The 72,089-nt window shown below is 44.6% G+C and overlaps 1 protein-coding gene, 1 long non-coding RNA gene and 1 other non-coding gene across 7 annotated transcripts; 1 reads left to right on the top strand and 2 right to left on the bottom strand.

The window, feature by feature from the left end:
- Nucleotides 1-35,420: 35,420 nt before the first annotated feature.
- Nucleotides 35,421-40,699, bottom strand: LOC125514777 (uncharacterized). Of its 5 annotated transcripts, XR_015608762.1 has the most exons (4): nt 38,911-40,549; nt 38,718-38,790; nt 38,324-38,446; nt 35,421-38,227 (listed from the first exon to the last, which is right to left on the bottom strand). It is a non-coding gene; the product is annotated as an uncharacterized LOC125514777 (long non-coding RNA). The 5 variants fall into 5 exon arrangements; XR_015608761.1 differs by having other exon boundaries at nt 38,718-40,550; XR_007286600.2 differs by having other exon boundaries at nt 38,324-38,790.
- Nucleotides 40,700-49,716: 9,017 nt separating this feature from the next.
- On the bottom strand, nt 49,717-49,909 carry LOC125517851 (U2 spliceosomal RNA). The gene has a single exon (XR_007287849.1). It is a non-coding gene; the product is annotated as a U2 spliceosomal RNA (small nuclear RNA).
- Nucleotides 49,910-53,651: 3,742 nt separating this feature from the next.
- Nucleotides 53,652-58,126, top strand: LOC125516898 (desmethyl-deoxy-podophyllotoxin synthase-like). Its single transcript, XM_087528676.1, has 2 exons — nt 53,652-54,571; nt 57,381-58,126. Exons 1-2 carry the CDS (start codon nt 53,684-53,686, stop codon nt 57,999-58,001), a joined length of 1,509 nt encoding a protein of 502 aa, XP_087384802.1. The 5' UTR covers nt 53,652-53,683; the 3' UTR covers nt 58,002-58,126.
- Nucleotides 58,127-72,089: the final 13,963 nt, after the last annotated feature.

The following is a 72,089-nucleotide window of genomic DNA, read 5'->3' as shown; positions in this document are numbered from 1 at the left end:
TATTCCTTTTCTTTGAAACCCTAAAACAGGCAAAAAACAGCAATTCTGGGCTGGGCCTCCGGTTAATAGGTTAGTCACAAATATAATATAAAAGTGGATAATAAAGCCCAATAATGTCCAAAACTGTAGATAATATAGCATGGAGCAATCAAAAATTATGGATACGTTGGAGATGTATCAAGCATCCCCAAGCTTAATTCCTGCTCGTCCTCGAGTAGGTAAATGATAAAAACAGAATTTTTGATGCGGAGTGCTACTTGGCATAATTTTAATGTAATCCTTCTTAATTATGGTATGAATATTCAGATCTGAAAGATTCAAGACAAAAGTTCATATTAACATAGAAAATAATAATACTTCAAGCATACTAACAAAGCAATTATGTCTTATCAAAATAACATGGCTAAAGAAAGTTATCCCTACAAAATCATATAGTCTGGCTATGCTCTATCTTCACCACACAAAATATTTAAATCGTGCACAACCCCGATGACAAGCCAAACATTGTTTCATACTTTTGACATTCTCAAAACTTTCTCAATTTTCACGCAATACATGAGCGTGAGCCATGGATATATCACTATAGGTGGAATAGAGTGGTGGTTGTGGAGAAGACAAAAAGGAGAAGATAGTCTCACATCAACTAGGCGTATCAACGGGCTATGGAGATGCCCATGAATAGATATCAATGTGAGTGAGTAGGGATTGCCATGCAACGGATGCACTAGAGCTATAAGTATATGAAAGCTCAAAAAGAAACTAAGTGGGTGTGCATCCAACTTGCTTGCTCATGAAGACCTAGGGCAATTTGAGGAAGCCCATCATTGGAATATACAAGCCAAGTTCTATAATGAAAGATATCCACTAGTATATGAAGGTGATAACATGAGAGACTCTCACTACGAAGATCATGGTGCTACTTTGAAGCACAAGTGTGGTAAAAGGATAGTAACATTGTCCCTTCTCTCTTTTTCTCTCATTTTTTTATTTGGGCCTTTTCTCCCTTTTTTTATGGCATCTTTTCTTTCTCTTTTTTTTATTTGGGCTTCTTTGGCCTCTTTTATTTATTTTTTGTCTGGAGTCTCATACTGACATGTGGGGGAATCATAGTCTCCATCATCCTTTCCTCACTGGGACAATGCTCTAATAATGATGATCATCACACTTTTATTTTTCTTACAACTCAACAATTACAACTCGATACTTAGAACAAAATATGACTCTATGTGAATGCCTCCGGCGGTGTACCGGGATATGCAATGATGCATGAGTGACATGTATGAAAGAATTATGAATGGTGGCTTTGCCACAAATACGATGTCAACTACATGATCATGCTAAGCAATATGACAATGATGGAGTGTGTCATAAACGGAACGGTGGAAAGCTGCATGGCAATATATCTCGGAATGGCTATGGAAATGCCATAATATATAGGTATGGTGGCTGTTTTGAGGAACATATATGGTAGGTGTATGATACCGGCGAAAGGTGCACGGTATTAGAGAGGCTAGCAAAGGTGGAAGGGTGAGAGTGTGTATAATCCATGGACTCAACATTAGTCATAAAGAACTCATATACTTATTGGTAAAATCTACAAGTTATCAAAGCAAAGTATTACATGCATGCTTCTAGGGGATAGATTGGTAGGAAAAGACCATCGCTCATCCCCAACCGCCACTCATAAGGAAGACAAACAATAAATAAATCATGCTCCGACTTCATCACATAACGGTTCACCATACGTGCATGCTACGGGAATCACAAAATTCAACACAAGTATTTCTCAAATTCACAACTACTCAACTAGCATGACTTTAATATCACCACCTCCATATCTCAAAACAATTATCAAGTATCAAACTTATCATAGTATTCAACACACTCATGAGAAAGTTTTATTATTAATCTTGCATACCAAGCATATTAGGATTTTAAGCAAATTACCATGCTATTTAAGACTCTCAAAATAATCTAAGTGAAGCATGAGAGATCAATAGTTTCTATAAAACAAATCCACCACCATGCTCTAAAAGATATAAGTGAAGCACTAGAGCAAAATTATATAACTAAAAAGATATAAGCGAAGCACATAGAGTATTCTAACAAATTCCAAATCATGCATGGCTCTCTCAAAAGGTGTGTACAGCAAGGATTATTGTGGTAAACTAACAAGCAAAGACTCAAATAATACAAGATGCTCCAAGCAAAACATATATCATGTGGTAAATAAAAATATAGCTCGAAGTAAAGTTACCGATAGAAGTAGACGAAAGAGGGGATGCCTTCCGGGGCATCCCCAAGCTTGACTTTTAGGTGTCCTTAGATTATCTTGGGGGTTCCATGGGCATACCCAAGCTTAGGCTCTTGCCACTCCTTGTTCCATAATCCATCAAATCTTTACCCAAAACTTGAAAACTTCACAACACAAAACTTAAAGTAGAAAATCTCGTGAGCTCCGTTAGCGAAAGAAAACAAAATACCACTTCAAGGTACTGTAATTAATTCATTATTTATTTATATGGGTGTTATACCTACTGTATTCCAACTTCTATATGGTTTATAAACTATTTTACTAGCCATAGATTCATCAAAATAAGCAAACAACACACGAAAAACAGAATCTGTCAAAAACAGAACAGTCTGTAGTAATCTGTAGATAGCGCAAGATCTGGAACCCCAAAAATTCTAAAATAAATTGCTGGACGTGAGGAATTTATCTATTAATCATATGAAAAAATAATTAACTAAATATCACTCTCCAAATAAAAATTACAGCAGTTCTCATGAGCGCTAAAGTTTCTGTTTTTTACAGCAAGTTCAACAAGACTTTCCCCAAGTCTTCCCAACGGTTCTACTTGGCACAAACACTAATTAAACAAAAAACACAACCAAAACAGAGGCTATATAATTTATTTATTGCTAAATAGGAGCAAAAATCAAGGAATAAAAATAAAAATGGGTTTCCTCCCAACAAGCGCTATCGTTTAACGCCCCTAACTAGGCATAACAATCACGAATAGATCTAGGTATTGCCATCTTTGGTAGGCAATCCATAAGTGGCTCTCATAATAGATTCATAAGGTAATTTAATTTTCTTTCTAGGAAAGTGTTCCATGCCTTTCCTTAATGGAAATTGGAATCTAATATTTCCTTCCTTCATATCAATAATTACACCAATCGTTCTAAGGAAAGGTCTACCAAGAATAATAGGACATGAAGGATTGCAATCTATGTCAAGAACAATTAAATCTATGGGCACATAATTCCTATTTGCAACAATAAGAACATCATTAATTCTTCCCATAGGTTTCTTAATAGTGGAATCCGCAAGGTGCAAGTTTAGAGAGCAATTATCAAAATCACGGAAACCTAACAAATCACACAAAGTCTTTGGAATCGTGGAAACACTAGCAACCAAATCACATAAAGCATAGCATTCATGATATTTAATTTTAATTTTAATAGTTGGTTCCCACTCATCATAAAGTTTTCTAGGGATATAAACTTCCAATTCAAGTTTTTCTTCATAAGATTGCATCAAGGCATCAACGATATGTTTAGTAAACGCTTTATTTAACTATAAGCATGAGGAGAATTTAGCACGGATTGCAAAAAGGAAATACAATCAATCAAAGAGCAATTTTCATAGTTAAATTCCTTGAAATCCATAATAGTGGGTTTAGCAACATCTAGGGTTTTAATTTCTTTAATCCCACTTTTATCAAATTTAGCATCAAGATCAAAAGATTCAGAATTCTTGGAACGCCTACTAGGTAAAGGTGGATCATATTCAGTCCCATAATTATCAAGATTCATATTGCAAAACAAAGATTTAATAGGGGACACATCAATAACTTTTAGATCTTCATCATTATTTTCATAGGAACTAATAGAACACGCTTTTATAAAGGCATCTTTCTTAGCACGCATCCTAGCGGTTCTTTCTTTGCACTCATCAATGGAAATTCTCATGGCTTTGAGAGACTCATTGATATCATGCTTAGGTGGAATAGATCTAAGTTTCAAAGAATCAACATCAAGAGCAATTCTATCAACGTTCCTAGCCAAATCATCAATCTTAAGCAATTTTTCTTCAATCATAGCATTAAAATTCTTTTGCAAAGTAATAAATTCTTTAATATTAGAATCAAAATCAGAGGGCATCTTGTTATAATTTCCATAAGAATTGTTGTAGGAATTACCATAATTATTAGAGGGATTACTAGGATAAGGCCTAGGGTTGAAATTTCCTCTATACACGTTATTACCAAAATTGTTCCTACCAACAAAATTTACATCCATAGATTCATTATTATTCTCAATCAAAGTAGACAAGGGCATATCATTAGGATCAGAAGAAACACTCTTATTAGCAAATAATTTCATAAGTTCATCCATCTTTCCACTCAAAACATTAATTTCTTCTATCACATGCACCTTTTTATTAGTAGATCTTTCAGTATGCCATTGAGAATAATTAACCATAATATTATCTAGGAGTTTAGTAGCTTCTCCTAAAGTGATTTCCATAAAAGTGCCTCCCACGGCCGAATCTAAAAGATTTCTAGAAGCAAAATTCAATCTGGCATAAAAGTTTTGTATAATCATCCACAAATTTAAACCATGAGTAGGGCAATTACATATCATTAATTTCATTCTCTCCCAAGCTTGTGCAACATGTTCATGATCAAGTTGCTTAAAATTCATAATATCGTTTCTAAGAGAGATGATCTTAGCGAGAGGAAAATACTTAGAGATAAAAGCATATTTGCACTTATTCCATGAATCAATACTATTTTTAGGCAAAGACGAAAACCAAGCTTTAGCACGATCTCTAAGCGACAAAGGAAATAGCTTTAATTTAACAATATAATTATCCACATATTTCTTCTTTTGCATGTCACACAAATCAACGAAGCTATTTAGATGGGTAGCGGGATCTTCACTAGGAAGGCCGGAGAACGGATCTTTCATAACAAGATTCAGCAAAGCAGCATTAATTTCACAAGATTCGGCATCGGTAAGAGGAGAAATCGGAGTGCTAATAAAATCATTGGTGTTGGTATTGGTGAAGTCACACAATTTAGTATTATCTTGAGCCATCGTGACAAGCAAGCAAACTAACACACAAGCAAGCAAAAAGCAAGCGGACAAAAAGAGGCAAATAGAGGGAGGGTAGAGAGAGAGAGAGCAAATAAAACGGCAAGGGTGAAGTGGGGGGAGAGGAAAACGAGAGGCAAATGACAAATAATGTAATGCGGGAGATAAGGGTATGTGATGGGTACTTGGTATGTTGACTTTTGTGTAGACCTCCCCGACAACGGTGCCAGAAATCCTTCTTGCTACCTCTTTTAGCACTGCGTTGGTTTTCCCCGAAGAGGAAGGGATGATGCAGCAAAGTAGCGTAAGTAGTTCCCTCAGTTTTTGAGAACCAAGGTATCAATCCAGTAGGAGGCTACGCGCGAGTCCCTCGCACCTGCACAAAACAAATAAATCCTCGCAACCAACACAAATAGGGGATGTCAATCCCTATAGGGCCACTTACGAGAGTGAGATCTGATAGATATGATAAGATAATGTTTTTGGTATTTTTATGATAAAGATGCAACGTAAAATAAAGACAAAGTAAATAGCAAAACAAATAACTAAGTAGTAGGAGATTGATATGATAAAGATAGACCCAGGGGCCATAGGTTTCACTAGTGGCTTCTCTCAAGAGCATAAGTATTCTACGGTGGGTGAACAAATTACTGTTGAGCAATTGACAGAATTGAGCATAGTTATAAGAATATCTAGGTATGATCAAGTATATAGGCATCACGTCCGAGACAAGTAGACCGACTCCTGCCTGCATCTACTACTATTACTCCACTCATCGACCGCTATCCAGCATGCATCTAGAGTATTAAGTAAAAACAAAGTAACGCCTTAAGCAAGATGACATGATGTAGAGGGATAGACTCATGCAATATGAAGAAAACCCCATCTTGTTATCCTCGATGGCAACAATACAATATGTGCCCTGCTGCCCTTACTGTCACCGGGAAAGGACACCGCAAGATTGAACCCAAAGCTAAGCACTTCTCCCATTGCAAGAAAGATCAATCTAGTAGGCCAAACCTAACTGATAATTCGAAGAGACTTGTAAAGATAACCAATCATACATAAAAGAATTCAGAGAAGATTCAAATATTATTCATAGATAGACTTGATCATAAACCCACAATTCAAACACACCGCAAAAAGAAGATTACATCGAATAGATCTCCACAAGAGAGGGGGAGAACATTGTATTGAGATCCAAAAAGAGACAAGAAGCCATCTAGCTACTAACTATGGACTCGTAGGTCTAAAGTAAACTACTCACACTTCATCGGAGAGGCTATGGTGTTGATGTATAAGCCCTCCGTGATCGATGCCCCCTCCGGCGGAGCTCCGGAACAGGCCCCAAGATGGGATCTCGTGGATATAGAAAGTTATGGCGGTGGACTTAGGGTTTTGGCTCCGTATCTGATCGTTTGGGGGTACGTGGGTATATATAGGAGGAAGTACGTTGGTGGAGCAACAGGGGGCCCACGAGGGTGGAGGGCGCACCTGGGGGGTGGGCGCGCCCGCCTACCTCGTGGCCTCCTATTACGTGGCTTGACATAGGGTCCAAGTCTCCTGAGTTGTATTCGATGAGAAAATCACGTTCCCGAAGGTTTCATTCCGTTTGGACTCCGTTTGATATTCCATTTCTTCAAAACCCTAAAACAGGCAAAAAACAGCAATTCTGGGCTGGGCCTCCGATTAATAGGTTAGTCCCATATATAATATAAAAGTGGATAATAAAGCCCAATAATGTCCAAAACAGTAGATAATATAGCATGGAGCAATAAAAAATTATGGATACGTTGGAGACGTATCAAGGTGCCGTACGTTCGGTACTTGATCGTTCGGATCGTGAAGACGTATGACTACATCAACCACGTTGTGCTAACGCTTCCGCTTTCGGTCTACGAGGGTACGTGGACAACACTCTCCCCTCTCATTGCTATGCATCACCATTATCTTGCGTGTGCGTAGGATTTTTTTTGAAATTACTACGTTCCCCAACAGTGGCATCCGAGCCAGGTTTTATGCGTAGATGTCATATGCATGAGTAGAACACAACTGAGTTGTGGGCGATATAAGTCATACTGCTTACCAGCATGTCATACTTTGGTTCGGCGGTGTTGTTGGATGAAGCGGCCCGGACCGACATTACGCGTACGCTTACGCGAGACTGGTTCTACCGACGTGCTTTTCACACAGGTGGCTGGCGGGTGTCAGTTTCTCCAACTTTAGTTGAACCGAGTGTGGCTATGCCCGGTCCTTGCGAAGGTTAAAACAACACCAACTTGACAAACTATCATTGTGGTTTTGATGCGTGGGTAAGAACGGTTCTTGCTAAGCCCGTAGCAGCCACGTAAAATTTGCAACAACAAAGTAGAGGATGTCTAACTTGTTTTTGCATGGCATGTTGTGATGTGATATGGTAAGACATGATGCTAAATTTTATTGTATGAGATGATCATGTTTTGTAACCGAGTTATCGGCAACTGGCAGGAGCCATATGGTTGTCGCTTTATTTTATGCAATGCAATCCCCCTGTAATGCTTTACTTTATCACTAAGCGGTAGCGATAATTGAGGAAGCATAAGATTGGCGAGACGACAACGATGCTACGATGGAGATCAAGGTGTCACGCCGGTGACGATGGTGATCATGACGGTGCTTCGGAGATGGAGATCACAAGCACAAGATGATGATGGCCATATCATATCACTTATATTGATTGCATGTGATATTTATCTTTTATGCATCTTATCTTGCTTTGATTAACGGTAGCATTATAAGATGATCCCTCACTAAATTATCAAAGTATAAAGTGTTCTCCCTGAGTATGCATCATTGCGAAAGTTCTTCGTGCTGAGACACCACGTGATGATCGGGTGTGATAGGCTCTACGTTCAAATACAACGGGTGCAAAACAGTTGCACACGCGGAATACTCAGGTTAAACTTGACGAGCCTAGCATATAACAGATATGGCCTCGGAACATGGAGACCGAAAGGTCGAGCGTGAATCATATAGTAGATATGATCAACATAGTGATGTTCACCGTTGAAACTACTCCATCTCACGTGATGATCGGACATGGTTTAGTTGATATGGATCACGTAATCACTTAGAGGATTAGAGGGATGTCTATCTAAGTGGGAGTTCTTAAGTAATATGATTAATTGAACTTAAATTTATCATGAACTTAGTACCTGATAGTATCTTGTTTGTCTATGTTGATTGTAGATAGATGGCCTGTGTTGTTGTTCCATTGAATTTTAATGCGTTCCTTGAGAAAGAAAAGTTGAAAGATGATGGTAGCAATTACACGGACTGGGTCTGTAACTTGAGGATTATCCTCATTGCTGCTCAGAAGAATTACATCCTGGAAGCACCGCTGAGTGCCAGGCCTGCTGCTGATGCAACTGACGACGTTAAGAACGTCTGGTAGAGCAAAGCTGATGACTACTCAATAGTTCAATGTGCCATGCTTTACGGCTTAGAACCGGGACTTCAACGATGTTTTGAACATCATGGGGCATATGAGATGTTCTAAGAGTTGAAGTTAATATTTCAAGCAAATGCCCGGATTGAGAGATATGAAGTCTCCAATAAGTTCTACAGCTGCAAGATGGAGGAGAATAGTTCTGTCAGTAAGCATATACTCAAGATGTCTGGGTACTGCAATCACTTGATTCAACTGGGAGTTAATCTTCCGGATGATAGAGTCATTGACAGAATTCTCCAATCACTGTCACCAAGCTACAAGAGATTCGTGATGAACTATAATATGCAAGGGATGGATATGACAATTCTCGAGCTCTTCGCAATGCTAAAGGCAGCGGAGGTAGAAATCAAGAAGGAGCATCAAGTGTTGATGGTCAATAAGACCACCAGTTTCAAGAAAAAGGGCAAAGGGAAGAAGAAGAGGAACTTCAAAAAGAACAGCAAGCAAGTTGCTGCTCAGGAGAAGAAACCCAAGTCTGGACCTAAGCCTGAGACTGAGTGCTTCTACTGCAAGCAGACTGGTCACTGGAAGCGGAACTGCCCCAAGTATTTGGCGGATAAGAAGGATGGCAAGGTGAACAAAGGTATATGTGATATACATGTTATTGATGTGTACCTTACTAGAGCTCACAGTAGCACCTGGGTATTTGATACTGGTTCTGTTGCTAATATTTGCAACTCGAAACAGGGACTACAGATTAAGCGAACACTGGCGAAGGACGAGGTGATGATGCGCGTGGGAAATGGTTCCAAAGTCGATGTGATCGCGGTCGGCACGCTACCTCTACATCTACCATCGGGATTAGTATTAGACCTAAATAATTGTTATTTGGTGCCAGCGTTAAGCATGACCATTATATCTGGATCTTGTTTGATGCGAGACGGTTATTCATTTAAATCATAGAATAATGGTTGTTCTATTTATATGAGTAATATCTTTTATGGTCATGCACCCTTGAAGAGTGGTCTATTTTTGATGAATCTCGATAGTAATGATACACATATTCATAATGTTGAAGCCAAAAGATGCAGAGTTGATAATGATAGTGCAACTTATTTGTGGCACTGCCGTTTAGGTCATATCGGTGTAAAGCGCATAAATAAACTCCATACTGATGGACTGTTGGAACCACTTGATTATGAATCACTTGGTACTTGCGAACCGCGCCTCATGGGCAAGATGACTAAAACGCCGTTCTCCGGTACTATGGAGAGAGCAACAGATTTGTTGGAGATCATACATACAGATGTATGTGGTCCGATGAATGTTGAGGCTCGTGGCGGATATCGTTATTTTCTCACCTTCATAGATGATTTAAGCAGACATGGGTATATCGACTTAATGAAACATAAGTCTGAAACATTTGAAAAGTTCAAAGAATTTCAGAGTGAAGTTGAAAATCATCGTAACAAGAAAATAAAGTTTCTACGATCTGATCGTGGAGGAGAATATTTGAGTTATGAGTTTGATCTTTGTTTGAAACAATGCGGAATAGTTTCGCAACTCACGCCACCCGGAACACCACAACGTAATGGTGTGTCCAAACGTCGTAATCGTACTTTACTAGATATGGTGCGATCTATGATGTCTCTTATTGATTTACCGCTATCGTTTTGGGGTTATACTTTAGAGACGGCTGCATTCACGTTAAATAGGGCACCATTGAAATCTATTGAGATGACGCCTTATGAACTCTGGTTTGGTAAGAAACCAAAGTTGTCGTTTCTGAAAGTTTGGGGCTGCAATGCTTATGTGAAAAAGCTTCAACCTGATAAGCTCGAACCCAAATCAGAGAAATGTGTCTTCATAGGATACCCAAAGGAGACTGTTGGGTACACCTTCTATCACAGATCCGAAGGCAAGACTTTTGTTGCTAAATTCAGAGTTTTTCTAGAGAAGGAGTTTCTCTCGAAAGAAGTGAGTGGGAGGAAAGTAGAACATGATGAGGTAACTGTACCTGCTCCCTTATTGGAAAGTAGTTCATCACAGAAACCGGTTTCTGCGACACCTACACCAATTAGTGAGGAAGTTAATGATGATGATCATGAAACTTTAGATCAAGTTGTTACTGAACCTCATAGGTCAACCAGAGTAAGATCCACACCAGAGTGGTACGGCAATCCTGTTCTGGAAGTTATGTTACTAGACCATGACGAACCTACGAACTATGAAGAAGCGATGGTGAGCCCAGATTCCGCAAAATGGCTTGAGGCCATGAAATCTGAGATGGGATCCATGTATGAGAACAGAGTGTGGACTTTGGTTGACTTGCCCGGTGATCAGCAAGCAATTGAGAATAAATGGATCCTCAAGAAGAAGACTGACGCTGATGGTAATATTACTGTCTATAAAGCTCGACTTGTTGCAAAAGGTTTTCGACAAGTTCAAGGGATTGACTACGATGAGACCTTCTCACCCGTAGCGATGCTTAAGTCTGTCCGAATCATGTTAGAAATTGCCGCATTTTATGATTATGAAATTTGGCAAATGGATGTCAAAAATGCATTCCTGAATGGTTTTCTGGAAGAAGAGTTGTATATGATGCAACCAGAAGGTTTTGTCGATCCAAAGGGAGCTAACAAAGTGTGCAAGCTCCAGCGATCCATTTATGGAATGGTGCAAGCCTCTCGGAGTTGGAATAAACGCTTTGATAGTGTGATCAAAGCATTTGGTTTTGTACAGACTTTTGGAGAAGCCTGTATTTACAAGAAAGTGAGTGGGAGCTCTATGGCATTTCTAATATTATGTGGATGACATATTGTTGATTGGAAATGATATAGAATTTCTGGATAGCATAAAGGGATACATGAATAAGAGTTTTTCAATGAAAGACCTCGGTGAAGCTGCTTATATATTGGGCATCAAGATCTATAGAGATAGATCAAAATGCTTAATTGGACTTTCACAAAGCACATACCTTGACAAAGTTTTGAAGAAGTTCAAAATGGATCAAGCAAAGAAAGGGTTCTTGCCTGTGTTACATGGTGTGAAGTTGAGTAAGACTCAATGCCCGACCACTGCAGAAGATAGAGAGAAAATGAAAGATGTTCCCTATGCTTCAGCCATAGGCTCTATCATGTATGCAATGTTGTGTACCAGACTTGATGTGTGCCTTGCTATAAGTCTAGCAGGGAGGTACCAAAGTAATCCAGGAGTGGATCACTGGACAGCGGTCAAGAACATCCTGAAATACCTGAAAAGGACTAAGGATATGTTTCTCGTTTATGGAGGTGACAAAGAGCTCGTCGTAAACGGTTACGTTGATGCAAGCTTTGACACTGATCCGGACGATTCTAAATCGCAAACCGAATACGTGTTTACATTGAACGGTGGAGCTGTCAGTTGGTGCAGTTCTAAACAAAGCATTGTGGCAGGATCTACGTGTGAAGCGGAGTACATAGCTGCTTTGGAAGTAGCAAATGAAGGAGTCTGGATGAAGGAGTTCATATCCGATCTAGGTGTCATACCTAGTGCATCGGGTCCAATGAAAATCTTTTGTGACAATACTGGTGCAATTGCCTTGGCGAAGGAATCCAGATTTCACAAGAGAACCAAGCACATCAAGAGATGCTTCAATTCCATACGGGATTTAGTCCAGGTGGGAGACATAGAAATTTGCAAGATACATATGGATCTAAATGTTGCAGACCCGTTGACTAAGCCTCTTCCACGAGCAAAATTGTTGGGGAACGTAGTAATTTCAAAAAAATTCCTACGCACACGCAAGATCATGGTGATGCATAGCAACGAGAGGGCAGAGTGTGATCTACGTACCCTGGTAGACCGACAGCGGAAGCGTTAGCACAACGCGGTTGATGTAGTTGTACGTCTTCACGGCCCGACCGATCAAGCACCGAAACTACGGCACCTCCGAGTTTTAGCACACGTTCAGCTCGATGACGATCCCCGGACTCCGATCCAGCAAAGTGTCGGGGAAGAGTTCCGTCAGCACGACAGCGTGGTGACGATCTTGATGTACTACCGTCGCAGGGCTTCGCCTAAGCACCGTTACAATATTATCGAGGATTATGGAGGAAGGGGCACCGCACACGGCTAAGAATATGATCACGTGGATCAACTTGTGTGTCTAGGGGTGCCCCTGCCCCCGTATATAAAGGAGCAGGGGAAGGTGCGGCCGGCCAGGAGGAGGGCACGCCAGGAGGAGTCCTACTCCCACCGGGAGTAGGATTCCCCCCTTTCCTAGTTGGAATAGGATTCGGGAGGGGGAAAGAGGAGAGAGAGAAGGAAGGGGGGGCGCCGCCCCCCTCTCCTTGTCCTATTCGGACTAGGGGGGGAGGGGCGCGCGGCCCAGCCCTGGCCACCTCTCCTCTCTTCCACTAAAGCCCACTAAGGCCCATATACCTCCCGGGGGGTTCCGGTAACCTCCCGGTACTCCGGTAAAATCCCGATTTCACCCGGAACACTTCCGATATCTAAATATAGGCTTCCAATATATCAATCTTTATGTCTCGACCATTTCGAGACTCCTCGTCATGTCCGTGATCACATCCAGGACTCCGAACAAACTTCGGTACATCAAAATGCATAAACTCATAATATAACTGTCATCAAAACCTTAAGCGTGCGGACCCTATGGGTTCGAGAACAATGTAGACATGACCGAGACACGTCTCTGGTCAATAACCAATAGCAGAACCTGGATGCTCATATTGGCTCCCACATATTCTACGAAGATCTTTATCGGTCAGACCGCATAACAACATACGTTGTTCCCTTTGTCATCGGTATGTTACTTGCCCGAGATTCGATCGTCGGTATCTCAATACCTAGTTCAATCTTGTTACCGGCAAGTCTCTTTACTCGTTACGTAATACATCATCTCGCAACTAACTCATTAGTTGCAATGCTTGCAAGGCTTATGTGATGTGCATTACCGAGAGGGCCCAGAGATACCTCTCCGACAATCGGAGTGACAAATCCTAATCTCGAAATACGCCAACCCAACATGTACCTTTGGAGACACCTGTAGAGCTCCTTTATAATCACCCATTTACATTGTGACGTTTGGTAGCACACAAAGTGTTCCTCCGGTAAACGGGAGTTGCATAATCTCATAGTCATAGGAACATGTATAAGTCATGAAGAAAGCAATAGCAACATACTAAACGATCGAGTGCTAAGCTAACGGAATGGGTCAAGTCAATCACATCATTCTCCTAATGATGTGATCCCGTTAATCAAATAACAACTCTTTGTCGTTGGTTAGGAAACATAACCATCTTTGATTAACGAGCTAGTCAAGTAGAGGCATACTAGTGACACTCTGTTTGTCTATGTATTCACACATGTATTATGTTTCCGGTTAATACAATTCTAGCATGAATAATAAACATTTATCATGAAATAAGGAAATAAATAATAACTTTATTATTGCCTCTAGGGCATATTTCCTTCAAAAACATGATCAGCACCAAGGCTCCATGGGTGTTAGAATCATTACTGTGTAATCTAGATTATTGACTCTAGTGCAAGTGGGAGACTGAAGGAAATATGCCCTAGAGGCAATAATAAAGTTATTGTTTATTTCCTTATATAATGATAAATGTTTATTATTCATGCTAGAATTGTATTAAGCGGAAACATAATACATGTGTGAATACATAGACAAACAGTATGTCACTAGTATGCCTCTACTTGACTAGCTTGTTGATCAGAGATGGTTAAGTTTCCTAACCATAGACAAAGAGTTGTCATTTTGATTAATGAGATCACATCATTAGGAGAATGATGTGATTGACTTGACCCATTTCATTAGCTTAGCACACGATCGTTTAGTATGTTGCTATTGCTTTCTTCATGACTTATACATGTTCCTATGACTATGAGATTATGCAACTCCCGTTTACCGGAGGAACACTTTGTGAGCTACCAAACGTCACAACGTAACTGGGTGATTATAAAGGTGCTCTACAGGCGTCTCCGAAGGTACTTGTTGAGTTGGCGTATTTTGAGATTAGGATTTGTCACTCCGATTGTCGGAGAGGTATCTCTGGGCCCTCTCGGTAATGCACATCACTTAAGCCTTGCAAGCATTGCAACTAATGAGTTAGTACGGGATAATGTATTACGGAACGAGTAAACAGACTTGCCGGTAACGAGATTGAAACTAGGTATTGAGATACCGATGATCGAATCTCAGGCAAGTAACATACCGAAGACAAAGGGCACAATGTATGTTGTTATGCGGTCTGACCGATAAAGATCTTCGTAGAATATGTGGGAACCAATATGAGCATCCAGGTTCCGCTATTGGTTATTGACTGGAGACGTGTCTCGGTCATGTCTACATAGTTCTCAAACCCGTAGGGTCCGCACGCTTAACGTTTCGATGACAGTTATATTATGAGTTTATATGTTTTGATGTACCGAAGGTTGTTCGGAGTCCCGGATATGATCACGGACATGACGAGGAGTCTTGAAATGGTCGAGACATGAAGATTGATATATTGGAAGCCTATGTTTGGATATCATAAGTGTTCCGGGTGAAATCGGGATTTTACCAGAGTACCGGGAGGTTACCGGAACCCACCGGGAGGTTAATGGGCCTTAGTGGGCCTTTACGAAGAAGAGGAGAGGCGGCCAGGGCTGGGCCGCGCGCCCCTCCCCCTAGTTCGAATAGGACAAGGAGAGGGGGGCGGCGCCCCCCTTCCTTCCTCTCTCCCTCCTCTTTCCCCCTCCCAAGTCCTAATCCAACTAGGAAAGGGGGGGAGTCCTACTCCCGGTGGGAGTAGGACTCCTCCTGGCGCACCCTCTCTCCTGGCCGGCCGCACCCACCCTTGATCCTTTATATACAGGGGCAGGGGGCACCCTAGAGACACAACAATTGATCGTTTGATCTTTTAGCCGTGTGTGGTGCCCCCCTCCACCATAGTCCACCTCGATAATATTGTAGCGCTGCTTAGGCGAAGCCCTGCGTCGGTAGAACATCATCATTGTCACCATGCCGTCGTGCTGACAAAACTCTCCCTCAACACTCGGCTGGATCGGAGTTTGAGGGACGTCATCGGGCTGAACGTGTGCTGAACTCGGAGGTGTTGTACGTTCGGTACTTGATCGGTCGGATCGTGAAGATGTACGAATACATCAACCATGTTGTGCTAACGCTTCCGCTTTCGGTCTACGAGGGTACGTGGACAACACTCTCCCCTCTTGTTGCTATGCATCACCACGATCTTGCGTGTGTGTAGGAATTTTTTTGAAATTACTACGTTCCCCAACATCGGTCTCGGGGTCTACCGAAGAGAAGGGGGGAAGAAACAATAAATATAAAGCAAACATAGCATCACAAAGCATAACATGGCAATATGCTGTGCCGGGTGTGACCTAACGTATGGCTACACGATATAGGTGAAGGAGGAATTCAACCAGGAATGTTTTCCCGGTTCCAGACCTGTGTCAGATAGATGACCGGAGGGGGAATGTTCCATGTTCAGCTAGTTAAAGGCATCTGACAGGTAAACGAACCGCGTATTCGGATTCGTCATGTTGTTCTGAGCAACTTTCATATATAAAAAATTTTCATCCCAATTACAGATTATTTTATATGAATTTATTAAAGATTTAACAATATTATGAAAATCCCTGAAATTCTGCTAAGTCTAAGAATTCGCCACTTTTAAACATCACTTAGCTGTTTTTGAAAAGCTACAACTATTGTTCTGTACATCTTATGATTTTGTGCCTTATATCAATTGTGAGCATTTCTCTGCGATCTACATGTTAGTATCCCTTTCATCCATATTAGAGTTCATTTGCTTGATCATCAACGGCTCTAAAGTAGCTATGAAAATAAAGTTGTTTTCGGTTTTTCTGTTAACAGAACATTGAACTTTGTGATTTTCATAGGAATTAATCCACGCATCGAAAGGATTTGGTCTAGTGGGATAAAATGAAGTTTGTCAACTATACTTTCTACTCATATTTGTTTTTGGCATGTGGTATTTTTGATATAAAGATGCAAAGTAAAAAGTAAAAGCAAAGTAAATAGCAAAACAATATAAAAGTGATGGAGATTGATATGATGAGAATAGACCCGGGGGCCATAGGTTTCACTAGTGGCTTCTCTCAAGAGCATAAGTATTCTAGTGGGTGAACAAATTACTATTGAGCAATTGATAGAATTGAGCATAATTATGAGAATATCTAGGCATGATCATGTATATAGGCATCACATCCGTGACAAGTAGATCGAAACGATTCTGCATCTACTACTATTACTCCACTCATCGACCGCTATCCAACATGCATCTAGAGTATTAAGTTAAAAACAGAGTGACGCCTTAAGCAAGATGACATGATGTAGAGAGATAAATTCATGCAATATGAAATAAACCCCATCTTGTTATCCTCGATGGCAACGATACAATACGTGCCTTGCTGCCCCTTCTGTCACTGGGTAAGGACACCGCAAGATCGAACCCAAAGCTAAGCACTTCTCCCATGGCAAGAACTACCAATTTAGTTGGCCAAACTAAACGGATAATTCGAAGAGACTTGCAAAGATAACCAATCATGCATAAAAGAATTCAGAGAAGATTCAAATATTATTCATAGATAGACTTGATCATAAACCCACAATTCATCGGTCTCAACAAACACAACGCAAAAAGAAGATTACATCGAATAGATCTCCACAAGAGAGGGGGAGAACTTTGTATTGAGATTCAAAGAGAGAGAAGAAGCCATCTAGCTACTCACTATGGACCCAAAGATCTGAGGTAAACTACTCACACTTCATCGGAGGGGCTAGGATGATGTAGAAGCCCTCCGTGATGACGGCCCTCTTCCGGTGGAGCTCCGGAACAGGCCCCAAGATGGGATCTCGTGGATACAGAAAGTTGCGGCGATGGAATTATGGTTTTGTCTCCTGTTCTGGTCGTTTGGGGGTACGTGTGTATATATAGGAGGAAGGAGTACATCGGTGGAGCACCGAGGGGCCCATGAGGCAGGGGGCGCACCCTAGGGGGGCGCCCCCCACCCTCGTGACCACCTCTTTGATCCCTTGCAGTAGGGTCCAAGTCTCCTGGATCACGTTCGGTGAGAAAATCACGTTTCCGAAGATTTTATTCCGTTTGGACTCCGTTTGATATTCCGTTTATCCGAAACACTGAGATAGGCAAAAACAACAATTCTGGGTTGGGCCTCCGGTTAATAGGTTAGTCCCAAAAATAATATAAAAGTGGAAAATAAAGGCCAATATAGTCCAAAACAGTAGATAATATAGCATGGAGCAATCAAAAATTATAGATACGTTGGAGACGTATCAGCCTGTTAGTAGTTGTTTTGCTGCAGTTTAGGTGTTGTCTAGAGGGTTAGTCAATGTGATATTTGTAAATCTAACCATAGTAGCAACTCCAGTAGTTAGTAGTAATAGTAGGTTCAGTAGAGCAGTAGCGTAGTAGTAGGATGCAGCAGCAGGTGCATCAGCGGGTAGCAGCGCTGCGGGTAGCAGTAGGCGATGGCGAGGCCACGCACGGGCAGCGGGCAAGGGCGCGTCGGGCGCGGCTGCGGCGGCCGTGCGCAGCAGCAACAACAGTAGTGAACAGCGCGGCGGCGATCAGCGGCAGGGGGAGGCGCTGCATGCGAACGAGCAGCAGCAGGTCAGCAAGGCGGTAGAGAAAGCAGCAGTGGCAGTAGAAGGAAGAAGCAATAGTGGAGCGGGAGCAGCAAAGTGTTAGGTTTAATCTTGATTCATGTATCCGCGTATTTAGTTTTACTATGTGCATGTAGCTTAGACAGTAGTAGGGTGATGTAGGCCGGTGAAGCTTTGGTTGTGCACGAAGAAGGCGAGATGCCGGGCGGCCGTGTGATGCGGCGAGCATGGTGAGATGCTCATGATGCTCTGAGGTACGGCACGGTCGCGAGAAGCTGCAAGACGTGTCGAAGACTGGAGCGTGATGGACTGCATCAAGTTGAGTCGGGTGAACCGGCAGGTCGTTCGGTTTGTAGGGTCCTAGCCGATAGAATGGTTGGGTAAGTAGTTTGTGCATGCATGTAGTTGGAGTTGTCAGAGGTAGTGGCCGAGCCGTATGGATCATGGAGAGAGTTTAGGAATTAGTTAGTGCATGGTTAGTGGGTTAGCAGCCGAGTGTGGCGGCTGGCCCGTGCATGCGTGGGTTTGTGTTGTTAGTGGCCAGGCATGGCAGCTGGGGTAGTGCGTGCGTGAGGTCATTCTCCTGTGTGTGTATATATTTTTTGTTTTGAGTGAATGAGAAGAGGAGAGGCCCTGAGGGCTGGCAAAACAATGTAGCGTAAGTGTGTCTCACCGGGAGGAAGAGGCAAAGCTAGTTTCTCTCTGGTGAGGTATGCGTGCGTGTGTGTGCAGAGTTCCTCACAACGGTGTGTTCTTGTGTTGTGAGAAAACATGAGAGAGAGAAGAGAGACTAGTGTAAGTTGTGAGACTCAGCCGAGAGATAGAAGAAGATGGCACTGCGAGAGGCGGCACCAACATTTGGCATCAGAGCGATCCACGGAGACGGTGGCACGGTGGACTCCATGCGAGGTGGAGGTCATCGGCGGCGCGATGCCGCTGATGGCCGGCTGCGGTGCGATGCCGCTAGACGGAGATGGCGGCGCGAAGCTGCCACAAGAAGACAATGGTGTGACACCGTTGGGAGGTACGGCGGCGGGAAGCCGTCATGAGGATCGGTGTCAAGCTCGTCGACGGTGCTATCTAGGGTGGTGTGATGCCATCAACAAGATGGGTCGTTGCGACAGCGTGGTGATCGGCGTTGCGAAGGCTTCGTCCATATCATGAGGTGGCCGCTGCGTGCGGCAGGACGATGTGGTGATGGGCGCTGCGACAACGTCGACCACGACAAGATGGTGCATGGTGGTGTTCGGCGCTGCGACGGCGTCGACCACGACAAGATGGTGCACTGGGTGTCCGGCGCTGCGATGGCGTCGTCCTCGGCAAGGATAAATTGCTACATGCTGCAAGTGGAGGCGGGTGATCCGCATTGGAGATTGGAAAATCAAGATTACGGGAAAAAATGTTAGGTTTAATCTTGATTCATGTATCCGCGTATTTAGTTTTACTATGTGCATGTAGTTTAGACGGTAGTAGGGTGATGTAGGCTGGTGAAGCTTTGGTTGTGCATGAAGAAGGCGAGATGTCGGGCGGCCGTGCAATGCGGCAAGCATGGCAAGATGCTCACGATGCTCTGAGATACGGCACAGTCGCGAGAAGTGCCAAGACGTGCCGAAGACTGGAGCGTGATGGACTGCATCAAGTTGAGTCGGGTGAACCGGTAGGTCATTCGGTTTGTTGGGTACTAGTCGATAGAATGGTTGGGTAAGTAGTTTGTGCATGCATGTAGTTGGAGTGGTCAAAGATGGTGGCCGAGCCGTATGGATCCTGGAGAGAATTTAGGAATTAGTTAGTGCATGGTTAGTGGGTTAGCAGCCGAGTGTGGCGGCTGGCCCGTGCATGCGTGGGTTTGTGCTGTTAGTGGCCAGGCATGGCAGCTGGGGTAGTGCGTGTGTGAGGTCATTCTCCTGTGTGTATATATTTTGTTTTGAGTGAATGAGAAGAGTATAGGCCCTGAGGGCTGGCAAAACAATGTAGCGTAAGTGTGTCTCACCGGGAGGAAGAGGCAAAGCTAGTTTGTCTCTGGCGAGGTATGCGTGCGTGTGTGTGCAGAGTTCCTCACCACGGTGTGTTCTTGTGTTGTGAGAAAACATGAGAGAGATAAGAGAGAGTAGTGTAAGTTGTGAGACTCAGCCGAGAGATAGAAGAAGATGGCGCTGCGAGAGGCGGCGCCAACATTTGGCATCAGAGTGATCCACGGAGACGGCGGCGCGGTGGACTCCATGCGAGGTGGAGGTCGTCGGCGGCGCGATGCCGCTGATGGCCGGCTGTGGTGCAATGCCGCTAGACGGATATGACGGCTCGAAGCTGCCACAAGAAGACAACGGTGTGACGCCATTGGGAGGTACGGCGGTGCGAAGCCTTCATGAGGATCGGCGTCAAGCTCGTCGACGGTGCTATCTAGGGTGGTGTGATGCCATCAGCAAGATGAGTCATTGTAACGGCGTGGTGATCGACGTTGAGAAGGCGTCGTCCACATCATGAGGTGGCCGCTGCGTGCGGCAGGACGATGTGGTGATGGGCGCTGTGACGGCGTCGACCACGACAAGATGGTGCATGATGGTGTCCGGCGCTGCGACGGCGTCGACCACGACAAGATGGTGCACGGGGTGTCCGGCGCTGCGATGGCGTCGTCGGCGACAAGGATAAATTGCAACATGCTGCATGTGGAGGTGGGTGATCCGCATCGGAGATTGGAAAATCAAGATTACGGGGGAAAATGTTAGGTTTAATATTGATTCATGTATCCGCGTATTTAGTTTTACTATGTGCATGTAGTTTAGACGGTAGTAGGGTGATGTAGGCCGGTGAAGCTTTGGTTGTGCACGAACAAGGCGAGATGCCGGGCGGCCGTTTGATGTGGCGAGCATGGCGAGATGCTCATGATGCTCTGAGGTTTGGCACGGCCGCGAGAAGCGGCAAGACGTGCCGAAGACTGGAGCGTGATGGACTGCATCAAGTTGAGTCGGGTGAACCGGCAGGTCGTTCGGTTTGTTGGGTCCTAGCCGATAGAATGGTTGGGTAAGTAGTTTGTGCATGCATGTAGTTGGAGTGGTCAGAGATGGTGGCCGGGCCGTATGGATCATGGAGAGAGTTTAGGAATTAGTTAGTGCATGGTTAGTGGGTTAGCAGCCGAGTGTGGCGGCTGGCCCGTGCATGCGTGGGTTTGTGCTGTTAGTGGCCAGGCATGGCAGCTCGGGTAGTGTGTGCATGAGGTCATTCTCCTGTGTGTATATATATTTTGTTTTGAGTGAATGAGAAGAGCAGAGGCCCTGAGGCCTGGCAAAACAATGTAGCGTAAGTGTGTCTCACCAGGAGGAAGAGGCAAAGCTAGTTTCTCTCTGGTGAGGTATGCGTGCGTGTGTGTGCCGAGTTCCTCACCACGGTGTGTTCTTGTGTTGTGAGAAAACATGAGAGGGAGAGATTACGAGATAGAAGAAGATGGCGCTGGGAGAGGCGGCGCCAACACAAAGCAGCCAGTGTTGGGGAACGTAGCAGAATTTTAAAATTTTCTATGCATCACCAAGATCAATCTATGGAGTCATCTAGCAACGAGGGAGAAAGTAGTGCATCTACATACCCTTGTAGATCGCGCGCGGAAGCGTTCAAGAGAACGGGGTTGATGGAGTCGTACTCGTCGTGATCTAAAATCACCGATGACCTAGCGCCGAACGGACGGCACCTCCGCGTTCAACACACGTACGGTTGGGAAGACGTCTCCTCCAACCTGATCCAACAAGGGGAAATGAGAGGTTGATGAAGATCCAGCAGCACGACGGCGTGGTGGTGGAAGCAACGGTGATCTCGGCAGGGCTTCGCCAAGCACAGGGAGATGGAGGAGTGTCACGGGAGGGAGAGGGACAGGCCAGGGGCTAGGGTGTGGCTGCCCTCCCTCCCCCCACAATTTATAGGACCCCTAGGGGGGCGCCAGCCCTAGGAGATGCCATCTCCAAGGGGGGCGGCGGCCAAGGGGGGTGGAGTGCCCCCCAAGCCAAGTGGGGCGCCCCCACCCCTAGGGTTTCCAACCCTAGGCGCAGGGGAGGCCCATGGGGGGCGCACCAGCCCACTAGGGGCTGGTTCCCCTCCCACTTCAGCCCATGGGGCCCTCCGGGATAGGTGGCTCCACCCGGTGGACCCCCGGGACCCTTCCGGTGGTCCCGGTACAATACCGATTACCCCCGAAACTTTCCCGATGGCCGAAACTTGACTTCCTATATATAAATCTTCACCTCCAGACCATTCCGGAACTCCTCGTGACATCCGGGATCTCATCCGGGACTCCGAACAACTTTTGGGTTACCGTATACTAATATCTCAACAACCCTAGCATCACCGAACCTTAAGTGTGTAGACCCTACGGGTTCGGGAGACACGTAGACATGACCGTGACGACTCTCCGGTCAATAACCAACAGCGGGATCTGGATACCCATGTTGGCTCCCACATGCTCCTCAATGATCTCATCGGATGAACCACGATGTCGAGGATTCAATCAATCCGTATAGAATTCCCTTTGTCAATCGGTACGTTACTTGCCCGAGACTCGATCGTCGGTATCCCAATACCTTGTTCAATCTCGTTACCGGCAAGTCACTTTACTCGTACCGTAATGCATGATCCCGTGATCAACCACTTGGTCACATTGAGATCATTATGATGATGCATTACCGAGTGGGCCCAGAGATACCTCTCCGTCATACGGAGTGACAAATCCTAGTCTCGATTCGTGCCAACCCAACATACACTTTCGGAGATACCTGTAGTGTACCTTTATAGTCACCCAGTTACGTTGTGACGTTTGGCACACCCAAAGCACTCCTACGGTATCCGGGAGTTGCACAATCTCATGGTCTAAGGAAATGATACTTGACATTCGGAAAAGCTACAGCAAACGAACTACACGATCTTTGAGCTATGCTTAGGATTGGGTCTTGTCCATCACATCATTCTCCTAATGATGTGATCCCGTTATCAATGACATCCAATGTCCATAGTCAGGAAACCATGACTATCTTTTGATCAACGAGCTAGTCAACTAGAGCCTCACTAGGGACGTGCTGTGGTCTATGTATTCACACATGTATTACGATTTTCGGATAACACAACTATAGCATGAACAATAGACAATTATCATGAACAAAGAAATATAATAATAACCATTTTATTATTGCCTCTAGGGCACATTTCCAACAGCCAGGCACAAGGGCGCGCGGGCGCACGCACATACACGGGCGATACAGCGGCGAGGGGAAGCGGGCGTGATACGTATCCGTTGTATCTACTTTTCCAAACACTTTTGCCCTTGTTTTGGACTCTAACTTGTATGATTTGAATGGAACTAACCCGGACTGACGCTGTTTTCAGTAGAATTGCCATGATGTTGTTTTATGTGCAGAAAACAAAAGTTCTCGGAATGACCTGAAACTCCACGGAATATCTTACAATAAATAATAAAAAATCCTCGCCAAAGATGAAGACCAGGGGGCCACACCCTTTCCACGAGGGTGGGGGGCGCGCCCCCCTACCTCGTGGGCCCCCTGGAGACCTCCCGACTCCAATTCCAACTCTATATATCTGCTTTCAGGGAGAAAAAAAATAGGAGAGAAGAAATCATCGCATTTTACGATATGGAGCCGCCGCCAAGCCCTAAAACCTCTCTGGAGGGCTGATCTGGAGTCCGTTCGGGGCTCCGGAGAGGGGGATTCGTCGCCGTCATCATCATCAACCATCCTCCATCACCAATTTCATGATGCTCACCGCCGTGCGTGAGTAATTCCATCGTAAGCTTGCTGGACGGTGATGGGTTGGATGAGATTTATCATGTAATTGAGTTAGTTTTGTTAGGGTTTGATCCCTAGTATCCACTATGTTCTGAGATTGATGTTGCTATGACTTTGCTATGCTTAATGCTTGTCACTAGGGCCCGAGTGCCATGATTTCATATCTGAACCTATTATGTTTTCATCAATATATGAGAGTTCTTGATCCTATCTTGCAAGTCTATAGTCACCTATTATGTGTTATGATCCGTTAACCCCGAAGTGACAATAATCGGGATACTTACCGGTGATGACCGTAGTTTGAGGAGTTCATGTATTCACTATGTGCTAATGCTTTGTTCCGGTTCTCTATTAAAAGGAGGCCTTAATATCCCTTAGTTTCCATTAGGACCCCGCTGCCATGGGAGGGTAGGACAAAAGATGTCATGCAAGTTCTTTTCCATAAGCACGTATGACTATATTCGGAATACATGCCTACATTACATTGACGAATTGGAGCTAGTTCTGTGTCAGCCTATGTTATGACTGTTACATGATGAACCACATCCGGCATAATTATCCATCACTGATCCGATGCCTACGAGCTTTCCATATACTGGTTTACACTTATTTACTTTCCCGTTGCTATTGTTACAATCACTACAAAATACCCAAAAACACTACTTTGCTTTCGTTACTCTTTTGTTACCGTTACCATCACTATCATATTACTTTGCTACTAAACACTTTGTTGCAGATACTAAGTTTCCAGGTGTGGTTTAATTGACAACTCAACTGCTAATACTTGAGAATATTCTTTGGCTCCCCTTGTGTCGAATCAATAAATTTGGGTTGAATACTCTACCCTCGAAAGCTGTTGCGATCCCCTATACTTGTGGGTTATCAAGACTAATTTCTGGCGCCGTTGTCGAGGAGCATAACTCTATTCTTTGTGTCACTTGGGATTTATATCTGCTGGACACTATGAAGAATTTGAAAGACGCTAAGACAACAATTCATCCCTCAACTACGAGGGGAGGTAAGGAACTGTCATCTAGCTCTGCACTTGATTCACTTTCTGTTATGAGTAAGCTTGCGACACCTAAACCTGCTTCTGCTATTCGTTCTGATATGTCGCATGTTATTGATGATGCCACTTCTGCTATACATGATACTTATGATGAAACCACTTCTATGCTTGATACTACTATGCCACTTAGTGATTTTCTCGAGGAACAACTTGCTAGGGCTAGAGAGATTGAAAATATTGAATCTGATTATGATGATGAAAGTGATGATGAAGAATCACTTGTTATTCCTGAGGGTTATTTATTTTATCAAGAAGTTTCTTTAGCTATTTTAGCTTGCAAAGATAGATATGAACTCAAAAGGTTATTAGCTAAATGGAATAAGAAATCTCTAAATGCTAGGATGAGACTTGACCCTGCTTTTGCTACCTCACCTATCTGTGTTACTGATAAGGATTATGAATTCTCTGTTGATCCTGATATAATTACTTTAGTTGAATCTGATCCTTTTCATGGCTATGAATCTAAAACTGTTGTGGCACATCTTACTAAATTAAATGATATAGCCACCCTGTTCACTAATGATGAGAGATCTCGCTACTTTTATATCCTTAAAATATTTCCGTTCTCATTAAAGGGTGATGCTAAGATATGGTTTAATTCTCTTGATCCTGGTTGTGTGCGTAGTCCCCAGGATATGATTTACTACTTCTCTGCTAAATATTTCCCTGCTCATAAGAAACAAGCTGCTTTAAAGGAAATATATACAACTTTGTGCAAATCAAAGAAGAGAGTCTCCCACAAGCTTGGGGGAGGCTTCTCAAGTTACTTAATGCTTTGCCTGATCATCCTCTTAATAAAAATGAAATACTTGATATCTTTTATAATGGACTAACCGATGCTTCCAGAGATTACCTGGATAGTTGTGCTGCTTCTCTTTTCAGGGAAAGAACACCGGATGAAGCTGAAATCTTATTGAATAATATGTTGACAAATGAAAATAATTGGGCACCTCCTGAGCCAGCTCCTGCTCCAATTAATGATCCTATTCCTAAACCAACTCCGAAGAAGAGAGGTGTTCTACTTCTCAGTCCCGAAGATATGCAAGAGGCAAAGAAATCTATGAAATAAAAAGGTATTAAAGTTGAAGATGTTAAGAATTTACCTCCTATTGAAAAAATACATGGTCGTAATTTACCGCCTGCCGAAGAAACATATGATCTTGATCCTTTACTTATTGAAGAACCTCCAGACCTCGATAACCCGACACATGTAGTAAAGGTAAATTCTGTCTATAGATATGATAAAGCTGAAATCCCTCCTGCTAAAATTGCTAGTCAATGCTTGGATGAATTTGATAATTTTATGTTTAAGCAAGAAAACTTCAATGCTTATTTTGGTAGACAATTAAAACAAGATGCTGATTTGATTAAATACTTGGGTGATTATATGGCTAATATTAGAGGTGAACTTAAACTTGTTAGTAAACATGCTTCCATGGTTACCACTCAAGTAGAACAAGTACTTAAAGCTCAAAAAGAATTGCTCAATGAGATGAATAGTAAGAAAAATAATTATGCTATTAAAGTGGCTACTAGAACTGGTAGAATGACTCAGGAACCTTTGTATCCTGAAGGCCACCCTAAGAGAATTGAGCAAGATTCTCAGAGAAATAATATTGATGCACCTAGTTCTTCTAAAAGGAAGAAAAAGAAAAATGATAGAACTGTGCAAACTTCTAGTGAACCTATTGCTCTACCACCTGATAATCCAAATGATATCTCTATGTCTGATGCTGAAACACAATCTGGCAATGAACATGAACCTAATGAAAATGTTAATGATGATGTTCATAATGATGCTCAACCTAGTAATGATAATGATGTAGAAATTGAACCTGCTGTTGATCTTGATAACCCACAATCAAAGAATCAATGTTATGATAAGAAAGACTTTGTTGCTAGGAAACATGGTAAAGAAAGAGAGCCTTGGGTTCAAAAACCCATGCCTTTTTCTCCCAAACCATCCAAGAAAAAGGATGATGAGGATTTTGAGCGCTTTGCTCAAATGATTAGACCTATCTTTTTGCGTATGCGATTAACTGATATGCTCAAAATGAATCCTTATGCTAAGTACATGAAAGATATTGTTACAAATAAAAGAAAGATACCAGAAGCTGAAATTTCCACCATGCTTGCTAATTATACTTTTAAGGGTGGAATACCAAAGAAACTTGGAGATCCAGGAGTACCCACTATATCATGCTCCATTAAAAGAAACTATGTTAAAACTGCTTTATGTGATCTTGGAGCCGGTGTTAGTGTTATGCCTCTCTCTTTATATCGTAGACTTGACTTGAATAAGTTGACACCTACTGAAATATCTTTGCAAATGACTGATAAATCAACTGCTATACCTGTCGGTATTTGTGAGGATGTGCCTGTTGTAGTTGCAAACGTTACTATTTTAACGGACTTTGTTATTCTTGATATTCCCGAGGACGGTAGTATGTCTATTATTCTTGGAAGACCTTTTCTTAATACTGCAGGGGCTGTTATTGATTGCACTAAAGGCAATGTCACTTTTCATGTTAATGGTAATGAGCATACGGTACACTTTCCGAGGAAACAACCTCAAGTTCATAGTATCAATTCTATCGAAAAAATTCCATCGATTATATTTGGAGGTTTTGAATTTCCTCTTCCTACTGTCAAGAAGAAATATGATATTCTTATTATTGGGGATGTGCATATCCCCGTTGAGGTAACCTAGTGTTATTCAAAATTTCTTCGGTTTCATGTTAATCGGAATGAGTTTGGTAACAAGACTTGATCAACCTTGTTAGTGGATTCCTTTTGATGAGCATGAGATGGATGAAACTAGAAGCACAACCTTCTGTACCCTCTCTATACTTTCTGTTATTTAGTTGAATTAAAGTAAAAATAAATAATTTTATGTCTGTTATCCGATTATCCGTGCAATATAAAAATATCTCGAAAATAAAAGTTCTCCAAATGCCCTAAAAAATAAATATGATTTTTTCTAGAATATTTGAGGATTTATGGTGCAAAGAACACACCAGGGGGGCCAGCCACCTTGCCACGAGGGTGGAGGGCGCGCCCACCCCTCTAGGGCGCGCCCCCCTGCCTCGTGGGCCACGGTGGCCCTCCTCCACTTATTCTTGCACCCATCCTCTTCTTCTTCCCACAAACACGAAAAACCAACTCAAGCCCGAGTCCAAGCTCGTTTTGCTGCCATTTTCGATCTCCTTGCTCAAAGCACCTCTCACAAAACTGCTTGGGGAAATTGTTCCTTGGTATGTGACTCCTCCATTGGTCCAATTAGTTTTTGTTCTAGTGATTTATTCATTGAAGAATTTTGCTGCTTAGGTGACCCTGTTCTTGAGCTTGCATGTCAAATTTATATGGTCAAAAGTAGTTTTGATGCATGATATAGGCCCTAGGCACTTGTAGGAGTGGTTGCTATCAATATTATTGAGTTTGGTTTACTTTTATTTTGAAGTTACTAAAAAAATTCAGAATTTTTCAGAGGAAGAAAAATGCTTAGGAAGATGTTCCAAGGTGGTTCTTCAAAGAAGTAAGGACCCAGGCTTGCAATGCGTGATGCTGACGAAGAGCCACCAAGAGACGCTCCAGTGCGTCCTTATTTAGTGGCCTTCTGAAAATTTTATGGATTGAGCGGGAATAAAAGAAGAATTCAACACATATTTGCGTAACGCTGATCTTGTGAGCTTCGAGGAAGAGAAGTGCAGTCAGTATCATAATCTCACTAGTTCCATTGTGAGAAGGTTTGAATTTTCCACTTCACGTAATTCTCCAACTGTCCTGTTTGATCTTTATGATAAATATTATATCATGGACTTAGAGGATTTTACCACTGCATGCAAACTTCCACAATGGGTTAGTATAAGGGATCCTCGTAAATCTGAATTTAGGGATTTTCTTGCTAATATAACTGTGGGAGAATCTAGAGATATTACACAAGCTACCATAGGGAGCATCCACTTTCCTGCTATACATTATTTTGCTCTCTTCATAGGTAGATGCAAAAATGGTAAAGATGAGGCATGTCATGTGTGTGTCCCTGACCTCGGTATTCTTAGGAGTGATGTGCTAGGAGACAAATCATATAATTTGGGAGCCATTGTTGCACGTAGGTTGCATCTTAATAGACGTAATGGAGATTTCTTTGGTGGAATTTATGCAACCCACGTAGCTAATTTTCTTGGTATAGATGTGCGCGAAGATCATATTGAATTACCTCCTGCCTATCTAGATTTTAATGCTATGGTTTCTCACCATTTTGTTGAGAGGAACGAATCACCTCTCCATTATCGACTAATCTTTAACAGATGACGTGTTGTCCGTATTACTCTCCCTGCTCCTGCTTTCTTTGATTATCAGGTAAAAGGAGGATATACTATTAACAGAGAGGAGGCAGATGAGTGCGAGAGGAGAGCGGAGGCCGCTCATCGCCACACTGTAGCTCAGGAGGCGATAGCCGCTGCATCACAGTACGACCCCAACAACTATTATTATGGATATCAGCCAGGCCAGCCGTGGCCATAGACCAACTTAGGCCAAAAGCCTAAGCTTGGGGGAGTACGTATTTCTCACCGACATTACATTTATGTTCACACACACTCATTGCTAGATGTCGGTGTTCATACTTTTTCATTGTGTCATCCATGCTAGTTTATTTCCTTTTATGCTTTCTTCTTGTGTGTTTAATAAACCTTAAGAAAAACCAAAAAAATTAGTTGTAGCTTTTAATTAATTTACTTTCCATGCTTGTAGTAGTAATTAAAAAAAGAAAATCCAAAAAGATTTCATGTTCTTCTTTTGCTTGTTGGGAGCTTTCCCGTGTAAATAGTTTTATTTCTTTTCTTTTCTTTGGGGTCAGTAGGAGAAGATCATGATTAAATTGTTGAAGTGGCTCTTATATGCTTTATTGTTGATTTAACCAAGAGCCCATATTGCTTTGTCTTCTCCTGTTTATTGAATGCTCGCAGATTCCAGCTTAGTCCAATGCGCGTGCACTCTTATTATTATTCACATCTTTCGGTCGTGCAAGTGAAAGGCAATGATGATGACATATGATGGACTGACTAAGATGAGAAAAGCTAGTACGAACTCGACCACTTTTGTTTTTGTAAATATGATGAGTTCATCGTTCTTGATTCAGCTTGTTATGAATAAACATGTTTGCAATGACAATTACAGATCATAGTTGCTTGTGCCATTCTTGATTAGCTATGAGTTATATATAATGGTTTACCTTGCGTGCCAGCATGCTATTGAGATGGTTATGATGTGGTATGATGGGGTGGTATCCTCCTTTGAATGATTTAAATGACTTGACTTGGCACATGTTCACGCATGTAGTTGAAACAAATCAACATAGCCTTCACGATATTTATGTCATGGTAGATTATATCCTACTCATGCTTGCATCCAATGTTTATTAATTTTAATGCATGTACATGGCTGTTGTAGCTCTCTAGTTGGTCGCTTCCCAGTCTTTTGCTAGCCTTCACCTGTACTAAGCGAGAATACTGCTTGTGCATCCAATCCCTTAAACCCCAAAGTTATTCCAGATGAGTCCACTATACCTTCCTATATGCGGTATCTACCTGCCATTCCAAGTAAATTTGTATGTGCCAAACTCTAAACCTTCAAATAATCATCCTGTTTTGTATGCTCGAATAGCTCATATATCAACTAGGGTTGCCTGTATCTTCCATGTTAGGCGGGTTATTCTCAAGAGGAGTGGACTCCGCTCCTCGCTCACGAGAAAATGGCTGGTCACCAGGATGCCTAGTCCCATGCTTTATGCAAACTAAATCAACAATAATTGCAAAACAAAACTCCCCCTAGGACCTGATGTATGTTGGAGGCACTGGTTGTTTCGAGCAAGCCATGGATTGATGTTTGTTGGTGGAGGGGGAGTATAAACTTTACCATTCTGTTTGGGAACCGCCTATAATGTGTGTAGCATGGAAGATATCGCCATCTCTTGGTTGTTATGTTGACAATGAAAGTATACCGCTCAAAATATTACTCACCTCTATTTCAAAACCGAGCTCTGGCAACTCTACAAATCCCTGCTTCCCTCTGTGAAGGGCCTATCTATTTATTTTTATATTGAGTCATCATCCTCTTATTAAAAGCACCAGTTGGAGAGCACCGCTGTCATTTGCATTCATTACTGTTAATTTATATTAGGTGTGACTATGATTGCATCTATTTTACCATGAATTACAATGTCTAGTCAGTTCTTGATCTTTAAAGGTGCTCTGCATTTATGTTTTGCGGTCTCAGAAAGGGCTAGCGAGATACCATCTTGTTATATCATATTATGATTGTTTTGAGAAAGTGTTGTCATCTGAGATTTATTATTATGGCTTGCTAGTTGATTATGCTATTGATATGGGTAATCATGAGACCTGAGAATTGTTGCAAATATGGTTAGTTATAATCTTTGCTGAAAACTTGAATGCTAGCTTGACATATTTACAACAACAAGAGCAAACAGAGTTTGTAAAAGTTTTTCTTTATTTCTTTCAGTTTGTCAACTGAATTGCTTGAGGACAAGCAAGGGTTTAAGCTTGGAGGAGTTGATACGTCTCCGTCGTATCTACTTTTCCAAACACTTTTGCCTTTGTTTTGGACTCTAACTTGTATGATTTGAATGGAACTAACCCGGACTGACGCTGTTTTCAGCAGAATTGCCATGATGTTGTTTTATGTGCAGAAAACAAAAGTTCTCGGAATGACCTGAAACTCCACGGAATATCTTACAATAAATAATAAAAAAATTCACCAAAGATGAAGACCAGGGGGCCCACACCCTTTCCACGAGGATGGGGGCGCGCCCCCTGGAGACCTCCCGACTCCAATTCCAACTCTATATATCTGCTTTCAGGGAGAAAAAAAATAGGAGAGAAGAAATCATCGCATTTTACGATATGGAGCCGCCGCCAAGCCCTAAAACCTCTCTGGAGGGCTGATCTGGAGTCCGTTCGGGGCTCCGGAGAGGGGGATTCGTCGCCGTCATCATCATCAACCATCCTCCATCACCAATTTCATGATGCTCACCGCCGTGCGTGAGTAATTCCATCGTAAGCTTGCTGGACGGTGATGGGTTGGATGAGATTTATCATGTAATTGAGTTAGTTTTGTTAGGGTTTGATCCCTAGTATCCACTATGTTCTGAGATTGATGTTGCTATGACTTTGCTATGCTTAATGCTTGTCACTAGGGCCCGAGTGCCATGATTTCATATCTGAACCTATTATGTTTTCATCAATATATGAGAGTTCTTGATCCTATCTTGCAAGTCTATAGTCACCTATTATGTGTTATGATCCGTTAACCCCGAAGTGACAATAATCGGGATACTTACCGGTGATGACCGTAGTTTGAGGAGTTCATGTATTCACTATGTGCTAATGCTTTGTTCCGGTTCTCTATTAAAAGGAGGCCTTAATATCCCTTAGTTTCCATTAGGACCCCGCTGCCACGGGAGGGTAGGACAAAAGATGTCATGCAAGTTCTTTTCCATAAGCACGTATGACTATATTCGGAATACATGCCTACATTATATTGACGAATTGGAGCTAGTTCTGTGTCAGCCTATGTTATGACTGTTACATGATGAACCACATCCGGCATAATTATCCATCACTAATCCGATGCCTACGAGCTTTCCATATACTGGTTTACGCTTATTTACTTTCCCGTTGCTATTGTTACAATCACTACAAAATACCCAAAAATATTACTTTACTTTCGTTACTCTTTTGTTACCGTTAACATCACTATCATATTACTTTGCCACTAAATACTTTGCTGCAGATACTAAGTTTCCAGGTGTGGTTGAATTGACAACTCAGCTGCTAATACTTGAGAATATTCTTTGACTCCCCTTGTGTCGAATCAATAAATTTGGGTTGACTACTCTACCCTCGAAAGCTGTTGCGATCCCCTATACTTGTGGGTTATCAGGGCGCGGGAAACGACGGGCGCGTCGGTGGCGGCGGCCTTGGGCATCAGCAGCAGCAGTTGTACTAACAACAGGCGGCAGCGAGCCTGGCAGGGGCGGCCTTGGTCTGCAGGTGGCGCGCGCGTAAGTACGGCGGACAGGGGCGCGGCGGACGCGGTCGGGGAAGGCGCGGGCCGGCGGGGGCGCGGAGAGCACAACCCCGACGCGGCGAGGGCGTACGGGGCAAGCGCGTGAGGGAGGCTGTGGTCGCGCGGGACCGGCAGCGTGGGGAGCATAGCTCCGTCCATGGCGGCTGCGAGAGTATACGGGGAGGCGACCAGCGCTGGTACGGTGAGGTATGACAAGGCGGAGGAGGGACGGAACCTCACCAACGTTGCTGAGAAGGCCCGGGGAGGACTTGCCAGAGCGGACGACGGCGACGAGCCTGGCGTCCAGAGGAAGAAGTGGTCGGGGCTGTGTTGCGGGACCGTCCCGGCTCGCGTGGCTTGGCGTAGGAGTCGAGGAAGCCGAAGCGGAGCCCCTGGCGCAGTCCTAGGCAAAGGGGGGGGGCGGATAGCGCGTAGACGGCGACGGCCATGGCGGCGGTGTCCAGCGAGGAGAGCGAGTGGGAGGGAGAGGAGAATGAAACTAGGGTTTCTCTATGGAGGAAGAGGGGCCCTTATCCATCTCCACGTGCAACGGGGTGGCCGGCGTGTGTCCATCCTGGCCACGGACGCGGCTCGTGCATCCAGCGCGACCATGGTGAATAGTGAGGAAGAACACAGGGGTAAGTTGGGCTGGGCCTCCCTGTAGCAGGTGGGCCAAAGTGCACGTGAGTGCTTTAGTTTTTTTTAACCCTTGTCTCTTTTTGTTTTCTATAATTACTTATGTTTTCCACTTTGTTTAGTTAGTAAAATATTTTTGTTGCACATGAAACCTCACACATAAATTACACACACTATTCCTAGACCACACACAAAGCTTCACAATTTTTGAAAAGGCATAAGTAATTGTTTTATTTTTGAAAAGGCCAAAATATTTGCTGATGGACCATTTATTATATTACTAGGGATTTATCTATGAGCCAAATGAAGTTGGTTTCAATATGACAATTGATCATAGGAATTTATATAATAATGCAACATTTTAGTTTTACTGATTGAACAAACAATTTATTTGACATATTTTAAATTTGAAAATGGCTTTGATTTTGTTAAGTGACAATTAGCTTAGTAAAGCATGGTGACAAGGAATCATTAGGGTGAGATTCAGGGCCGTCTCCAGGAATTTGGGGCCCCGGTACAAAATGCAAAACGAGGCCCTACTTTTTTTTACAAATCATATAACTAAAATATTAATATAATTAAATCATACTCTCACTTAATTATATATATAGCTAAAATAGTAAAGTTAGTACTAAAAATAAAATAAAAAAACAGACCTGATGTTCTACTGAAAATCATCACCCGACTGGTCTATGTATCCATTCTTCACCGCTGTGAATTGTGATGCGATAGACGAGATTCAGTGAAAAATTCTTCTACATCACATCGCCAACAACAGGTCAAGTAGCTGCCGGGAAAGTTATAGAAACAATCAAACCACTGAGCCAATAAACAATAGACTACATAGAGATAGAAAAATTAAAAAGCCTAAAAGCCAGTACGTGCGTGGATCACAAATTCACAGTTGATCTGCTGGCTCGTGGTAGTGGTATATACGCGAATCACAAAATTCTAGTGATCCCTTGTGTGTTTGCTTCTGTAATACTGTTAGTAGACGCGTGGATCACAAAACATTGTCAGAACTCACTAGATGAGGAGGCGGAGAGCTTCTCGTCCATGACTCTTCTAACAGCCTGTCCAAGCAATCGGCGACTCGGATGAATGGCCTAATGAGTCACAAATTCATGTCACGGGGACTCGGAACGGACGAATGGAGGAAACAGGTCATGCGGGTAGATCTACAGCGGCAGACGAAGACATAGAACAGGGCAGATGGGCAGGCGGCGCGTAGATGAAACGTCGACGTGACGGCTGGGAGACTAGTACCTGCGTCTGGACAACTAGTGAATAATGGTGGAAGAGCGGACAGGCCTTTTTCACTCGTGCGATCCCTGATGGCCTGGCCTGCTACTTCTGTATAACGTATTTAAATGACCCAACGATTTGGGGGCCCTGTGCATGTGCACAGCTCGCACATGCCTCTGGACGGGCCTGGTGAGATTACTGTAGCATGACACTGGGGGTGTTACACAAGCGAAAGCAGCAACTAATATGTGGTCAATAGGGGCTGGGGCGCCACCTGGTGGCGCCACCTAGGCGGCATGTGCGCAACCTAGGCGGCATGTGCGCACTTATCTTGTTTCAACATATTTAGCTATCATGTTTGGTCCTTAATCTCACTCATATATATCAATATGGGCATATATGCTATAACATTAGGATCTATTAGTTGCACATCGATCAAACATACATATATTATGTTATTTGAGTTCAGAACCCTCATAGGCAGTGGTACATCTATTAAGGATATGACGACTCAACCATGGAGCATAATCGGCCGAGAAGAAAAAAAGCGAAGACAAGCTGACAAAAAGTGCTTCAGTTTGACTGATGAAAGAGACGTCATGAGGCCACGACTAAGGAACCAAATAAAAAGAACACCTTTGAGAGTCCTCCAGAGGCTTGGCATCATCCATTTCCACATCAGAATCAGCATGATGCCTCTCATTGGAATTCTTTTGGTCTTCATCAGAATTAGCCAATATATGATGACTGTTAGCATGCTACTTCTGAAACCACAACTACAGCCAATAAGCATCAGTGATCACATTTAAAGCTAATACCAACATACCAATCTTTTTCCCACATAGGCAGTATGTTATCTTTGCCTCTTTTAAATGCTGAAGCAAACCAGGTGATTTCAATTCTCTATGAATTAAATGCTTACAGAAAATAAGAATGCCATTCTAAACACAACTGCTTGGAGATGATTAAGAATAGATGGCAAGAATATGGGCCAGCGCATTACAAACAGACAGGACATGCGTAGTACATTATAGAACGGAGAAATTACAACAATGAAAAATGGACATGATGAGATATCCAAATACAACAAACTGGATCCACATAAATGTGTAATACCTGAAGAAACAGAATACCTTTGTATCTTCATCAAGGAACCAATCATCGTGCCGCAATGTCCAGTGCATAGCATCCAATTAATATCCTGTTCTTGTTATGTGGATTCCAGGGGATACATGATAAGAATACATTTATTTTCTATATATAGTTTGATGGTTTAATGTAGCCAGACTTAAGAAGGTGAAACTTAATTACATCAGAGCAGTCTTTCCTAAGAAGTGTCATTTGAATCCTACCAAACCAAGCCATAAAAACGTCGCCTCCCCCGTATAATGTATCACATGCATCTGCAGCTCGAGTGTTTAACTACAGCAGTGCTTTTGCTTTTTCCTTCGCCGCTATCGCCCGATCGATCAGCGTTCAAACGCATTTCTTAGGGACCCCAAAGACCAGCCAACCTTCCAAAAACACTATGAATCCTATCTTTATAGGATTACATAAAGTGCAGGATACCATGAGTACACTACACACTCGATCACTCAACATAAAACTGAGTGAAACAAGTCATGACGGCATGTAAGAAATCCACTAAAAAAGGATCATACCATCATGTAGCCAAAACGGATGAGAAAATCACATATTTGCTACTTTCAATATCGGGCTTCTCAAAATTGCCATTTTCAAGATTGGCTTCGTAAAATTGCCACTCATGACATTGACTCCTTGATTGTCATGCCATTTGCCTCCTTTTATTGATTTCTTTCTTCTTTCCTCATTTATAGGCATTAGAAAAGACCAAACTACCCCTGATGCTAAGTACACGTGCTAAGTATTTGTATCTGGCTATCGATCTAAGTTTGACAGGGTGAAAGGAGCCACAAAAATTTCTCGTCGCCAGACAGAGCGCCCGCTGACGCCTCCAGTCGCCGCTCGTGCCACTCAGCCGCACACTGCTCGTTCCACCAGACCACCATCTGTGGGCACCACTCACGCCGCCCGTCCTGGTCGTTGTTCAGTCACTTGGCATAAGGAGGAGGTAGGGCATGACACGGGAGGATGGGAGGACGAGAGGGAGGTGGTCGTGGAGGAGCTGCCGTCGGCCGGCAAGAGTTCTCTGGACGACTGCCTGGGGCAGACTTTGTGGTGTTTATGCCGCCGCCGCTGTACCGAACGATCCACGGCGCGTGGCCTGCAGGCAATCGGCAGCGCATGACGTCCAGCCGGTGGCAAGAGGCATCCAGGGGATCGGCGGCGTCAGAACCGCCGAAGCATGGCATCCAGTCAACTGACGGTATGGCACACGCGATATTATCAGCATGCAGCGCCCGCTTTGATGGTTCAGGTGCTGATTCGATGCCAGATGTGTGTACGTGTAGATAGCCACAGGGGTAAGTTAGTCTTTGACTAGCCCGATAATGTGAAAAAAATAATTAAAATGAATAAAAGTGGAGCTAATGGCATACTAATCAAGGACTCCACGACTTAAGTGGCATTTATGCGAATCAATTCTCCAAAGTGGCAAATCTGCGAAGCCCCATGAACAAAGTGGAAAAAATCCAAATGTCTCCAAAAGGAGGGATTGATCACCCTTCTCAGACATGATAATTACTTACAAATTATACAATTGTAGTTGGAAAGCAACCTCACTTTTAAGATTCCAGTAGCTGGAAGTTAAAGAGCAATGATTATAGTAGATCATAATAGTTAAACTTGACTGACTTTATACACTACTTTAGTTGTAAACTACTTTTCTTCAACAAACAGTTATAAAGTTGCCACGACAAGAGAATATGAGAGGAAGCTGCACCTCACTCAAATCGATTCTGAACTACTTACGCTCATCAATGCATTTATTCTTGAACTTATTGTACCTTCATAAACAAAGAAAAATGGCATCACCATGTCAAGCTTAGGATGAAACAAAGGAATGGATGGCATTGATATCTAATCATTTGAAGGAAATTAGAACTTGCAAGCATACCACAAGTTGTTTAGAAATGAACCTTTGTTGCTGGAATTCTTTTTTCTCTAGAAATTGATGGCTTGGGTGCTCAAATGGTGGCAAAGATTTAGGCACTTATCCAATAGGCAAGCTCCCAGTAGGATATGTGTGAGGAGATAAGCTCATCTCTGAACTTTTATAGGTACTGAACAACAACAAATAGTCATTCGGGTAACCACAAAATGAGATAAACTAAGGGCATGGTTTACTGAAAGAAACTCCCATCGATTATATATCTAACCTGTAATTTTCTGGAAGGTGGCCGGCAGCAGCTTACTTGGGCTCGCTTTGCCGCCCTGGGCCTTGTCCCCGACGGCTTCCTCATCGTCGCGGCACTGCCCCTCCTAGCCGACTTCAGCACCACCTGGAAACCACCAGAAAACAGTTGTCATCATGTCAGTAGGTGACTACAATACAAAAAAAAATCTCTCACAAGAAAGCTTGAATGATGATGTAATCAGCCAAGCATACAACACTCAATAGATTGACAAGCAAAACAAATTCCATGAGAAGAACAGTGACTGCTTTAGAAGTTCAAGCTGAAACTCTATCGACGCAAATAAAAGTTTAATGAAGAAGTCAGTATAGATGTCTACAAATAGCATACTCAAAGTTGATTGGTTGCTACTCCTTACCAGCATCTTTAATGCAAAGGAATATGTGATCTACAATAAAGGATATGAAGGAAGATCCTGCTGCTTCTGTATGCTGTTCAAAATAGGTGAAGACGACAAAATTCAGCAAACTACCATGTCAATCAGTCAACAAAACAGCAGATACACTACCATGTCAAAACCACATATTCTGTGAATAAGACAAGACGCTCACCGAAATACTGCACCCTGGCTATGGTCTCAAGCACGAAGAACTTGGCATAGTCACGGTCATGGTACAACGCATCGAGTATCAGGATGACCGTATCCTATGGACATACCAAGATGTAAGATAACCACATGCTCAGCTCGACACCAAAGAACTTGGAAGTGGATCGTTGAATTAGCCAAAGTAGTAATGATATGGCAACACCAATTTTGATAATGACTATGCAGACTGAAATGACAGCAGCATAGAACATTGGTATCGCTATTCGATATCTCATAAGATATATAGCATGGTATTTGGGGGGGGGGGGGGGGGGGAGGATTTAACAGAATGGGAATGTGTCAAAAAATAAAGAGTATATATGATACACTTAAGTTCATCTTCAGAATATATATATATCAGTACATAGTATCATTTGAATCCGGAAGAACTAATGCACATTTATACACCTCTGAATCCGGCAGAACTAATACAACAACAGTACATAGTACCTCTGTAGTTTCCATGCCAAATTTTGGGTGATATCAGACAATGAAAAGGCAAGATCATGAGAACAACATCAGTTTGAAAGACATTATAATTCCTCCTGGTAACAAATACTCCTTCATCTACTCAATTGTAGATACCTGGGAGTAACAAAACTGTACTTGCCAATAATGTTTTATTTGTGCTTCCCAAGCACCAACTCCTAAACTGAACACACAAAACTGTGAGCACATCTGCAATTTGTAGGAGAGAAAGGTGCAACGCTCAAAAAAACTGTCAAACTAACAGATCCATCAAGCAATTACGCACTTCTTACATCTATTATGGGCAATCTCAGAGTTTTGGGTAGACTTCGCAAACTGACAATTATGCAGGATTGAACTTTAACCTGGACACATAGGCCGAAGACATCAGCAAATCGACCAACCAAAACTTAGAAGCAACCATGACAAATTATGGTTCCACCCTACAAGCTGCAACCCAATAGAATGATCTGAAAAGCAAGCTAAGCAAAAGACATCCATACTACTTCCTGAATAGTGGGAACAATGAAAGGGATAAGGCCCAATAGAGAAAATATCATATTTCAGGACACCTATCTTGCCTGTTCGATTCAAGGGTAGGTGTAAGAAGAAGGGGATGGCGCCCGACAGAAGCCGCGGCCGGGGTGTCGCCGGTCTGGCCAAGCTGTCTTCCTACCTGATCCCCGCCTCCTACCCCTGTACACGACCTTCTCCACTCCTCTCTTGTCTTCTTCCACAGATTGACCACCCCGAGTGCAACTTGACCGGCGGCACGGGCGGGCTAGACCTCTTATATGGCGAGGCTGACGCCGTCGAGGGACAGGTGGCGCGGGCCCATGGAGATATCTTCCCGGCGTGTGGAGCCCGTCCGGCGATACTTCTGAAGATGCCGCCGCCACGACCACCCCGAGCCTCATGCGCCGGACGCCCGTCTAGTCGAGGACTCGGCTAGGAGGAGAGAAGCGGGGAGGAGAAAGAGAAGGAGAAGCGGTTGAGCCAGCGGCAAAGGGACCCGGGAGAGGAGGAGGCGAGCGGAGATGGGATTGGCGGCGTGGGGAGGAAGCGTGTTGTGCGGAGCTGCCTTCGTTGGGAAGGAAACATCCTGATGGGTGGAGGTGGCGCGTGGGGCTCGATGAGCTTTTCCGTTCCCACACTTTGTTTCTTTTTTATCTCGGCACAGTAAAAACGATCGACGTGGCCATCACCAGCGATCGGCTTTGCGCGACTGTTAATTGGTTTTATTGTCAACCCATGTGCGAGCGCTCGGCTGCGCGCTCGGGTGCGGATGTAGGAAAGTACTAATAGGGGTTACCCCTTGGCTGGGTGTTCCAGCGGGAAGTTTGCACGACACAGGAGTGCTCTAGTAACGCCACGTGGTGCGCCTAAGCACACAATCTGTCACTCGTTGGTCGCCTCCCCCACATGGCATTTTTGGAGGGTTTTGTTTTATTTTTGTGGTTTTTTGTCATTGTTTTTTATTTTTTATTTCCTTTTTTAGATTTTGAGTGTTTTTTTCTGTTAGAAGCGTCGGTGTATTGTGCATCTAGTGCTTCACACCCACGGAAAGCACATGTGTGTTTGACAAGTGGAGCACAGTTGTGCTTTCTCGCGAAGCACTGTTTAGTTTGCATTGGGAGCATAGTTCAGTTTATGTTGGGAGCACAATTATGCTTCACCCGATAAAGGTACAATCTAATTTACTTGGGAGCACAGTTTTACCTCTCGTCCACTGACTTCTTGTCCACCAGAGCACAAGTTATGCTAGCTGAGAGCACATTTTAGTTCACACTGAAGCACAAGTTACTACTAGTTAAGAGAACAAATTTTTTCAAAAAAATAAATTCCGATACCTATCAAGATGGGATCTAGTTTTCAAGATATTGCCACAAGAGACTCAAAGATGAAAACCTCATGATTCAGACGCATGGTTGAAGATGTAAATCCTTTAAAAAAATGAATCTACAAAAAAACAGTCAACCTACCATCCTCATGCGCGGGGTGAGGAAAACCCAACAACAATCTATGGTTGAGACAAATCAAGCCCAAGCAATGCGCCATTTGTCACCACCAAAGAAGGATGATGTAACCTTTACAATAGATAACCATTAATCACGATGAAATATACCACCGCTAAACAAACTTTGGGGTGAGCAAGCGAGAGAGCTATATCATGTTTATAGCGAGACATATGTTTCTTTCACCTAAAACATTTTTCGGTCGCTCTGGTACTGGGCCGGCCGAGTACTATAGCACCAATTATTGAATGCGTTCACTGTTTTGCATCACTTTCTTGTGGTTTTTTTATACATTTTTATCTTTGGTTTTCTTTGTTTTTTTATCAGCTCTTTGGTTTTCTTTGTTTTTTTATCAGCTCTTTTAGTTTTCACATGATTTCATTGTTTTGTATTGGTTTCCTCGGATACTTTTTTTCCTTTTGTTTGGTTTTATTAGTTTCTTTCATGTTTTTCTTTTCTTTTATTATTTTCAATATATTTCACTGTTTTGCATGGTTTTTCATATTTTCTTTTTGGCTCTTCTTTTTCTCTTTGGTTTTCTTTGCTTTTTTTCAATTTTCTGTGGTTTTTTTATCTTTTTCATACACATTGTATATTTTTGTATACAACAGGAATATTTTTTAACACAACTTTATCCTTTTTAAAATAGATTATTAACATTTTATTAAAATACATATGTGTTGGGGTCTACTCTTTTCTGGGAAATCTCCATTCCTGGTGCTATATGGACACAAGCCTCAGCATTGGGGGTATCATTTGGTGTGTTGGTGATGGATCGCTAATCAAAACCTGGAGAGATGCTTGGGTCCCAAGAGGCCACAACCTTCGCCCAGTCACGCCGAAAGGTAATTGCCGCCTCCATTGGGTGGCAGATTTTCTAGATGAGCATGGTGCATGGAACGAGCAACTTTTACGGGAACACTTCTGGGATCTGGATGTCTGTGAGATTCTGAAGATCCGCACCTCACCGAGAAACAGACAAGATTTCCTAGCTTGGTTCCCAGAGAGGAGTGGAGAGTTCACGGTCCGGAGTGCATATCGCTTGGCGACGTTAGGCGTGGCCCCTGAGACGGTGGGTGCGTCGAGTGTCCACCCCTCAGGAGAGCGACCTGTTTGGAGATGCATATGGAATGCGAGAGTGCCACTTAAAATGAGAATCTTGGCATGGAAGGTGGTCTCCGGGGCTCTGGCTACTAATGCATGCAAGAAATATCGTCATGTATCCACGAGAGACTCTTGCTCACTATGCGCGAAGGAAAAGGATACCAGCTTGGTGGTGCGCCACTCTGTTTACTTGGACAGCCAAGTTATTGGTAGCCGCCCGCCACACGAAAATACGGATCTTCTGAGGAACATTGGCCTTCCGGATGATGTCCCAAATTTTCCTCTCCCCCCCATGTTGCATCGCTGTATTGCCCCTCGTCTTTTTTTTTCCTTTAGCATGAGTACAAGCTTGTATGCGCTTTTAACTGAGAACATCCCCGTCTTCTCAAAGTGGCTTACATGATTCGATTGCCTGAATCTTCCTTAATCCATCCTATGCTCCAAGTTTCACAACTTTGCTCATAATTATTAAATTCATGCTCCAGTCAACTCATCCACGAATTGATGGAGAGATGCCGGCAATATATTTCAACACCTCTTCTCTCGTCTAGGCTTATTTTGTCCTTGGACGTGGGATTTATGTAGGCCGCATAATCTTTTTTTAATATTATGTTGACAGGATCTTGAACTCAAGACCTCCTAACTTTGATATCATATTGAATTCATGCTCCAGTCAACTCATCTAAAAGTTTGAACTGGTGAAGAGACGGACAATATATTTCACCAATAATAAGACACTGCCTACTCCCATCTTGGCTCTCAACCTTGCCTCCCGTTCTGCTTTCTTCCATTTCCGCACACGTGTGGATGCCCGGTTGTAATCCAAACTGTAGCTACTCTGTATTCCCTTAAGCAATACACCTGAGAATGAAAGATTCGTAGTAGTTAACTAAAATCAGAATCAAAATAGTTTCACTGATCCGAGAACCTAAACCTAACAACTGGATTTAATGATGATACGGAACAAACTTTACTTTTTTTGCGGGTCTTTTTTTTTGAGGGTCCGGAACAAACTTTATTGTCCCAGCAAGCACCCGTGTAGGGAGATAGATGAAGAGTGGCCGGAAACTAAAGGATTCTTCTGCTTTGGTTATCACACTTAGTCACTCTCACTCAAAGTTAGGCTAGTCATAGTGGAGGTAACTTAGGTAGTAATTTAACACACTCCAAGATAATTTTGCTTATGTGACAAGTATTTAATGAGGAGAGGGGTGTTTGGAGTAACATAATATGTTACTGTAACATAGCGCTTTCCGAGGTAAAATGAGTCTATAAGGCAATAAATGAAACAATCTATGACACTACTACTAAGATACTTTGCACTATGAAGGTAGTAACTTAGACTAGTATCATATGCATGACACTAGTATAAGTTACTCCCCACTATGACCAGCCTTAGGCAAGATGCTCATAGTGGTTGTACTGATGGCACTCAAAGTCAGGCAAGATGTCAATAGTGGTTGTACTAATGGCACGTACAGTGTGGTTATTACTCAGTCGTGCGGAAATTAAAGAGCATATAGCTTACGGATGCACCTGTTGGGAGATGAGGCTAGTCAGGCTAGTCATAGTGGGAGTAACTTAGCTAGTAACATAGCGCACTTCAAAAAAATTCTGCTTATATGGCAAGTAATTAATGAGAGGTGATAACATAATATGTTACTGTAACATAACGCTTTCCAAGACAAGATGAGTCTAAGAGCTAATAAATGAAGCCATCTATGATACTACTATTATATTACTTTGCATTATGAAGGTGGTAACTCAGACTAGTATCATATGCATGACACTAGTCTAAGTTACTCCCCACTATGACCAGCCTGATAGCACGGGATACATACAACCGGTTTGGATGGCGGTCCAACACTAGAATTGCTGTATAGGCATTTAGTCTGATTTTTACAGGTTGTGGACTTGTTTATCTTTTTTTAACTCTTTTCGAGATTTTGTACTGCACTACTTACTTGTTGTGCAAACTTCATTTAATAATAGGACCCTGATATTTGGCACAAGTGTGTCACATCGCTAATACAACCACACACACATCATTCCTTCATTTTAATTTCTTGTATTAGGATGAATCACTCTTTTGCATACATTTTTTCTCGAATTGTGTGCACACACTAGAGGACAAAAAATCTGATCTCATCCTAGATTCTCCTTATCTCGAAAATTCAAAATGTTTTTAGCTCAAAACCATTGGTCCAATGCAAAAATCATTTTCACATAAAAGATTCGTCGTGATGAGATCTTCAAAACTAGATCCCATGTTGGTATGTTTCGACGACTTTTTTTGGTCAAAAAGTTGACACGCCTCGGCCACATAATTTACCACACAGGTGGTATGTAACTTACCGTGCTATTTCCACATAAGTTACCGGAAGCATCAAAATTGCTTTCCAACCCTTTGCACATGCATATGCATTTATGCACTAGAGGACAAAAAAGTTGATGTCATCCTAAATTCTTCTTATTTTGAAAATTCAAATGTTTTGTAGCTCAAGCCATTGATCCGATGCAAAAATCATTTTCATGTAAAAGATTCGTCGCGACAAGATCTTTCAACGAGATCCCATGTTAATGTGTTTCGATGACTTTTTTCGTGTCAAAAGTTACCATGTGTGAGCTACATAAATTACATTTTCACATAAGTTATCGGAGTATTTTTTTTCAACAAGCTTTTATTCTCTTTGGTCAAAGTTACTGTGATGTTTGTATGTAAGTTACTGGGTATGTGGTTCGTATATTATCGTGCGATTGTTCACATAAATAACCGGGGGCTATGTTTTTGAACAATTTTTCCCTCCTCGGCCAAAGTTATTGCGGTGTTTGTACGGAAGTAATCGGGTATGCAGTTCACATATTACAGTACTATTTTCACATAAGTTACTAGGGTATGTTTTTTAAAAAACAATCATGCTTGGTGAAACTTATGATGTATTCATATGTAAGTTATCGTGTATATATATGGTTTGTGTATTACCATGCTAATTTTTGTTGGGAAACACAGTAATTTTCAAAAAAAAATCTACGCACACGCAAGATCATGGTGATGCATAGCAACGAGAGGGGAGAGTATCGTCTACATACCCTTGTACGGAAGCGTTATGAAAACATGGTTGATGTACTAGTACGTCTTCACGATCGACCGATCTAGTACCGAAGACACGACACATTCGCGATCTGCACACGTTCAGCTCGGTGACGTCCCGCAAACTCATGATCCAGTAGAGCTTCGTGGGAGAGTTTCGTCAGCACGACGGCGTGTTGACGGTGATGATGTTGCTATCGGAACATGGCTTCGCCTAAGCACCACTATGATATAACCGAAGTGGATTATATATGGTGGAGGGGGGCACCGCACACGGCTAAAGATCAATGATCAACTTGTGTGTCCATGGGGTGCCCCCCTCCCTCGTATATAAAGGAGTGGAGGAGGGGGAGGGCCGACCCTCTCTATGGCGCGCCCTAGGGGAGTCCTACTCCCTCCGGGAGTAGGATCCCCTCCCTTCCAAGTAGGAGTAGGAGAGGAAGGAAAGGGGGCCCGACCCCCTTCCCAATTCGGATTGGGCTTGGGGGCGCGCCTCCCTCTTTTCTCTTCCCTCTCCTCTATTCCACTAAAGCCCAATAAGGCCCATATACTCCCTGAGGGGTTCCGGTAACCTACCGGTACTTCGAAAAAATGCCCGAACCACTCGGAACCATTCCGATGTCCAAATATAGGTTTCCAATATATCGATCTTTATGTCTCGACCATTTCGAGACTCCTCGTCATATCCGTGATCAAATTCGGGACTCCGAACTACCTTCAGTACATCAAAACACATAATCTCGTAATACCGATCGTCACCGAATGTTAAGCGTGCGGACCCTACGGGTTCGAGAACTATGTAGACATGACCGAGATTCATCTCCGGTCAATAACCAACAGCGGAACCTGGATGCTCATATTGGTTCCTACATATTCTACGAAGATCTTTATCGGTCAAACCACATAACGGTATATGTTGTTCCCTTTGTCATCGGTATGTTACTTGCCTGAGATTCGATCGTCGGTATCTCAATACCTAGTTCAATTTCGTTACCAGCAAGTCTCTTTACTCGTTCCGTAATGCTACATCTCGTAACTAACTCATTAGCTACATTGCTTGCAAGGCTTATAGTGATGTACATTACTGAGAGGGCCTAGAGATACCTCTCCGACAATCGGAGTGACAAATCCTAATTTTGATCCATGCCAACTCAACAAACACCATCGGAGATACCTGTAGAGCACCTTTATAATCACCCAGTTACGTTGTGACGTTTGGTAGCACACAAAGTGTTCCTCCGGTATTCGGGAGTTGCATGATCTCATAGTCATAGGAACATGTATAGTTATGGAGAAAGCAATAGCAACAAACTAAACAATCATCGTGCTAAGCTAACGGATGGGTCAAGTTAATCACATCATTCTCTAATGATGTGATCCCGTTAATCAAATGACAACTCATGTCTATGATTAGGAAACATAACCATCATTGATTCAACGAGCTAGTCAAGTAGAGGCAAACTAGTGACACTCTGTTTGTCTATGTATTTACACATGTAGTAAGTTTCCGGTTAATACAATTCTAGCATAAGCTAACGGATGGGTCAAGTCAATCACATCATTCTCTAATGATGTGATCCCGTTAATCAAATGACAACTCATGTCTATGTTTAGGTAACATAACCATCATTGATTCAACGAGCTAGTCAAGTAGAGGCAAACTAGTGACACTCTATTTGTCTATGTATTCACACATGTACTAAGTTTCCGGTTAATACAATTCTAGCATGAATAATAAACATTTATAATGATATAAGAAAATATAAATAACAACTCTATTATTGCCTTTAAGGCATATTTCCTTCAATTTTCACATAAGTTACCATAGTATGTTTTGAAAAACTATTTTTTTCCAGGGTTATGTTTTCAACAATTTTTTTAGGTGAAAAATTACCACGGTGTTTCTATGTAAATTATCAAGTATCCGGAGTGTATCTTATCGTACTGCCTGGGCCTCAGCCCGTCAATGCTCAAATCATGCACTTTCCCTTGTCTTTGCAAGGCTATCTTCAACGTGTATGCTCTCTATACCTCTCGCTTTCAATACACGAGAAAATAATTGCAAGGCTGTTAGCAATGTGCTTGGTCTTCTAGATGAAGAGTGCTTTCTCTCTGCTCATGAGAACGTCTCCGGCAAGTTGTCATCAAAATCCTTCATCATATAATTAGAGAAAAGGCCAACTACTGGCTGCAGCGTGGCAAGGTGCGAACTACACTAGAAGGAGACGAAAAATCTTGCTACTTTCATGCCTTTGCCTCAGCCCGGCTGAGACGCAATGAAATCACTGCCTTATAGTAGACGGAGTAGATTTTTTCTCACATGATGTGAAAATTTCAATCCTAACCAATTTCTACTCAAACTTACAACGGCCCTCTTTCACCCCTTCCTGAGACTTATCTCTGCAAAACCTATACCAATCACAAATTCCATATCTAAGATCTCTAGATGACCCCTTCCTGGACAAGGAAATATTTGATGCCTTCTTCTCCATATACGTGATTGCTAACCCCGCCAACTGGCTTTGGGCTTGGTTTCCATAGAAGCTTTTGGCCCTTGTTAAAAGAGAATTTGCAAGATTTTTCTCGAATTCTACCACAACCGTGCAGGCATTTCCTGCCTTAACAGGGTGACTATCATTGTAATCCAAAAATAATCAGATGCCACAACACCCGGTGCCTTTTGACCCATCTCGCTTCAAAATTGCCCCATAAAGGGCTAGCGAAGCTCCTGACCTTATGTCTAAAACATTTCAATGCCGCTCTTAGTTCATGCCGACCAGACAGGCTTCCTCTCAGGTAGAAACATGTCGGAAGAATTTCTCTACGTGGCTGGCTGACATCCTACATTGTGCACGCACAAACGCACCCAGTATGATTTTTTTTTTGTATTGTCACATCTTACAACACTTGTTTGTCAGTTTCTACCCGCACAAAACCAGTATGAAATCCAGTGAAAGCATGGAAATATTATTTTATTTTATCATCAGATACACATAAAGATGGCAATGAGGCCTCGAAACCGTGTCCCTGCGGGATTTTACCATATTAGGGGGCGGGGATGGGCATGTTTCGATCGCCCCAGGGATGCTCATGGGTAACATTTAAAACCCGCCAAGTTTCGCAGGTGCAAACCAGTTCCAACACTACCCACACCTGAAACCTGCCAAACCCGTGAAACATATGACATGTGGTCCCTAGAATAGACCAGGGTTGGCCAAAAGCCCATCATCCCGCTTCTGTGCACCCCAAAAATCTCAAACTCACGCACCCGTCTGCTTACCTCCTGGTGCCGCCTTTCAAATGTGGCAATTGTTTTTTATGACCGCTCAAGAAGATGGTTCCCCATGGGTTTGAAAAATCCAACGAGGACAGAGATGGGCAAAAACCTATCCTCGCACGTAGTTCACGGACGGGGACGGGCTTGGGTTTCTCTCACGGGGATGGGGATGGGCAAGCAAAACCCGACGGAATTCGTCTCCGTTGCCATCTTGGGATACACATGATAGAATGCAGTTGCACTTCCAACTTTGCAGGAACTCCAGAAAACTACAATCACACACTCACAATTAGCAAATTTCTTTCTCTAACAAATTTCTGAGCAGTTGGGGCTATGATTGCCTAGGTCGATCATGCGACACTCTGGCTTGCTTGCGGGCGGTGAATGTCGAGGCGACGACCCCGGAAGGCGGTGAGGGTTGGTTGTGCATGGCACACCAGCTTGGCTGATACCGGGGTGGCGGCCCCGTGTTGTGTCGGCCGCCTTGGTGTTGGGTGGTTTGAACGACACGGTGTTCTTGTGGCACGCTATCTTCACCTTCAATGTTGGGGTGGCCTTGACCTACTCACCCATAGTGGTCTGGTTTCTCTCTCCTTCATTCACCAACAGTGGGGTTCTGCAGTGTGGTGGTGTCATACCCCTTTGGATTCATTTGGTGTGATGGCAAGTTTGGGGTTGCATGTGTCTTGGTTGCCTTGCTCCAGCAGCCGGTGGGGGACTTTCTACCCTTTGTATCCCATTCTTGTCTAGTTTTCTCTAAGAATTAACATGTAAAAATATAATTAAGAGATAAAGAAAGTTAACACTGTGTATTGGTTGGGATGTGCCAAGCCGGACAGTAGTGCAACATCTGGGTGACACGTGAGAGACCAAATGGCAAGCCAATCTGATGAACCCTCCCACAAAAAATAAATTTCATGTAATTGTGGGCACATAACCCATGTACCATATATTAAACTAGTAAAAACATATATTACATTTGAACTTAGTCCAAAGGCCGAGAAGGCATGAGTTGCGACACTGGGCTGCCTCCTCTATTATACCTCGCCTCCGCCACTATTGTACCATCGTATTCAGGGAATCCATGGTGAGGATAGCTGTCATCATTCTCTTCTTATTCATTCTCTTTCATTAGAACCCCTCTTTCTTCGTGCTTGGTCCAACAGTTATAGCCGGGCATGAAACCGGACGTAAATAGGTGTATGTGAATGGTTCTTGAGTTAGAGTGATTGTGATCATTCTTACAGACAACACATGGACATCACGTAAAACCATCCGCCCGCTTGTTTGCCTTAGCCGCAACCAGAAAAGTATGCACGCTATTAATGAACTGGGTAGAGCATCGGTCATCCTACATCCATTGCCGGCTCATCTTCACTACACAACACCAAAAAGACCAAATTAATACAAGTTCATACATAAAGTTCACAGACACTTATTCTCATAAAACAACATACAAACTCTCTAGCTAAAGCATTTAAATGCAACAATAAATGTGATCAAGATCGCAACTAAGGTAACAATTGATCCAATGGCATAGTGATACCAAGCCTGTTTATTAACGGCATATTTTCTAACCTTTCTAATCTTCAAGCGCATCGCATCCATCTTGATCTTGTGATCATCGAGGACATCGGCAACATACAACTCCAGTTTCATCTTCTCTTCTTCAATTCTTTTCAATTTTTCTTTCGAATACTCATTTTCTTTTTCAACTAAATTTAACTTCTCGACAAGTCGGTCAGTTGCAATTTCCGATTCACATACCTCCTAGATAAAAAAAAATATCTATGTCAACTTGATGGGCATAATTGTCATAAGCACAAAATGCAATAAATAGTTATAAAAGAGAATATACCACATCTGAATCATAAACCGGACGAGGGCCGACGGGGACGGATATCAAAACCATGCCACTATGTATAACAAACAACGTACGAGTAACAAAATTATACAAGTAACTATCTAAATCACGCAAACATGTTTTTTTTTATAAAAAGGATAAGAACAAGAGGTTCACCAAGGTGACGTCGGCGACGGGACGGTGCGGGCGATCGACGGTGGTTAGGACGGGGACGGGAAGACACTAAGTAAACCACACCTGCATATGCAAACTAAGAAGTTAAATTGAGCTCAAATTGCATATAAATCAAATAAACTTCCACATATAATTACTCCCAAACCAAAACCCACAAATCACTATACTTATATCACTATACTTATAGAGCATTGCAAGAACTAATCTAGCAATGAGAGATAAAAGGACAAAGTTGCTAACCTTTGTAAACACTTGGATGGATGGGGTGCTTTCAAATCTTGACAAATTTTGGTAAAAATGGAGTATAAGCTCGAGCAAGAGGGGAAGAACAGAGAGGAGAGGAAAAGGGGAAATGGGCTCGGGCTGGACGAAGGGTTTATATAGGGGCATCTTTAGTCCTGGTTGGTTATACAGACCGGGACTAAAGGTGTACCTCTAGTCCCGGTTTGTGATACAAACGGGGACTAAAGAGGCCCGCGCGGGCCAGCCTGCCACCACCCCTTTAGTCCTAGTTTGTGGCACAAACCGGGACTAAAGGTACGCCACGAACCGGGACTAATAACGCCCGTGCCCTAGCCATTGGAACAAGGACTAATGATCACATTATTACCGGGCCGTAATCGAACAGGGACTAATGAGGCGAATGTAAGGTCGTTTTTCTACTAGTGCCTTTTGGTTCATTAGGTGTGACGATGAGCTTGGGGTTGCATGTGTCTTGGTTCCCTCGCTCCAGCAGCTGCCGGGGGACTTTCTACCCTTTGTATGCTGTTCTTGTCCGGTTTTCGCTAATAATCTGAAAAACTCTCTTCCTCTCCTGTCGATTTCTTGGAAAAAGAAACTCGTCTATACTATGCATATCTCTACGACAAGTAGTACATTTCCCTACTACCCATACATATATACTAGAAGGGTTGGGTGTGCTTTGCCGCACTATTGAATTTGTTGGGATTCTTAAATTTCTTTATTCACTCTATTTCAAAATATGTGGTGTATTACTTTTTTAAAAAAGTCTAACATTTTTAAGTTTTATCAAATTTATAGAGAAATGTATCAAAATTCATAATATCAAATCGGTGATATTAGCTTCATTATTAATGAATTTTCATTTTTTTGTTTAATACTGTGTATGTCAATTTTTTTGGCTCTGAACTTGGTCAAAGTTAAAGAAATTTGACTTTCCAAAAAATCAATAACCCTTATATTTTGAAATTGATGGAATATTTAGTTTGGTCGGTGGGGGAGACGACGGAGTGTGTTTTATGTTTATTTATAATATGGTTATTTGGTGGGCCTTCCACAGTGTGATTATGTGCTATCCGCTAATCAACCCATATTTATGTGGGAATATTTTTCATCAGTGGTAGCATGTACTGTATTCGTGCTATAGTATCACATGGTGGCGGTTTTTTCTAGGTGATGGGAGTCTGCGAGGGGTTGATATGCTTTTATAGGACGGTTGCTGCTGATTACTTTGAAAAATCGTTAGCCCAATCAAAATCGTAAATCAAATCCAAAATTAAATACCTCAATCGAATGAAAGAGTTCTAAAATTAGGGAACATAAAGAATTAAAATAATTAAATGAGAAAGCTCCATGAGAAATCGTTGACCCAATCAAAATTGGGTGACCCAAATGTAAATTATCGCCTCAATTAATTATGAAGATTTAAAAATTAGAAAGCGTAGTATATTGTAAAAAAATGAAAGAGTTTTGAAAAATTGTTGACTCGGTCAAAATTGGATGACCAAATCCTAATTGGAGACCTCAATTGATTGTGAGGCCTCCAATCCTAGACAGCTTAGTGAAGTATATTGTTTTCTATCACAGTAGCTACAGATGCATTAGCACTAAAAGTAAGAAAAGGCAATCTCGGAAATATAACACAGGGATTTATCCTAGCTCACCAGATGGTATTTTCTAATTCCATCGTCCTTTCACCATAACTCGTTAGTATTACGTGTCGATGCATCATGTGCCCCACGGACGCAAAGCGTATCACCTTAGGGGATTTTGCTAGTATATACTCCCTTCATTCCATAATGTAGTGTCTATAGATTTTCATGAAAGTCAAACTTTGCCAACTTTAACTAAGTGTATAGAGAAAACTGTCTACATATACAATACCAAATATTTATATTCTAAAAATATAACTCATGATGTATTCAATGATGTGCATTTGGTATTCTAGATGTACCTACTTTTCTCAATAAATATGGTTAAAGTTTGTAATGTTTGACTTTTGCAAAAATCTATAGGCACTACATTATGAAACGGAGGGAGTATAATACATTGTGATCTAGGCAGTACGTCAGAATTATGATTCTACCCAAAATCATCCCAATCGAAATGGTTTCAGTGACCGGTTAACCTAAACCTAACAACTAGAGTAATTTATTGTCCCAACAAAAAAATCTGTGTAGCTAGTGACTAGTGAGAGATGAAGAGTAAACAGAAACTTTACACCCCTTCAGCTTTGGTTATCACGCTTGATTAGTCACTCTCCCTCAACGTCAAGCTAGGAGCGGTTAGTGGTTGTGCAGATGGTAGGAAGTAATTAAGTCACAAAGAAAGCTGAGAGCTGAGCTCGATCGAGAACATCATTTCCAAACTTTGAATATTAATTGGCACAACTAAAACAAGCTAGGAGCGGCTAGTTGTTTGTTGCTATATAGAACCCTTGTTCCGTCTAATAGTATGCAGTACATGCGTGCGACTCTCGCCCTTCCTCACGTGGAGCAGTTCACGATGGCATACTACCACTTCGGCCTATGCCTCTTCTGGGCTCTCCTCTACCACGCCGTCCTACGCGCTCTTTCTGCCGCCGCCAAGCAGCCCCGGCCGAGGCTGCCACCCGGTCCGTGGCAGCTTCCGATCATCGGCAGCCTGCACCACCTGTTGCGCGGGCTCCCACACCGCACCATCCGCGATCTCTCCCTCCGGCATGGCCCGCTCATGCAGCTCCGGGTGTGCGAGCGCGTGGCCATCGTCGTCTCCTCCGCCGAGGCCGTGAGGGAGATATACAAGGGCAACGAGGCCAACTTCTCGGAGCGGCTCAGCAGCCCGGGCATCGACGAGCTCTCAAGGCATGGCCAGGGGATTATCTTCGCGCCATACGGCGACCACTGGCGCTTGCTTCGCCGGATCCTCATGACGGAGCTGCTCAGCGCGCGGCGCGTCGAGGCGTTCCGGCGGATCCGCGAGGAGGAGGCGGCTCGCCTCGTCTCGTCGCTTCAGGCGATGTCCGATGGCCGGCTAGTGAACATCGACGAGCGGCTCGACGAGTTCATGACAGACTCGGCTGTGCGCGCCATCTTCGGTGACAAGCTGCCGGACAGAGTCGCGTTCATGAAGAACGTTAAGCAAGGAGTGGACCTGTCGTCGCTGTTCGACCTCCGGGACCTCTTCCCTTCGTCGCGGCTAGTTCGGCTGCTGCCGCGCAATGGTGGCAAGGCGGAGCGGCACCGTCAAGAGATGTTCCGGCTCATGGACAACATACTTAGGAGTCACGAGGAGAGAAGGGCAGCCAGAGATGGAGACGACGAACAGGACATGGTCGATGTGTTGCTGAGGATCCAGAAAGAAGGCAATATGCGAGTTTCCCTAACCGACGGAGTCATAAGGGCACTGCTCATAGTAAGCTCTCTCGGTCTTGAAACTCCAAGCTTTCAATTACTCTCTAATATAAGGTGCATCTATTTTCATAAAAGTTAAATTGTAGCATATATGTTTGACCAAGATTATAATATAAATATCAATATCTACAATATAAAAATATGAAAACACTTTCCATGATGAATCTAGTGATCATACAAATTTAGTATTGTACATACTGATATTTGTTTTCTAAAAATTAGCCAGACATGAGCGCATTTGACTTCAAAAAAAATTAATACACCTCAACGTTTTGGTTGAATGGAGGAAGTAGTTGTCTAGCACTTTAAAACATGTTGCTTCTTCCACAAAGTCACTATTTTTTTGTTTTTTTGCGGGTCAACAAGTGTATATGTTAATTAAGCAAATAGTGCTACACTATTTGGTATTAATCAGTGATGGAGATTAAAAGATACCCCATTCGCATGATAGAGTATCATGGTTTAGTTAAAATTCTAATGAATTCATTAAGGCGAATAGTAGGAATTTGGGGCAGTCACCGCACACTCCTACTTGAGCGATTACAGCCGTTAAATCTGGCGTCGCCGTTTCGTCGCCATCCCCCCCCCCCCCCACCCTCCCCCACTCCAGCGGGCGGGACCGCCTCCCCGTGCGTCCTTCCGCATCTGTCTTCCCATGCGTCCTCCCGCCTCTGCCTTCGCATCCGGCTGCGACTACATCGCCCCTGCTTGCTTGTAGCTCCTGTGGACACCTTCTCGCCATCGACACCGTCGTGCCCGGGCACAGCGCCTCAATATCGGTTCCAGCTCTACTTCGGCTGGTTGTAGCAAAAACAATTGCTGGTTCCAGCTAAAAATCAATGCAACAAAAACATAGCGCCCATTCATCGCCGCACCTAATGCCATCGTCGCCTACTGCAGCAAAAATCAAAAGAGGTTCCAGCAGAAAAAAAATATATTAAAAAATCATGGCGGTGGCGGCATCATCATCCTCCCAATATGCAGAAAAATCGAAAAAATGTTCTAGCAAGAAAAATGCAGCAAAAAAGTCATGGTGGGGACCTCTATCGCCACCCACTACCATCCTCGCCTACTGCAGCAAAGTCAAATGTTGGTTCCAGCAAAAAAAAGTGGTACCAGCAAAAATTTGATGTAACAAAAAATCATGCATGGCGGCAACGGCACCACCATCCTCTCAATTTGCAGCAAAATCAAAGAAGATTCCAGAAAAAAATAGAAGTGATTCGACGGAAAAAATATTGATGTGGCAAAAAATAATGGCGGCCACCGTCGTCGTTGCCCACCACCATCCTCGCCAGTTGAAGCGAATCCGCCGGTCGGTCCCCAGCACCGCACCTTATCGGCACGACAAGCCATGACCTCCCCCCTTGCCGCACGCGGTGGTTGGTGCCTCGTGAAGTATCGCCCATTTGCAGGGGAGGTTGACGCGGGGTGGAGGACGGGTAGGTTGGTACGGGATTGACGACGGTCATCGTTGGTAAAAAAATTATTTAGGAAGCCGCCGCAGGGGAAGAAGATGCGTGAGGGGGAGAAGAAAAGACTTAGCGGTAGAATGAATGGCTAGGAGCGCTTCGTGTGACAGGATAAGAGAGACTTATGGGTGTTTGTTTCTAGTGACTTTTTGGTGTAGGAACTAGAAAAAGTCTCTCTTAGAGACTTTTTAACCAAACATGAGGAACTACTAATAAGGACTAAAAGTTGCTTTGTAGAACTAAATGAAGAAGACTCTCAAGCAGAGTCTTTTTTGTGACTTTTTGGGACTTTTCCAACAATGCTCCTCCATGCACCCATTGACCCGCCGTCCCATGGTGTTGTTTGGTTGTTATTTTTCTGTGTACTAAAGGTAACATGATCATTTAATAACCTTTAGGAAGGGACTAAGGACTTTTTAGTCCCTGAAAACAAACAAGAAGAGATTTTTTAGAGATTAGGGACTTTTTAGTTGGGACTGAAAAAGTCATTTATAAATCAAACAGGCCTTTAAGCCGCGGTGCGTGGGCCCGTTGCCAGCATGGACGTGACCGGCGGAGTCTTATCCAGTCGACCGGTTTTAAACGTTTCCCATCCATTAATCAGATTTGGTACTCGCATTTCATTCTCCCCAGCAGATTTTTGCCCCGCGCGATCAAGTACGCCCGACGACAAGGACAACCAATCAACGCTAACTTTTGCTCGTGGATTACTGCTAGCGGATGTTTTGGACAGCGGCAACATGCACGTCAGGTGACCACTGGATGAAGAGCTTAGGTGCTCCCGGAGCAGCAGATATTCTCCCCGACTCCCCGTACACGATCCCTGATCGATCCGCCGTTGGCCGGTGCCTTTGGTTCAAGCACCTCACGTTGATGGATTCGAGCCGGTGTTTTTCTAAGCACGGACAGATCGACCCTGAGCAGAGCAAAGCTTGGACTATGCTGGTTGTGTTCATGACGAGCAGTACGGATAGGGAAGAGGAGCGAGCAGTATAATTTATTTTTTCCGCGGAGAGACGAGCTTCAAAAAACACAAAGTTACCCTTTTAATTTTTAATTTTTTTAAGGGGATATACCGAAGCGGAACCCTAATAACAAAACTGCCTTCGCTCCAAAATATTAGGCGTAGTTTGAATCTCTTTCTTTCATCAATTCTTACTACAATAATATTTTACTTTTTAACCGTTGACTAAATATTGTACGTGAGATTTACAGTTAAAGCATGAATTTGAATAGTCAAACGGCACTTAGTATCTACTAAAGGAAAAGGGGAAATGGGACTAATAAAGCTGATTATGACTAAACCTTATGCAACTTGTGTGACTATCATTTTCGCAGGATGTCTTCGGTGCAGCACTTGACACCTCAATTACTACTTTGCAATGGGCGATGGTTGAACTGATGGCGAACCCAAGCGTGATGCAGAGGGTGCAATCTGAGATAGACTGTGTCCTCGCCGGACAAGCCGCGGTACAAGAGGCTTCCCTAAAAGGCATGCAATACCTGAGGGCAATTATTAAAGAGACCTTGCGACTGCATCCTCCTGCTCCTTTCTTTCCTAGATTGTGCATGCAAGACTATAAGATTCAAGGATACAATGTACCACAGGGAGCGATTCTGCTAACCAACATATGGGCAATCTCTAGGGACCCAAAGTATTGGGATGAGCCACAGAAGTTCATGCCAGAGAGGTTCGAAGGCGTGGGTGTTGCTGACTTTAGAGGTGCGGACTTCGAGTTCACTCCTTTCGGTGTTGGGCGGAGGATTTGCCCTGGGATCAACTTTGCGTATGCGGACATTGAGATTGCGTTGGCTAGCCTTCTTTACCATTTTGACTGGGAGCTGCCTCCCAGAGTTGACCCAAGGAAAATAGACATGACAGAGGTGTTTGGAGCAACTGTTCGAAGGAAGGCCGAACTATTTTTGTGCCCCATTCGTCGTGTCCCCCTCTATAGATGAATAACATTTGTTGAACCACATCATCTTTAATGTAAGCAGCTCGCATATATGTACCTTATGTAATCGTAATCTGTATTTCTATAAAGTACAGTTCAATGTACACATTTAAGAAAAATAACATGTGGTGTTTTATAATAAACCCTACCCACCTTGTAGTTTTGTGTGGCAAAATATCTTTCATAATGTCTTACTTGTGGAATAATTGTAGATATTATCTATGACAAAGGTTATCATCAATAATGGTCAAAATATTTGTTCTAGTGTACTCCCTAACACATCTACCATAGGTGATATTTTTTAAGGACACTCTTTATTGATCTCTCAATGCCTGCATCAATATAATGGACAAAACCCATCAAATACACATTTATAACCTTTAGTAAAAAAAGAGGTGAACTCTTCTTTTGTTCATTTCTTAGTTGAGAGGTTCATTTTTGTCGGGAAATTCACTTTTTGTATGGAAGTTCATCCAAGGTCTTGGTCACTACTTGGTAAATTCGGTTACCGTCGAGTAACTGCGCTTCTCAATCCCCCATAGTAAATATAGTTACCAAGGGAAAATATGTGTTTTTCTGAAAATGTTGAATCCAAACACTCCATTGTTAAATGGCTTGACATATCTATGTAACATCACACCACAAGCAAAGGTGCAGTGGTAAATTGGTGCGCTGCTCCCCTAGAGGTCAAAGGTTATGCTTTGAGTGCACACAATTTTTTTGTTATTTGTTAGATGCACCGGTTGAATGGCAACATTTTGTTGGCGGCGTGGGTCGAACCGGCGACTTGGAAGAACAGAATGGATGCTGAAGTCTAGATAATGTGTGAGTAGCAATCTCTAGTCCTAAAGAGAGAGTTGATAGTCTGGTATTCCGGTTTATTTTTATCCGTTTTTTTGTCTCACCTCCCATCACCCCTCCCACTGGTTTTTATCTCTTTACAAATCTCTACTCAGGGTATCTTCAACGCTGACCCGCAAATTTTCTCCGGTATCTGTCCGCCGACTAGGGGACCAGTTCACGAAAACTGATAGCGGAGGCCACCATCCAATGTTGTATACATACATTTCAACCATTATTTGAACTAATTGGACGAAATTCATGCAAACGCGTCTGATTTCATATAAAGTGGAGAAAATTCATTACATTTTGGACAATTTTTAACTAAAAGGGCCATTTGCAATACTGTCCCTAACTCAAACCACCTACTCAGATTTGCCTCTAATTTCGAAGCCTGCTCATATTTGCCCCTCTGCCGTTAGGTAATCTTACAGAAATGCCCTTCGGTGTCGTTTTCGTTAGGTCAAAGGCCTTTGACCGTCTACGGACGTTTCCCGGACATTTTGCCCCTGCCTCCATGTGTCACTTACATGCGGGCCCATTCTAAAAGAATAAACTCTTTCTCTCACCCCCCTCTTTCACACACACTTACATGTGCCCCCCTGATGAAGCTATGTACCTAGGGTAGGGTCATGGACCTGTCCAAACTGCCCTACCCAAGGACATCTCTAGAAGAAATCACCTTTCAATCGACTTGGAAGTGTTCCACTCGACAGACTCGGAGACACTCGACCAAGAAGCGATCACTCGACCAAGACCAAACCACTCGACGGCCAGGAGACCTAAAGGCACTCCGCACGCTAACGGTCGGTTATTAAGTAGCTTTTATGATCATCATAGCACTTTATTAAGGGCGTTACCAATAACGCCCGACCTCAATGTATTTAAAACCCTGCATAACCGAGGGCCAGAGGGGTCCGGCGAACTCTATATAAGCCACCCCCCTCCTCAGTGTAAAGGGTTCGCACCCCTGTAAACCATACACGCATAATCCAGTCGACCGCCTCCGGGCTCCGAGACGTAGGGCTATTACTTCCTCTGAGAAGGGCCTGAACTCGTAAACCTCGTGTGCTTACAACTTCTCCATAGCTAAGATCTTGCCTCTCCATACTTACCCCCCTACATTACTGTCAGACTTAGAACCACGACAGTTGGCGCCCACCGTGGGGCAGGTGTTTTAGCGATTTGTTGGAGGAGTTGCGATCTTTTCCGATCCAAATCATCATGGTTTCCGGTGGAGTTTTGGTGGAGGGCCGCGAGATCCGTCTCAGCGCGCTCACGTTCATCGCCGACGACTCCGCTTGGCTTCAGGAGGCTCCGCTCGACGCGGACGCGCTCCCTGTCCGCGGGGCGACGCACTTTCGCGCATGCGTCCGCGGCATCCTTTTGCGGCAACCCTCGACCCCCTACCGGTCGGCTCCTGTGTTGTCCTCCCTCCCTGTTTCCCGCCGGCGCAAGCGCTCCGGTCGGTCGAGACTTCAGCGGTGGGTGAGACACGCTGTGGCACGCCAGTCGGCCACCCCTCAAGTCGCGGTGATCGAGCCCGATGAATCCCTCTACGGCCTGTTCGATCTGTCGACTGGCTCCGCAGAGACCGCATCCGAGTGCGACAGCAGCGATCCGGCGGTGGAGGTTCTGATGGTCGATGGACCGCCCAGTCCTCCCGGTTTTCCCCGCACCGACGGAGGCGCAGGTGGAGGCGACCCGTCACGTCCCCATGAGGAATATCTCCCCGAGCCTCTCACGTCGCTGCAGAGAGAAGAACTTCGTCGCCGGAACATGGATGCACTGCACACTCCTATCGTTGGAGAAGCCCCCGAGGCTTGTGCCTTGGAGGACGCGCGCCTGGAAAACTTGGCCGAGCGCACTCGACTGGAGAACCTCCAGCGAGCACTCGACGAGCGTGCGCGACAATGGGTTCCAGAATCCAGTCGGCGTCAGCTCTTTCCGCCCCCGCATGTATATTGAACTCCGATTCAGAATTTAGCAACTGCAGCCCGTATAGCAGAATCGATTCAGCCTTCCCAGTCGGAGGCTGGCAGAGGCTTGCTGCAGATCAAAGCGTTACTCTGGTCAGAAGGAGACCAGAATTCCGCTGTCTCTCAGTCGCGGAACAGGATTCATAGCAGATCCGTTGCTGCAGACACAATCTAGTCGACTCATAGCCCAAGATCGCCCCCGAGGCGTGAGGGACGTGGGGACCGGCGTAATCAGTACGGGAACCATGAGCAATATGATCACCGTTTCGATCGTGACGATCGACGTCGAGTGCCCACCCCTCCCCCGAGGAGCGGGTCGTATGCGCCTCGACAGCAGGATGACAGGCGCCCTCGTAGTGTTGGGCGAAGGATTCCAGTCGACTCCAGGGAGCCAGGCTTTGATGCGAGATCCATTCTCGTTCAAGGTTTGGTCGACAGGAACAGAGCTCACCGAGAAGGTCATGACAGAGATGCACCTACCAGCAGCAGAGCACATGTTTCAGGGCCAGAGTGCTTTAGTAGAGCCATCAGGGCCGCTGTGATTCCTCCCAACTTTAGGTTGGCGACTGGAGTCAGTAAGTTCACTGGTGAGTCCAAGCCCGATACTTGGCTTGAAGACTACCGAGTGGCCGTTCAGATTGGCGACGGCAATGATGAAGTGGCCATGAAGCACCTGCCTCTCATGTTGGAGGGCTCGGCCAGAGCGTGGCTGAACCAGTTAGCCCCCAGCAGCATTTACACTTGGGAAGATCTCGCCCGAGTGTTTGTCACCACATTTGAAGGAACATGCAAGCGACCGGCAGGGCTGACTAAACTGCGGTCTTGCGTGCAGAAGCCGAATGAAACTTTGAGGGATTACATCCAGAGATGGATCATGTTACATCACATGGTAGAGAATGTGCCTGACCACCAAGCAGTCTGTGCCTTCAAAGAAGGCGTCAAGTACACAGAACTGAATCTGAAATTCGGTCGGACCGGAGATATGTCTCTGAATCGGATGATGGAGATTGCCACCAAGTACGCTAATGGTGAAGATGAAGATCGACTCAGGAGTGGCAAGCTCAAGTCAGTCGCTTAAGAAACCGGAGGAAATTCCAATCGGAAACAGAAGCGGAAAGCCGAGCCAGCTGCTCCTGGGGAAGCCTTGGCTGTAACCCAAGGAAAGTTTAAAGGGAAACCCAAAGGACCTTGGAACCCCAAGAAAGTTAAAGACCAGGACGGAAATGATGTGTTGGATTTGCCATGTCTCGTCCACACCAAGAAAGATGAAGAGGGTAATTTCATTTACCCGAAACATACCACTCGACAGTGCCGACTCTTGATCCAGCAGTTCCAGGGCAAGCAGCCCAAGGATAAGGAAAAGGAGTCGGACAAAGTTGAGGACAAGGAAGATAGTGATGATGGATACCCCCAGGTCAATTCCACCCTGATGATTTTTGCTGATGTTGAAAGCAAAAGTCGACTGAAAGTTATCAACCGAGAGGTGAATATGGTTGCTCCAGCGACACCCAGTTATCTGAAGTGGTCTCAGACTGCCATAATATTCGACCGGTCCGATCACCCAACGCACATCGCCACCCCTGGGAGGCAAGCTTTGGTGGTCGACCCAGTTGTTGAAGGCACTCGACTGACCAAAGTCTTGATGGATGGTGGCAGTGGTTTGAACATATTATATGCTGAGACATTGAAAGGGATGGGCATTCCGATGTCCAGACTTAGTACCAGCAACATGAGTTTCCATGGAGTCATTCCTGGGAAGAAGGCTGAATCACTCGCCAGATTGCTCTTGATGTGGTTTTCGGTGATTCCAAGAATTACCGCAAAGAAAAGTTGACGTTTGAAGTTGTAGACTTCCAGAGTGCCTATCACGCTATTTTGGGCAGGCCGACTTATGCACGCTTCATGGCCCGACCATGTTATGTGTATCTCAAACTGAAGATGCCTGGCCCCAAAGGTGTGATCACTATTACGGGCAATCGGAAGAAAGCAGAAGAATGTTTTCAGAAAGGTTCAAAGATCACTGATGCTCAGATGGCAGTGGTGGAGCTGCAGGAATACCAGAAGACTGTAGACCCGAGTGATTTGTTGCGAGCCAAGAAGCCCGCTACAGAATCAGCTTTTCAGTCGTCTGGCGAAACGAAGACAACTCACATCCACCCGACCGATCCCAGCGCTGCTCCAACTCATATCTCAACAACACTCGACTCCAAATAGGAAGAAGCGCTCATCCAGTTCCTCCGTGAGAACTGGGACATTTTTGCATGGAAGCCTTCTGACATGCCGGGTGTTCCCAGGGAGCTGGCTGAGCACCGCCTAAGAGTCGACTCAAAAGTAAAACCTGTCAAGGAACATCTCCGACGGTCCGCCATCCAGAAGAGAAAGTCTATTGGCGAAGAGGTGGCTCGGCTCTTAGCAGCGGAGTTCATCCGAGAAATCTACCACTTCGAGTGGCTCGCCAACGTTGTCATGGCCCCCAAGAAGGACAAGTCACTTCGCATGTGCATTGACTTTAAACATATCAATCGGGCCTGCCCGAAAGATCATTTTCCTCTCCCCCGCATCGATCAGATAGTCGATTCAACTGCGGGATGTGAGCGACTGTCTTTTTTAGATGCCTATTCCGGGTACCATCAGATCCGTCTGTATGGACCTGACGAGATCAATACAACTTTCATCACTCCATTCGGGTGCTTCTGTTATGTTACCATGCCGTTCGGCCTCAAGAATGCCGGAGCCACATTCATGAGGATGATTCAGAAGTGTTTGCTCACTCAAATCAGTTGGAATGTGGAAGCATACATGGATGACATTGTGGTCAAGTCACGGAAGGGTTTCGACCTGCTGGCTGACCTTGCTGAAACCTTTGCCAACCTCAGGAGGTATGTTATCAAGCTTAATCCATCAAAGTGCACATTCGGAATTCCTGGCGGAAAATTACTCGGTTTTCTCATTTCCGAGCGGGGAATCGACGCCAATCCAGAAAAAGTCGGTACTATACTCTGAATGAAAAGTCCTGTGCGAGTGCACGACGTCCAGAAGCTTACTGGTTGCTTGGCCGCTTTAAGTCGATTCATATCTCGTCTCAGTGAAAAGGCATTGCCTCTTTACCGATTGATGAAGAAGTCCGACAAGTTCGAGTGGACTCTCTAAGCGGATGCAGCGTTTGCAGAGCTCAAAGCTCTGCTCTCCACCCAGCCAGTGCTTGCTGCCCCAATTAGCAAGGAGCCTTTGCTGCTTTACATCGCAGCCACGGGACAAGTCGTCAGTACGGTACTTACGGTCGAGCGGGAAGAAGAAGGAAAAGCCTTCAAAGTTCAGCGCCCAGTATATTATATTTCTGAAGTTTTGACCCCGTCGAAGCAAAGATATCCTCATTATCAGAAGCTTGTATATGGGATTTATATGACCACAAAGAAAGTTGCTCACTACTTCTCTGATCATTCCATTACAGTCGTCAGCGACGCTCCGTTGTCAGAGATCCTGCATAACAGAGATGCAACTGGTCGAGTGGAAAAATGGGCGATTGAACTCCTTCCTCTAGATATCAAGTTCGAGGCAAAGAAAGCTATCAAGTCCCAGGCAATAGCAGATTTCGTCGCCGAGTGGATTGAACAGCAACTGCCGACTCAGGTTCACTCGGAGCATTGGACCATGTTCTTCGACGGTTCCAAAATGCTGAATGGTTCCGGTGCCGGGGTGGTGTTGGTCTCCCCCCGAGGAGATAAGCTCAGATATGTTCTTCAAATCCACTTTGATTCCTCCAATAACGAGGCGGAATATGAAGCACTTTTATATGGGTTGCGCATGGCCATTTCACTCGGCGTCCGTCGCCTCATGATCTATGGCGACTCAGATTTGGTGGTTAATCAGGTGATGAAGGGATTGGACGTCAGAAGTCCAGCCATGACTGGTTATTGCAATGCAGTGAGAAAGCTGGAGAAGAAATTCGAGGGGTTAGAGCTTCACCACATACCCCGACTGAAAAATCAAGCAGCTGATGATTTGGAAAAAATAGGTTCCAAAAGAGAAGCCATTCCCAGCAATGTGTTTTTGGAACACATCCACACACCATCAGTTCAGGAGGATCCCTTCACTGAAGAGGCCCCACAGCCAAAAAGTGCCACGGATCCGACTGAAGTTGAAGTTCCAGCTGTGGTCGACCTGATCATGGAAGTCTTGGTCATCACTTCCGACTGGACAGTACCGTACATCGCGTACATCCTAAGGAAAGAACTCCTATAGGACAAAGAAGAGGCTCGACAGATCGTCCGTCGATCCAAGGCCTTTACAGTCATAAAGGGACAGTTGTATAGAGAAAGCGTGACTGGAGTCAGTCAGAAGTGTATAACACCAGAAGAAGGTCAGATGATCCTTGATGATATCCACTCGGGGACCTGTGGTCATCATGCGTCCTCTCGGACCATTGTGGCTAAAGCATACCGAGCGGGATTTTACTGGCCAAGGGCCAATGAAATGGCAAAAGAGATAGTCGACAAATGTGAAGGATGTCAGTATTACTCCAATATGTCGCACAAGCCCGCGTCAGCTCTGAAAACCATTCCACTCGTCTAGCCCTTCGCTGTTTGGGGGCTGGACATGGTTGGACCACTGAAAACGGGCAGGAGCGGCTTCACTCATGTGCTAGTAGCAGTCGACAAGTTCACCAAATGGATTGAAGCTAAGCCTATCAAGAATCTTGATGCTTGCACTGCTATCAGTTTCATCAGAGAGTTGATATTCAGATATGGAGTTCTGCACAACATCATCACTGATAATGGGTCAAACTTCGACTCCGACAAATTCAGGGCCTTTTGCGCCTCTCAGGGCACACGAGTCGACTATGCTTCGATCGCCCACCCTCAGTCGAATGGACAGGCGGAAAGAGCAAACGGCCTAATTCTCAAAGGACTGAAACCTCGATTGATGCGCGATCTCAAGCACGCAGTAGGTGCATGGGTTGACGAGCTTCCATCAGTTCTTTGGGGATTGAGGACGACCCCGAACCGAATGACCGGAAGAACCCCATTCTTTCTGGTCTACGGAGCCGAAGCAGTATTGCCGAGTGACATGCTTCACAACGCCCCTCGAGTCGAGCTCTACTCCGAAGAAGAAGCAGAACAAGCCCGGCAGGACGCAGTCGACCTCCTGGTAGAAGAAAGAGAAATGGCCATGATCTGATTGACCATCTATCAGCAAGACTTTCGTCGATTCCATGCCAGAAATGTGAAGAGTCGAGCCTTCCAAGAAGGAGACTTAGTCCTCCGAGTGGATCAGCAGAAACCACACAAACTCGCTCCTACTTGGGAAGGCCCCTTCATAGTCAGCAGAGTCCTCCACAATGGAGCGTATCACCTCTATAATGTCGATCGCCAGATTGATGAGCCACGAGCCTGGAATGCGGAGCTACTCCGCCCCTTTTATACTTGAATTCTCACTTGGATGAGATGTAATAAGAAAAAAAACTCCTGTAGTTTATTTATCAAAGACAAGAGCGTTATAATTTTCCCAGTGATTGTTACTGTTTTTGTTTGCGTAAGAAATCCCCCAGTGGGTGGCTTAGCTGCGAATCCGCTTCGCCTAAGTTTGTAAAAATAATTTCCTACCGAGTGGTGAGCCAGCCTCCCACTCGGGGGCTTAGCTGCGAACCCGTTTCGCCTAAGTATTTAAAAATCCTACCGAGTGGAGAGCAATCCTCCCACTCGGGGGCTTAGCTGCAGTCCAGTACTCGCCTAAGTTTTCTCACTCGGAGACTTAGCTGCAGTCTGGCACTCGCCTAAATTTGCAAAAATCCTACCGAGTGGAGAGCAATCCTCTCACTCGGGGGCTTAGCTGCAGTCCAGTACTCGCCTAAGTTTTCTCACTCGGAGACTTAGCTGCAGTCCGGCACTCGCCTAAGTTTGAAAAAATCCTACCGAGTGGAGAGCAATCCTCCCGCTCGGGGGCTTAGCTGCAGTCCAGTACTCGCCTAAGTTTTCTCACTCGGAAACTTAGCTGCAGTCCGGCACTCGCCTAAGTTTGAAAAATCCTACCGAGTGGAGAGCAATCCTCCCACTCGGGGGCTTAGCTGCAGTCCAGTACTCGCCTAAGTTTTCTCACTTGGAGACTTAGCTGCAGTCCGGCACTCGCCTAAGTTTGAAAAACCCTACCGAGTGGAGAGCAATCCTCCCACTCGGGGGCTTAGCTGCAGTCCAGTACTCGCCTAAGTTTTCTCACTCGGAGACTTAGCTGCAGTCCGGCACTCGCCTAAGTTTGAAAAACCCTACCGAGTGGAGAGAAATCCTCCCACTCGGGGGCTTAGCTGCAGTCCAGTACTCGCCTAAGTTCTCTCACTTGGAGACTTAGCTGCAGTCCGGCACTCGCCTAAGTTTGAAAAATCCTACCGAGTGGAGAGCAATCCTCCCACTCGGGGGCTTAGCTGTAGTCCAGTACTCGCCTAAGTTTTCTCACTCAGAGACTTAGCTGCAGTCCGGCACTCGCCTAAGTTTGAAAAATCCTACCGAGTGGAGAGCAATCCTCCCACTCGGGGGCTTAGCTGTAGTCCAGTACTCGCCTAAGTATCTGAAAATCCTACCGAGTGGTGAACGACCCTCCCACTCGGGGGCTTAGCTGCAGTCCAAGTACTCGCCTAAGTACAAGACACATCCCACCCTGCAGTGACGAGGTGCAGGTCGACTGTCACCTTCTCCTTGGGAGCTTCGCCACAAATACAACGTGCGCTCCATCCCGCTCTGCAGTAACAAGGTGCAGGTTGACTGCCACCTTCTCCTTGGGAGCTTCGCCTCAAATACAACGTGCGCTCCATCCCGCTCTGCAGTAACAAGGTGCAGGTCGACTGCCACCTCCTCCTTGGGGAGCTTTGCCACAAATACAACGAGCGCTCCATCGCCGACCCGCAAGGACGATGAGGTGCAGGTCGACTGCTACCTTCTCCTTCGGAGCTGTGCCATAAATACAAAAGTTGTCTCGAATGAAGAACGATTTCCACTCGACGGGGGATTCATGAAGATATTCAACGATAAACCAAGTTCAGATAAATCCTAAAGGTTCCGGACCATAGATCGAAGTGCTCGGGCATTCAGCCCGAAAGAGTTTAACGGTTACAAAAACCACTCGGCATTCCGAGGCAAATTTAAGGTGAGGCATAAAAGTTTGTTCACTCCGCAGGAGGAGGGCTGGCAGGCTCGACGAACTCGTCTAGGTCAACGCCGTCGGTGATCCGAGTGGCTGCAGCGATGAAAGTCTTCATAAAAGATCGGAAGTCATGCTTCTGGGTGTTGGCGACCTTGATTGCTGCCAGCTTATCTTGTCGCACCTCCTTGCAATGGACGCGAACCAAAGACAGAGCCACATCAGCGCCACACCGGGCGGAAGACTTCTTCCACTCCTGCACTCGGTCAGGGATTTCGTTAAGTCGAGTCATCAAGGACTCAAGATCATTTTGGAGTGTGGCCTCTGGCCAAAGTGCCGGTTCGATCCGTGACATGGCGACCTTCAGTCGAATCAAGTAGTCCACGACACCATCGATGCGGGATTCCAGTCGGAGCAGATTCATGGCAGTTTCATCTTTCACGGGAGAATTGATTGGATCCAAACCTGGTTCGATCCGCCCAGTCTCCTCCTCGAAGTTCTGGCAAAACTCTGCATTCACAATCCAAGGATAAGTCAATTTTCATACGCTGAGTCGACACAAAAAAAATCAGTCGGAACAAAATGTGCACCTTCAAGCTTGATGAACAACTTCTTGGCAAGGCTCCTCAGATAACTCTCCAGTTCGTCCCTCCTACGAGCGATGCCTTCCATCTTATCGCACAGGTTGAGGTTCTCCTTCTTCCAGCGCGAGCACTCCTTGTTGGCTTCGTTCAGAGCAGATTTCAGCTTGGTATTCTCTTCTTCCAACTGGCCGACCGAAGCCAGTTTCTGTTCAGCCAGAATGGTTCTGTCGTCAGCTTCCTTTCGAGCAGTAGCCAAATCCTGATCCTTCTTCGTCAGAGCTTCTCTCAGTTTTTCTGCAAAGAAATGATGCTTGATTCAGAAAGAGCGGAAGGGTACTCAAGCCTAAGAAGGACCAGTCGACAAACTCGTCTTACCAGTGGCGCCGTCCTTGACCTTTTGCAGCTCTGTCTTGGCCAGCTCCAAGTCAAGGTTCAGTTGGATCTGCTGTCTCTCCAAGTCAGCAAAGAGAGCTCCAAGATCACAAGATTTCTGAAATCAAAGAGGAGAAGTTATTTTACAATGAAAAACGACAAAGACAATAAGTACTAAGACTACGGTCGACTGCCCGCAGTCCACCATAGTCTCGGGGACTACACCCAGTGGGTGCACTTTGCGTGCCCCACCGGTTCTGATCCCACTCGAACGGCCCGCCGGAGTCGAGTGCAGGGAGTAAAAAAAAGTGGAGAGAAAGTAGAACTCAGATCACAGTAGACTGCCAGCAGTCGACCGCGGTCTCGGGGACTACACCCAGTGGGTGCACTTGGCGTGCCCCCACCGGTTCTGATCCCACTCGACCAGATCGAGTGGAAGAGACAAACTACCAGTTCGGTTTACACTCAAAGACTACAGTCGACTGCCAGTAGTCCACCGTAGTCTCGGGGACTACACCCAGTGGGTGCACTCAGCATGCCCCCACTAGTTCAAAATTCAATCAACGCACCCAGTGGGTGTACAGATGCAAAGATTTTCGGAAAGAGTCTTCAGATAGCATATCCTAACAGAACAAGCGGCGACCAACTAACCTGAACGTTGCTCTAGAGAGCCGAGCTGGCATCGTAGGCGGCCTGGCTGGCGTCCCGCACCATCTTCATCTTCTCCATCATAATGCCCGCCTGGCGTATGGCTTCCTTGGCAGCATTCACTTCGTCCTCTGGGACATGATGGGTCGCAAAAACTGAAGGCGGGTCAACAGGGGCCTAAGCAGTCGACGAGGAAGGCAAGGCACTCGACAATGGCACGACGAAGGTAACAGAACCCCGATTGGCATCACCAGCGTCCTGAACGACTGACTCCGCCCTCGGCGTCGATTATGGCACCTCGCTCGCAGGAGCTTGCCTATTTTTCCTCGTCAAAGGCCTCTCGGGCTCTTCATCATCATCAAGGAGGTCAATAATGTTAGGAGCTGTTCAAAGTTCAATCGACAAAATCGCATCACCCAATGGTACACATTGCAGTTGAATCGACCAAAATAAAGACAGAATGGCAGAAATCATACCCAGATTAGAAGTGACCGCATCCTCCATCACCTCATCATCGTCCCTGTAAGCTGATGTCCCGGAAGTAGCAGCACTGCCAGCTCCAAAGTTCGTCCGGTTAAAACAAGAAAAACAAACAGCACAGGGCATCGAGTGAAGATAAAAGGAGACACTCACGCAGAAGCGACGGGGATGTCAATCTTAATCTTCGGCAACGCCTTCCGAAGCTTCAGCTCTACGACTTTGGGGTGCTTTGATGCTTTTTCAATCGGAGTTGGCGAAGAGGTCCGAGGATGCTTTGAAGACTGGCCAGCTTGAGCAATCGCCTTTTCACGGGCGCTTGGTCGTTCTTGGTCAAGTTTGGACCGCCTCTCCCTGCGAGGAGGCGACTTGACTTCTTCTTCATCACTTGGATCGTTGCTTTCTTCGTCCCCTCCACCGTCAGAATCCCATTCGCCACTGTTGCCGCCGCTCGCATCTCCTTCCAGGTCCTGCTCCTGCTCTCCGTTGGGCATTGAATACATTTCAATAATGGCCTGAAAGAAAGCAGGGAGAACAAAGTCAGTCGACTCAGTATAGGCAGCTGCGCGAGTGAATTCAGAATACAAACAAAGGCTCAGAATCGGACCTTCTCTGGTACATGAGACTGGTCGAATGGAGGAACTCTCCTGGATCCCCTGGGGTTGTCCTTGTTTCCGGTCATGCCCGACAGCCACTTCTCCAGTGTGTCGTCATTGACCTCCTCTGGGTGAATCCTAGTGGAGTCTTCAAGACCCGAATACATCCACATCGGATGGTCTCGTGCTTGAAGAGGCTGGATGCGCCGCTGAAGGAAGACCTCCAAGAGATCCATACCGGTGACCCCGTCACGGATAAGCTGGACCACTCGCTCTACCAGCACCCTCACCTGCGCCTTCTCCTCCGGGAGCACCTTCAAAGGGGAGGGTTTCCTCACTCGGTCCATGGTGAAAGGAGGGAGGCCAGTCGACTGCCCTGGCGTCGACTGGTCTTTGTAGTAAAACCAGGTCAACTGCCATCCGCGAATTGAGTCAGGAAGAATCATGGCCGGAAAGGAACTTTTCCCTCTCATCTGAACACCAAGATCCCCACACATCTGAATCACTTGAGTCCTCTCGTCACTCGGATTGGCCTTTTTCACTGTCTGGGAGCGACAAGTGAAAATGTGCTTGAAAAGGCCCCAGTGAGGCCGACAACCTAGGAAATTCTCACACAAAGAAACGAAAGCGGCGAGATAAACGATTGTGTTGGGAGTGAAGTGGTGGAGTTGTGCCCCAAAGAAGTTCAGAAATCCCCGAAAGAAAGGGTGAGGAGGCAAGGAAAATCTACGGTCGACGTGGGTGGCAAGGAGAACGCGCTCACCCTCCCGAGGTTGCGGCTCGGATTCCTTCCCCGGAAGCCGCGCCGATTCATAGGGGATCAGCCCTCCTTCGGCTAGGTCGTCGAGGTCTTCTTGGGTGATCGTTGAGCGGATCCAGTCGCCCTGGATCCAGCCCTTTGGCAGGCCGGTTCGCGAGGAGGATCCGCCCCGACTGGTCGCCTTCCCCTTCGACCTCGCCGTCGCCTTCTTTGCCTGCTCCAGAGCCGCCGTTTTCTCCTTCCCCATCATCGTCGGCGAGACACGTACCGAGCGGTGGCGCTGGGGCGAGAGCGAGCGCGGCGAGGGAGCGTGAAGAGGAGAAGAGATAATGGGGACGCACTGTTCGAGAGACCCCGGTCCGACGCCTTATATGAGGCCGCTTCTGAGTGGCTGACTGGTAGGCCCGGGCGGCCTTATCAAATCCCGTAACAATCGCACGTGCGATACGTGGCGAAAAAGGTGGCGCAGGAATCGAGGCGGCTCCGCTCTATCCCATCCGATTACTGCGGCCTCCCCCGTCCCGTGCGCTTCCCAAAATTCAGATGCCGCGAAATCTGCGGGCAGCAGAACAACTTGTCAGACCGAAGATCTCCTCCGCACCGTCACTCGGAGCCTTTCAAGTAAAGAAACTCACTCGACAAAAAACTAAGAATGGATCAAGGCGACTAAAAAGGAAGTTGCTGTCATCACTCAGGTTCATTGATCCG

The sequence above is a fragment of the Triticum urartu genome, chromosome 6A (genome assembly GCF_056163025.1).
Source record: "Triticum urartu cultivar PI428250 chromosome 6A, HENAU_Tu73, whole genome shotgun sequence".
In the NCBI taxonomy this organism is placed as follows: Eukaryota; Viridiplantae; Streptophyta; class Magnoliopsida; order Poales; family Poaceae; genus Triticum; species Triticum urartu.
The sequence above is the reverse complement of the archived record's forward strand: the minus strand, read 5'-3'. Positions and strand labels throughout refer to the sequence as shown.

Bases quoted from the DNA above. Each gene is read 5' to 3' on its own strand.
- LOC125516898 (XM_087528676.1), top strand. From the start codon at position 53,684: ATGGCATACTACCACTTCGGCCTATGCCTCTTCTGGGCTCTCCTCTAC. The intron at 54,572-57,380 runs GTAAGCTCTCTC...TCATTTTCGCAG, and splicing joins TCATAAGGGCACTGCTCATA to GATGTCTTCGGTGCAGCACT.